At 32.2% G+C, this 72,089-nt stretch overlaps 6 protein-coding genes and 1 long non-coding RNA gene across 8 annotated transcripts; 3 read left to right on the top strand and 4 right to left on the bottom strand.

Moving 5' to 3' along the window:
* Nucleotides 1-19,764: 19,764 nt before the first annotated feature.
* On the top strand, nucleotides 19,765-22,472 carry LOC130446627 (nuclear pore complex protein Nup93-1). The gene is made up of 2 exons (XM_056782994.1): nucleotides 19,765-19,849; nucleotides 19,906-22,472. The coding sequence occupies exon 2, from the start codon at nucleotides 19,931-19,933 to the stop codon at nucleotides 22,370-22,372; it is 2,442 nt and encodes an 813-aa protein (XP_056638972.1). The 5' UTR covers nucleotides 19,765-19,849; nucleotides 19,906-19,930; the 3' UTR covers nucleotides 22,373-22,472.
* A 700-nt stretch (nucleotides 22,473-23,172) lies between these two features.
* On the bottom strand, nucleotides 23,173-23,916 carry LOC130446628 (uncharacterized). The gene is made up of 2 exons (XR_008910171.1): nucleotides 23,571-23,916; nucleotides 23,173-23,506 (listed from the first exon to the last, which is right to left on the bottom strand). It is a non-coding gene; the product is annotated as an uncharacterized LOC130446628 (long non-coding RNA).
* Nucleotides 23,917-25,997: 2,081 nt separating this feature from the next.
* LOC130446980 (cilia- and flagella-associated protein 36) lies at nucleotides 25,998-47,755 on the top strand. Its single transcript, XM_056783559.1, has 8 exons — nucleotides 25,998-26,136; nucleotides 28,019-28,083; nucleotides 28,137-28,241; nucleotides 28,574-28,803; nucleotides 28,857-28,978; nucleotides 32,364-32,479; nucleotides 32,541-32,643; nucleotides 34,922-47,755. Exons 1-8 carry the CDS (start codon nucleotides 26,034-26,036, stop codon nucleotides 35,071-35,073), a joined length of 996 nt encoding a protein of 331 aa, XP_056639537.1. The 5' UTR covers nucleotides 25,998-26,033; the 3' UTR covers nucleotides 35,074-47,755.
* Nucleotides 47,756-47,900: 145 nt separating this feature from the next.
* On the bottom strand, nucleotides 47,901-54,821 carry LOC130446979 (serine/threonine-protein phosphatase 4 regulatory subunit 3). The gene is made up of 6 exons (XM_056783558.1): nucleotides 54,539-54,821; nucleotides 53,116-54,401; nucleotides 51,266-51,458; nucleotides 50,013-50,535; nucleotides 49,600-49,930; nucleotides 47,901-48,113 (listed from the first exon to the last, which is right to left on the bottom strand). Exons 2-6 carry the CDS (start codon nucleotides 54,346-54,348, stop codon nucleotides 48,033-48,035), a joined length of 2,361 nt encoding a protein of 786 aa, XP_056639536.1. The 5' UTR covers nucleotides 54,349-54,401; nucleotides 54,539-54,821; the 3' UTR covers nucleotides 47,901-48,032.
* A 435-nt stretch (nucleotides 54,822-55,256) lies between these two features.
* Nucleotides 55,257-61,166, top strand: LOC130446655 (bromodomain-containing protein 8). 2 transcript variants are annotated; one of them, XM_056783026.1, is made up of 7 exons: nucleotides 55,257-55,800; nucleotides 55,854-56,296; nucleotides 58,038-58,418; nucleotides 58,645-58,935; nucleotides 59,143-59,605; nucleotides 59,676-60,035; nucleotides 60,673-61,166. In XM_056783026.1, the coding sequence occupies exons 1-7, from the start codon at nucleotides 55,404-55,406 to the stop codon at nucleotides 61,011-61,013; spliced, it is 2,676 nt and encodes an 891-aa protein (XP_056639004.1). In that variant the 5' UTR covers nucleotides 55,257-55,403; the 3' UTR covers nucleotides 61,014-61,166. The 2 variants fall into 2 exon arrangements, with proteins under 2 accessions (XP_056639004.1, XP_056639003.1); XM_056783025.1 differs by having other exon boundaries at nucleotides 59,658-60,035.
* A 2,520-nt stretch (nucleotides 61,167-63,686) lies between these two features.
* Nucleotides 63,687-64,378, bottom strand: LOC130446780 (ejaculatory bulb-specific protein 3-like). The gene is made up of 2 exons (XM_056783237.1): nucleotides 64,092-64,378; nucleotides 63,687-63,915 (listed from the first exon to the last, which is right to left on the bottom strand). Exons 1-2 carry the CDS (start codon nucleotides 64,279-64,281, stop codon nucleotides 63,731-63,733), a joined length of 375 nt encoding a protein of 124 aa, XP_056639215.1. The 5' UTR covers nucleotides 64,282-64,378; the 3' UTR covers nucleotides 63,687-63,730.
* A 5,980-nt stretch (nucleotides 64,379-70,358) lies between these two features.
* On the bottom strand, nucleotides 70,359-71,990 carry LOC130446779 (ejaculatory bulb-specific protein 3-like). Its single transcript, XM_056783236.1, has 2 exons — nucleotides 71,792-71,990; nucleotides 70,359-70,647 (listed from the first exon to the last, which is right to left on the bottom strand). The coding sequence occupies exons 1-2, from the start codon at nucleotides 71,973-71,975 to the stop codon at nucleotides 70,448-70,450; spliced, it is 384 nt and encodes a 127-aa protein (XP_056639214.1). The 5' UTR covers nucleotides 71,976-71,990; the 3' UTR covers nucleotides 70,359-70,447.
* Nucleotides 71,991-72,089: the final 99 nt, after the last annotated feature.

Below are 72,089 nucleotides of genomic sequence, written 5' to 3'. Positions count from 1 at the left end.
CAAAATCTGTTCGCGGGCCGGATGTGACCCTCGGGCCGTAGTTTGGAAACCCCTGGACTAGAGGATGAATAAAGACAAAAAAGTAGTGGAAGTAAATCCGAGTACAACTCGCGTTATCTCTGGTTGAAGATTTAAAATCAAGTCATCCAGACTATAAAATGAATGCCAAAATGGAGATCATAGGAGTTTTGAAAAAATACGAGCGTATGTATAACAGTTATGCTTCAAACTATCCGGGATATTTCAGAAGTCCAGAGCCACCCCTGAAAAATTCATTGCAGTGTTTATGAAAGGAACAGTAACGCTAAAGATCTTTTTTTTTTTAATAGTAATTTCCTAAATCCTGCTTCTTACCACCTTTTATCTATTTTGTTAATGAGTGTATTGTGCGTTATAAATACGCGACGACCTTGCGGCGGAGCCACGACGTGTTCGCGAAGCATTCGTTGCGCGCTCGCTCCGATCTGCCGCTTATCGCAAGCTAGTATCATAAGACTCATGAACATCAAGTTTGCAGCAACGCTACCGAGTCATCTTCTGATTTGGTAACACAAAATAGTTGCCCGGTGGTAAATCTGGGCAATTCGTAGATTAAATTTTTTGGTTTTCGCAAATATTAGACCCTTGCAATTTCCTGGTACAAACGAACATCGTCGAAATTTCATTGAATCAAAAACAAACAACAAAAGGGGGAAAGGGGGAAAGGGAATCGAGAAAAAACTGGATATAGACCAAATAAGGAGTAAGAAAGGAAAATCTAGATGTAATGAAATATGATTAGACAAGAGAAAAAAGTAAAAAATAATTTTTGGCATAATAAATGATAAGACAATTAATGGCATAATTATAAAAGGGAATTTTTAAATAAACTTGTGTTTTATAACCAATATATCTGGGATTACTTTTTCGATTACTGAAAATTGTTCACCGACTAAATAAGCTCGAAATAGCGGTAAGATAAACTCAAATAGTGAAGCTTCCACCTCGGAACCAATAGATCTTGGTTGGATTCCTATTCCTGCTCGACCAAATTCTATTTCCGTCACCGAAAATTACCCTTTAAATAGATCTTCCCTTTCTTTTATCCTACATTTCCCTATATATTTAACTCACTTGAAATGATGACTCGAAATGTCATAGAAAGCATTTACGCTTTTGTACGTTTCTCAGTGTCTCTAAACATATTATATTTTTTGCTTTTGAGCTTAATTTGCTCTTTTAAACTCGTCTTTAACATGTACAGATGTGTTGATGGTTGCATCTCGATTTTGTAAGTGTGGGACTGTACGCTTATGTGTTTGGCCAGCTAGAAGTTTTTGAATTCTGTCGTTACAAACATAAAAACATCCAAGTATACCTAATTGATAAAATTGGTGATAAAATTGGTATAGGAAGGTGGGAAAAGCAATGGACTCTCGAAGGATGGGTGAAAGCTTGTGTTAAATGCAGCTTCTACATTATGGATTGCAAAGAAGCTGAATACAGTACAATAATAATAATTTTCAAATCATAATATTATTATCGATGTTAGAAGCATCTTTTTCGGCAAACACCAAAAATGTTTTATTTCTATAGTAACCATATAAATGAGTAAATCCAAAACTAGTACATTTCACAAAAATGTACTTATTTTTAATTCGTTATATATTTCGTTAGTAATGAATCATTTTCTGTATGAAGTTAAATGAACTGACAGGATATAACTACATCATTCTTTGGAAAAAAAATTTAATTGGGAATTTCGTATGCAGATCAGGTACGTGCTTCCTTACATAACGATACTATTGTTTGATTCACACCTGCACGATAGCAAAATTCATCTGTCTGCCCTTCCCTTCCGTTAGCCATTGATTTTATTGAATGTGACCAATTTTCTATGTACTCAATTAAAATTATATAAATAGCTCGATAAAGAAGCACTACAATGAAATGAAAACAAGCATTTAATTCTAATTCTAATTGTTGCAACAAAAAAAATATCTTGAATTCACGCAGAAAGAATTTTTTGAATACATGAATACTGGAATCGGTGATGAAATTCATACTGACACGCTGTTTAAACAATACCAGTACACCAACACTCACAATCACACTGTCTGAAGCCAGGGCTGGATTTACATATGAGCTGAATGAGCTATAATCCAGGGCGGAGCTCAGAAGCCGGCAAATTTTGGTAAAATGGGAAATAAATAACAAATTTACAAAATAATTAATTTAAAATGTCCCAAATCCTAAATCTAATCATGATTAAAATCAGAGTGAGGTTATTGTAATGTTTTTACTCAATATATCTTATTGAGTTTGATTATTTTTAACCCAACATAAATTTTTCGACTTTCTTTTCATGTTTTTTTATTCATTTGCCAATTGATTCATGTAAAAACAATATCAGAAACTATAAGAAGGGTAATTTTATGGTGCAGTAGATCAGTCGCCGAGTCGCTAAATTAAGGCCCGTTTCGCACCAAGCCAGTCTAGTCCATTCGCGTCCCGTCAAGTCCCAACGCATCAAGACTTGCGAAGACTTATTCCGACTAAGCCGGTCGAAAATTTGAAGAATCGATCATTCGTGATAGTTGCACGGAGAAAATGGATATAGAAACGCTAATTGCATTAGTGAAAGCGAATGAAGCTAAATATGATCCTAAACACCCAAAGCACAGAGTTCGGGGTTTTATTGCTGCTGCATAGAGAAGCATAGCTATAGAATTGACCACAACTGGTATGTAACTAGGTTTTTATTACAGTATATTTTCGTGAAAAAGAGGTACACATTCTATTTTCAAAACATCCCGACATTTCTCGTTTTGCCACGCTAAAAAACCTTCTGGTGACATGAGATACTCTGTTAATTGTTCTCGGATGTGCATTTCCTTTGTATTTGCTCTGTGGATACTTGTAGGTCTTAAGGATTGAATATTTTTTCCAAAAACTCGGTTTCCAGAATCTTGTCACTTTCCTTTTGAACTTGTCGGACAAAATTGTGTAATACGCAAGCACTTTTAATTGAGTTTTCCGTTAATTGTACATCAGTTTCTATAGCTTTTTGAAATATGCCAAATTTTTGTGTTAATGTACCAAAGGCACACTTAGAGGAAAAGCCTCATCGCCTACTTAACAGAAAGGTATATTAATATTCGTATTAATAATTTATTCGGGGTTAGATATTGTAGAAAACGGTGCTATCGTTTTCTCTACCATAAGTTCCTACGTCGATTAAAATGAAATTATTGTTTGCATCAGCGTCGGCCATTAAAACTACAGAATGAAAATGTTTGGAATTGTAAAACTGAGAATTAGCTTTTGGAGGACTCTTTATTGGGCAGTGTTTACCGTCGATGCTCCCGATGCAGTTCGGCATTTGACAAATCGTATAAAACGATTGAGCAATGTCTTTCCATGTCTCTGCTGTAGGCACAGGCATTTACAATGGTTGCAAAACAGTCCAAATAACTTCAGCCAGTTCTTTTACTATATATAATCAATAGTACTCCATTTCCTTTCAAAAGTATGATAGATTTTGATTCTTAAAATTAATTATCAGTCCAAAAAATATCCTATTCCTTTTTGTTATTTCAGTCTTCTGGTCTTCTTGAATTTATGGGATAAACCCAACAGAAATTTAGTCTTTTCTTCATCTTCCTTCTTCTGTATAATCCGAGCAAAATTATGGCTTGCAGAAGAGCATCCATCTTGTCACAAATTCTTCACAACACGTGACTTGACTGAACAAAACTTGACTAGACGCGAATGGACTGGATTGACTTGGTGCGAAATGGGCCTAAGCCTACATAGTTGCCGTGGAGCGACAAATCTTGAGATCCACTTCTGTCTGACTTCTCCAGAGACCTTCTTGTCAGACAGTGTAATTGTGAAGGTTAGTGAAATGGTAGTGTAAACAGTGTGTCATGTATTTTTGGAGAAAAGTATTTACTGAATGTTAATAATGAGTTCAAAAGCTAAGAACTTACCAATAAACATATTGAGCTAAAGGTGATATCAGACGGTTCACTTTTCGGTTCATTCGGATGAATGTTCTCTTTTTTTATTCCACGCTCACAAGACACACACAAAATGACAAAAAAATGAACTTTATTCGCTCATTGTCTCAAACGAACTCGAGTGAACGATCTCTTCGTGTTCATACGTTTCATTTTTCGTTCATTCCGAGTGCGGGAGTGCGAGCGATTGATGCCGAATGCCGAAATCCATCATCACCGCTGGATTGGTTCACTAATAAATTCATTCATCACTTTGGATTCACCGTCTGATATCACCTTAATAATCGGTATGACCTCCTCGACGTTCCAAAACCACCTTCACACACCTGTGCATTGAAATAATTGAGCAATCGATAGTTACTCGTGGAATATTGTTTCTCTTAAGCCGCTGCAACTATCATATATTTCCAATTGATCCCGGTCCAAACTCTACACGGGGCTACACGAGCAAATATGCGCCTTCCTAAGTCTCAAATCGCTCCGCTCCGTGCTGGCTTTTCGCGCGCGAGCCCAAGGGCGTGAAGATAAAAATATAGTGAATGACGATGAAAGTGTCGATGGTTATCTAATCCATCGCCTCCTCCCGCCAAGATTCTAGGAGGCGCATCGCGAGAGTCTGGATAGGTATTGGGAGAGTTTGATTCCCAACTCAATCTCATCTGCATCTACAGCTCTTCTTGCTTGAGTTGTCGTTCTATGTAAATTCTACTGTTGATGATCAGATCTGTTCTTCGATTGTAATCATTATTACCTAAATCCACTTCTAGTTTCATTTATAAAAATTTGCTCTCGCGCTAATTGGAAATGGATTTCTAGGACGTAAATTTGTATCATGGAGTCGTCTTCTTCGGATGAAGCTCAAGTTAACTTGAATTATAATATCACAACGAAGTTAAGATGATACTTTAGGTAATGCTCGAGACACTAATTTGAAGATTGATCAGTAATTTGAACAACTTTTTGTAAATTGACTTCAGAATTGGTCATGTTACTTACAGCCGAGAAGCGATTACAAGAATTGGTTATTTTTATCTTCATGATATTTTTGTACCAAATTCCTTCCAATCCGGATTTGGTGTGAAGAGCGATGGATTCGTTTCGATATTTGGCGTTTTTCTTTGCTGTTGTAGACATTATTTGTTCGATGTTAATAATGTGAGGCCGCTTTAGAGCTTTCCCCGGAAAATATGGTGTTGTACTCAATGTCGGTTTTGTTTTGATAATTTCTACTAGTCATAAAGTTGCTTCGTTACCGCAAGCTCGATGTCAGATATGTGCAAGTTATCAACACACTTTTCCACAATCCTGCTGATCACTTCATTTGTCAGAGGTTGCAGAAAAATGTCATAAAAGCTTTTGACGTTTGCCAAATCGATGTTTCAATTTTTACGCGAACTTTTTGGTCGGAATATTAGAAAAAATTTAAAATGTCTGTCACGGAGTACAATCAAAATGTAGGAGAGGAAGAAGAGGAGGAAGTTATTAAGCCTCCTCCCAAACGACCTAGACCACTTATAAGTACTAAGAAACCTGCAGAAACGGTATCAAATGAATCAGTCACCGCAGAGGAAGGCATAGAGGAAGAAGAAGACGAATTAGATTTTGAAGGATGTACCAGTGAAGAATTGTTAGCGAGAAGAACAAAATCTTTTACTTGTTTTGCGCAGCTCGTGCTGTCCAGTAGCTCAATTTTAAGAAACTTAAATTACGTATTTCCTGTACCAAAAGATCCTGGAATAGACGATGCATTTAATTATGTAGGTACGATATATACTATAAATATATTTAGGCTTGACAACCAACCTGTCCATCAGGCTCCAAAAGCTAAACAGCAGCAGATATAATGATTTATAGTGGTTCCCCGATCACTTTTTCATTTCGTTAGTTTTTTATCCTCATATTTAAACCTGCCACAAAATATTGAGCAAAAATTGGAATTAGAAATTTGTAACTTTTACTAACGGAATTTTTATTAATGGCCATTTCTTGTCTTGCGGCTTTTTTATACTGGGTCTCAATATCTGTTGTTCTAGCTACATACTTTCATAAAATGGTGGTTTCAACAAGACTTATAAATTTATAATTAACTGTATAACTGTCGGGCACTGTATCTGGTCTTTAAATATGTTACTGTTGCAACAATATTCTAACTTTTAGAACCATTACCTGTATACGATGATATTGGAGTTGAAAAATATGAAAACTTGTGTAAAGAGTATGAAATTGTTCCATTGACAAGGATAAAAAATACGCTCGGAACACCGTTGATGAATCTAAAAGTAAGTACTAATAATTTGTTACGACAATTTGAGTTTTTATTTGGTTAAAAATGTATGATTTGTAGAAAAAATTAATTTTTTGCTTCTAATTTGCGAAAATCATAGCTTTTTTAAGACCTAGTTTGCTCCAAAATTGGTTTAGTCGAAATTGAACATTTTTGATTCTAATTTCTAATTCGAGTTTAATCTTATCAATAATTTCATTTATGTGTAAAGTTTTTAGAGAATTTGATAAAAATTTGCACTTTTTGATTCTAATACAATCAAAATTAAGAATTTGTGATCCTAAATTTTGGAACAAATTGCTTTTCTAAGGTTAATATTACTGAAAATGTCATGTCCAAAGTTTTCACAAAAAAATAATCAAAAATTAGGAATTTAGGTATTTCCAATTCTAATTAGTTCAAAATTTTGAATATATGAATAAAATCTGGTAAAAATTAGGATCCGTGAGTCCAATTTTATCAGAAATCGGCTTCACTAAAACTGGTTTGTTGAAATTTGGAATTTTTGAATGTACTTTCATCGAAACTGGGAATCTGTGACTCTAATTTTGTCCAAAATTGGCTTTTGTTTAAATTGGATCAAAAATGGTTTTTATCTCTAGTTTTCAGTCTTCAGAAAATGGCATTTCTAAGTTTAATTTGATCACAATTTGGACTTTTAAAATATAATTCAGTCACAATTGAGAGTTTGTATAAAAATTCACTTTTCTAACTTTAAAATAACTAAAAATTGCTTTTATGTCTAGAGTTTTCAAGAAATGGTATTTCCAATTCTAATTAGTTCAAAATTTTGAATATATGAATAAAATCTGGTAAAAATTAGGATCCGTGAGTCCAATTTTATCAGAAATCGGCTTCACTAAAACTGATTTATTCAAATTTTTGAATGTACTTTCATCGAAGCTGGGAATCTGTGATTCTAATTTTGTCCAAAATTGGCTTTTGTTTAAATTGGATAAAAAATGGTTTTTATCTCTAGTTTTCAGTCTTCAGAAAATGGCATTTCTAAGTTTAATTTGATCACAATTTGGACTTTTAAAATATAATTCAGTCACAATTGAGAGTTTGTATAAAAATTCACTTTTCTAACTTTAAAATAACTAAAAATTGCTTTTATGTCTAGAGTTTTCAAGAAATGGTATTTCCAATTCTAATTAGTTCAAAATTTTGAATATATGAATAAAATCTGGTAAAAATTAGGATCCGTGAGTCCAATTTTATCAGAAATCGGCTTCACTAAAACTGATTTATTCAAATTTTTGAATGTACTTTCATCGAAGCTGGGAATCTGTGATTCTAATTTTGTCCAAAATTGGCTTTTGTTTAAATTGGATAAAAAATGGTTTTTATCTCTAGTTTTCAGTCTTCAGAAAATGGCATTTATAAATTTAATTTGATCACAATTTGGACTTTTAAAATATAATTCAGTCACAATTGAGAGTTTGTATAAAAATTCACTTTTCTAACTTTAAAATAACTAAAAATTGCTTTTATGTCTAGAGTTTTCAAGAAATGGTATTTCCAATTCTAATTAGTTCAAAATTTTGAATATATGAATAAAATCTGGTAAAAATTAGGATCCGTGAGTCCAATTTTATCAGAAATCGGCTTCACTAAAACTGATTTATTGAAATTTTTGAATGTACTTTCATCGAAGCTGGGAATCTGTGATTCTAATTTTGTCCAAAATTGGCTTTTGTTTAAATTGGATAAAAAATGGTTTTTATCTCTAGTTTTCAGTCTTCAGAAAATGGCATTTCTAAGTTTAATTTGATCACAATTTGGACTTTTAAAATATAATTCAGTCACAATTGAGAGTTTGTATAAAAATTCACTTTTCTAACTTTAAAATAACTAAAAATTGCTTTTATGTCTAGAGTTTTCAAGAAATGGTATTTCCAATTCTAATTTGTTCAAAATTTTGAATATATGAATAAAATCTGTTAAAAATTAGGATCCGTGAGTCCAATTTTATCAGAAATCGGCTTCACTAAAACTGATTTATTGAAATTTTTGAATGTACTTTCATCGAAGCTGGGAATCTGTGATTCTAATTTTGTCCAAAATTGGCTTTTGTTTAAATTGGATAAAAAATGTTTCTTATCTCTAGTTTTCAGTCTTCAGAAAATGGCATTTCTAAGTTTAATTTGATCACAATTTGGACTTTTAAAATATAATTCAGTCACAATTGAGAGTTTGTATAAAAATTCACTTTTCTAACTTTAAAATAACTAAAAATTGCTTTTATGTCTAGAGTTTTCAAGAAATGGTATTTCCAATTCTAATTAGTTCAAAATTTTGAATATATGAATAAAATCTGGTAAAAATTAGGATCCGTGAGTCCAATTTTATCAGAAATCGGCTTCACTAAAACTGATTTATTGAAATTTTTGAATGTACTTTCATCGAAGCTGGGAATCTGTGATTCTAATTTTGTCCAAAATTGGCTTTTGTTTAAATTGGATAAAAAATGTTTCTTATCTCTAGTTTTCAGTCTTCAGAAAATGGCATTTCTAAGTTTAATTTGATCACAATTTGGACTTTTAAAATATAATTCAGTCACAATTGAGAGTTTGTATAAAAATTCACTTTTCTAACTTTAAAATAACTAAAAATTGCTTTTATGTCTAGAGTTTTCAAGAAATGGTATTTCCAATTCTAATTAGTTCAAAATTTTGAATATATGAATAAAATCTGGTAAAAATTAGGATCCGTGAGTCCAATTTTATCAGAAATCGGCTTCACTAAAACTGGTTTGTTGAAATTTGGAATTTTTGAATGTACTTTCATCGAAACTGGGAATCTGTGACTCTAATTTTGTCCAAAATTGGCTTTTGTTTAAATTGGATAAAAAATGGTTTTTATCTCTAGTTTTCAGTCTTCAGAAAATGGCATTTCTAAGTTTAATTTGATCACAATTTGGACTTTTAAAATATAATTCAGTCACAATTGAGAGTTTGTATAAAAATTCACTTTTCTAACTTTAAAATAACTAAAAATTGCTTTTATGTCTAGAGTTTTCAAGAAATGGTATTTCCAATTCTAATTAGTTCAAAATTTTGAATATATGAATAAAATCTGGTAAAAATTAGGATCCGTGAGTCCAATTTTATCAGAAATCGGCTTCACTAAAACTGATTTATTCAAATTTTTGAATGTACTTTCATCGAAGCTGGGAATCTGTGATTCTAATTTTGTCCAAAATTGGCTTTTGTTTAAATTGGATAAAAAATGGTTTTTATCTCTAGTTTTCAGTCTTCAGAAAATGGCATTTATAAATTTAATTTGATCACAATTTGGACTTTTAAAATATAATTCAGTCACAATTGAGAGTTTGTATAAAAATTCACTTTTCTAACTTTAAAATAACTAAAAATTGCTTTTATGTCTAGAGTTTTCAAGAAATGGTATTTCCAATTCTAATTAGTTCAAAATTTTGAATATATGAATAAAATCTGGTAAAAATTAGGATCCGTGAGTCCAATTTTATCAGAAATCGGCTTCACTAAAACTGATTTATTGAAATTTTTGAATGTACTTTCATCGAAGCTGGGAATCTGTGATTCTAATTTTGTCCAAAATTGGCTTTTGTTTAAATTGGATAAAAAATGTTTCTTATCTCTAGTTTTCAGTCTTCAGAAAATGGCATTTCTAAGTTTAATTTGATCACAATTTGGACTTTTAAAATATAATTCAGTCACAATTGAGAGTTTGTATAAAAATTCACTTTTCTAACTTTAAAATAACTAAAAATTGCTTTTATGTCTAGAGTTTTCAAGAAATGGTATTTCCAATTCTAATTAGTTCAAAATTTTGAATATATGAATAAAATCTGGTAAAAATTAGGATCCGTGAGTCCAATTTTATCAGAAATCGGCTTCACTAAAACTGATTTATTGAAATTTTTGAATGTACTTTCATCGAAGCTGGGAATCTGTGATTCTAATTTTGTCCAAAATTGGCTTTTGTTTAAATTGGATAAAAAATGGTTTTTATCTCTAGTTTTCAGTCTTCAGAAAATGGCATTTCTAAGTTTAATTTGATCACAATTTGGACTTTTAAAATATAATTCAGTCACAATTGAGAGTTTGTATAAAAATTCACTTTTCTAACTTTAAAATAACTAAAAATTGCTTTTATGTCTAGAGTTTTCAAGAAATGGTATTTCCAATTCTAATTTGTTCAAAATTTTGAATATATGAATAAAATCTGTTAAAAATTAGGATCCGTGAGTCCAATTTTATCAGAAATCGGCTTCACTAAAACTGATTTATTGAAATTTTTGAATGTACTTTCATCGAAGCTGGGAATCTGTGATTCTAATTTTGTCCAAAATTGGCTTTTGTTTAAATTGGATAAAAAATGGTTTTTATCTCTAGTTTTCAGTCTTCAGAAAATGGCATTTCTAAGTTTAATTTGATCACAATTTGGACTTTTAAAATATAATTCAGTCACAATTGAGAGTTTGTATAAAAATTCACTTTTCTAACTTTAAAATAACTAAAAATTGCTTTTATGTCTAGAGTTTTCAAGAAATGGTATTTCCAATTCTAATTTGTTCAAAATTTTGAATATATGAATAAAATCTGTTAAAAATTAGGATCCGTGAGTCCAATTTTATCAGAAATCGGCTTCACTAAAACTGATTTATTGAAATTTTTGAATGTACTTTCATCGAAGCTGGGAATCTGTGATTCTAATTTTGTCCAAAATTGGCTTTTGTTTAAATTGGATAAAAAATGTTTCTTATCTCTAGTTTTCAGTCTTCAGAAAATGGCATTTCTAAGTTTAATTTGATCACAATTTGGACTTTTAAAATATAATTCAGTCACAATTGAGAGTTTTTAAAAAATTCACTTTTCTAACTTTAAAATAACTAAAAATTGCTTTTATTTGATATATATGACTATAAATTAGTCAAAATTAAAAATTGTCAATAAATTTTTTCAGAAATTGCCTTTTCGAGGTTTAAACTAATCATATTTTCTATATTTAATGTTTCCAAAAATTAGAATTTTCAAATCTAATATTTTCAAAAAAATTTGGTCAGAATTAGGAATTTTTTAATCGAAATTGGTCACAAATTGGTTTTTATAAGTGTGATTTGACATAAAATGGATTTACTGAAACAAAGTATTTTTTTAACATTTGCATCGCATTAGTAAATATTCAAATACCACTTGGAGCAACTATTTGATGTCCGATAGGGTACTTCATCAAATCTGTTTCAAATATTATTGAAACAACTTTTTTTTTAATTTGGCGAAGGAAAAAACAACTATTTTTATGTTTCTCACATCGGCGGCAACATTTCCTTGTTCATACTGTGACAGTATCAGGAAATCGTATACTACGCCATCTACATCTTCAATTGCAAATCAAAAACACAGTAATTCTGCCGTTTAGCGGTAACCGAACGTATATTTTCCATTTGCAGTTTTACGGGTTAAGAGAAAAACAATTGAAAGCCATAATGGAAACGTTAAAAGGCAACCACTACGTAGAAGTTTTAATCTTACAAGATAATTTCTTAACTGTACCCATGACTGAAATGATTTGTAAAATGATTGAAGAAAACGGTACTCTTCAAGTATTAAGTTTAAAACAATGTAATATGGGACCAGAGGGTAAGTAGATTTCAATAATACTTCACGATCACAAAATTTCATGATTTTTTCATAATATTAGATTATTTTGATTACTTAAAAATTTGGTTTCGATTGTAATCTTCCATCTGTAAGTAGCATATTTAAATCTTAAAATAAACGTTTAGTTTATAAGAGGATACGTTGGAATGAAATGATCCCATGCGAATAGTTTGGGTACTAGATAGTACCTACACCTTTACGTAATGAAAAACTAAACAAAAATTTCATTAATACAGTTTCAATACAAAATTTTTTTTCTTTGTGATTATAAGTCAAACACCTTAGACTCACAGTTCCATGGACTTCTATAAGGACTAACGTCAACCAGAGCGATTTTCGATTCGTTTTCATTAAAACGAAAAGTCGATTTTTCAAAAATTGTTAACCATTTATTCATTCTTATTCTCCCGAAAACGGGATTAACTTCAAATATTTACCAGATACCAGATTCCAGTGAATTTGGAAACAATAGTGGTTATTGTCATGTGATACAGTATTTTTATTTGAAAGGCATTAGCCCAACCAATATAAAATCTGAACTAGATTGTACTCTGGGTGAAACTACTCCTTTCAACAGTAAAATATTGGATAGCTGGATTTTTGCGCCGTTTTAAAGCTATGGATGTAACATGGGTTCATTACTTCACAATCGAAACAAAAAGCTATGGACTGAAAAGGGAGAACCGACTCCAAAGAAAGCAAAGACCGTTCCATCTGCAAGCAAGGCCATGGCGTCGGTTTTTTGGGATAATTTTCATTGACTATCTTGAAAAAGGAAAAAGTATCAACGGCGAGTATTATGTGAACTTATTTAGCTAAGAAATCAAGCGAATACAGTAGCATTTAGCTAAGAAGAAAGTTTTGAGACAATGCACCAACTCACACATCCGTTATTGCAATGGCCAAAATTAATGAATTAAAGTTTGAATTGCTACCTCATGTACCCTATTCGCCAGATTTAACCCCCTCAAATTATTTTTGGTTCCCAGATTTGAAAAAATATCTGAGTGGTCAAAGATTTTCCGTCAATGAAGACGTGATGTCGGTAGTTGATGGCTATTTTGAGGAGCTTGACGATTTTATTACAAAAAGGGTATCGATGGAACATGCTTGTAGCTTTCCGAGTCCCATTTCAAAACTTCACACCCTTCTTAGATATCTGGAAGTTTCTACACTGTTCTACAAAGTATAACAACGCACGCATCATTTTCTAAAATCGTAACATTTTTATATTGTAACATTTATAAAGTAAGATTCTCGAATAAAATTCTACAAGTTAATTTGATACTTAAAACTTCATTACACTCATTACAACACTACTAACACTAAAGTCACTAACACTTCACTTTAAATATAACGTCAGATAGCATGGGGCTGCGTATTTGTCACAATATATTTTTTTATAAGATGAATACTAAGTAATAATACAATCTAATGATAATTAAGAAGAAATTCATAATTAACAGCTATACAATTACGATATTCTTTTAAATGTAGATATGTGAATAATAAAAAATTTCTATTGACATAATAGCAAGAGATGTGGATCTCTCTTGGCTTATAGATGCGGGCAAATTAGTTTTAACTTGGAGAAAGTACATTCTGCTGGTGTCGTTAAATTAATTTATAGTGCAATGGATAAATTTGAATAAGCTTTCAGACATTGTTCTTTACGATGTAATTCATCGAATGTGAAACTGGATAATTGATTTCCATTGTTCACCGGTACATTTTGTGTTCTTCAAAGATATCAATTTCGACGAAAACACCGTCTAAATGTAAAGTAGAACATTTCTATGAATATTTATCATCTTTATTTTTAACCCATATTTATGTATGTGTATATCGATGATTCATCTTCAGCTTCGTAATCGAATGATTTCCGTTTTAGACGTTTTTGGGCAGTATCTTTGCGCATATCTTTCGCATGTTTCAACCCTCGTGACATATCAATCGAGCGGCATGGGTTCTTTCAATTCATCGAACCATAAAGTTAGAGCGAAATAGAACGATCCCTGTAGGAAATAATCGTTAACTTGTCTCAATAAAATCGGATTATTCTGCAGAAATGATCTTAAGACTTAACTTTGAAGATATAGCAGCGCGCCTACAAACTTTCAAGGCTAATGATTCAGCACGTAGCAATCGTTCTCTTTAGCTCCAACCTCTATGTATCAGACGGATGCACGAATGGTTAGGCGCCGGTTAGATGTGATTAGCGTGCGCAAACAGTAACGGCAACTCGTTCAAATGAATCGTTTTATACTGATTCATAGGGATAGGTATCGATGATTTCACGAAAACATCGATGTTTTTTCAATCGATCATTTTCTTTCCATATTTTGCAGTTATCGATGGTTTTAAATAAACATCGATGTTTTGGTAACTTCAATAATTTATGGTTGTTGAAAAGCTACTTTAATTAATAAATTTCAAATTAGCCCAGACTAATTATTTCATTATTTGAATCCCCTCCCATGAATAAAGAAGACTGTACGTTTTGAGTGAATTCAGATCGCATGACAGAAAAAGAAACAAACGATAAATAAATCAATATCCGAAGAACTTTCGTTACGAACTTAAATTAAAGATGCAGCAGAACCCTCTGGCTTTCTTGAAAATGAATGAAGGACACTTACCCTACTAAATTTGAAGTAGTATTCAAATATGTGCCTGAAATGGCCAGTTCCGTTCCATCTGAGCATCCATTCTCCCAAGCAGGTCTGATTTTGAACTCTCAGAAATCGCCTCTCAGAGGCCATGGCTCCGAAACTTATTTTTTCTACGACCGTGCATTTTAACCCACTTTCCCGCACGCATTTTAGTTTTGAAAGTGTGGGAAAGTAAAATTATGCAAATTTTGACCATATTAGATAGTTTTTTACTACTGAAATTATAACTATTGTTACTACAGGTAAATAAATATTTACGAAATAGTCCTTCAAATAAAAAGTAATTTTTCGGAAATATAAAATAATACAGATATTTTTTATATAACCCTGTAATTGTTACTAAAACTTCAAAGTTATTCAAAACGTCTTGGAAGTGACCGAATAAGTGCAATCTTCTTCTAAATTAAACCACATTAAACCGAATCCGATACAATAATATTAATAGATTCATCCGACGAAGAACTTCTCGAAGCCATTTCGTAGGCTGCAAATGAAACTAATTCCGAGCTGTTACCTGCCAAATGACTTAAAACCGTCACCGTCATCGTACTCTTTATGCGACCTGCAACCGATGCCATCCTCATCGACGTCATCTACCTTCCAGTTCAAACCAAATAACTCGACTGGACCGTCAGTTCTTACTAGTCTACAGAATACAACAAATTGTGTTTTCAATATTAATATTTAAAATAACTAGTAGTTTTTAGTTTAAGTTTTGTATATACGGTCGTAGAAAATAGTGTTCCTAACTCATGCGTAAAGTGTCTTTCCCGCACTTGACCGCTTGCCCGAACTTGAAAATATTCTAAAAATTTCTGGATTTTCTTTACCAATGAATTTTAGAGAAACAAAAACTTGTATTTACCTATCAGCTATTACGCTGATATTAGTCAATTTAAAAACAGAAAAATCAGTTAATTTACAACGTTTCTTTCATATTTTCATGAAAATATAATATTAATTGTTTTTTTATTACTTTGTTGTTTTTTTAGGAAAACATCGATGTTTCAAAACTCGATGATTTTCTTCCGTTGATTATTATCCATCGATGTTCACTAAATGAAAAAACATCGATGGTCTACCGATACCCATCCCTAAGTGAATCGTTTTATAACGTGACAGTTTGATGCCAAAACTCAGGTATCCACTCCACTTGCTCCGGACAGCGTTAGTGAAGAAAATAAAATACTCCAGGGGTCAGTGTGGTGATGATGACTATGCTAAAGCGAGTTGAACAGATTTTACTTGCCCTCCTGGAGTGGTAACCACGGTATTAGCTGCTAGCGTTAATTACGAAGTCGAATAAGAAAGCGAAACAACGGTTAAACATAATTTCCTTTATTTAAAATCTGCTCCGGAACAAGAATACAACTCTTGTAAATAGTAATTTTGGGGGGGAGAACTATATTTTACATTAAAACCGGGCCATTTTTCTGGTTATTAACTTCAGGTTTATAAAACTGTTTACCAGGCAGATGTGGACGAAATGACGCATTGTTGCCAGGTTCCTGATTTATCAACAAACCTTATATATTCACACACACGTTTCTCTCATTAATGTAAACGTGATAAATTACTAAATACTAATGTGGGGTATTTTTTTAGGTGCAATTCTGCTGAATGATTCACTATCGACTTCACAGTTTTTAACAGATTTGAATTTAAGTTTTAACGGTTTAGGAGACATAGGACTACGTAATCTTCAAGAAGGTTTATGCGATTTACCTTCTTTAAAAATATTAGACCTTAGTAACAACAAACTGACAGAAGATTCAGCTGATGTCATAGAAAAAATAATTACGGAAAACAAAACGTTATCTGAGCTGAATTTGGCGTGGAATGGATTTTATACTACTCAAGGTAAGAAACGACGACGATGAATAGTTTTGCCTCGAATTATGGATTAAAAAGGAATATTTGCGTCGTTAATTTGGCAATTCAGATAATTTGCACTAATATTTACGATTAGAAAGCAGTGAAATTTCGATTCAAACCTGGAAAAAAAAAGGATAGCATAACATTTAGACAGGTCGCCGACTGAAACCTATGTTTAAATAGTTTTAACAAAGTGACCCTATCTACGGATGTAAACCACAACTACTTATTGGACTTTTGTCACAAAATACTGGCAAATTTAAATGAGAAACCGCCCTCGTCTACACCTCTTATAAATCAACAACAAACATCTCATTTCAACACCAATATAAAATTTTTTTACATTCGACTTAACATTCAAAATATCACCATCGCCGCAAATTCGCTTGTTGGGTGTTGAGGTTGGAAGCAATATGTCCTGGCAAAGTCACGTAGCCGATTTAGCCAAGGCGGCTTCACAAAAACTTGGAGCCCTCTTTGAGACCAAACATTTTTCTACCCTGCAACAGTTTCTAGTTCTCTACAAGGCCTAGATTCTTCCGTCTTTGGAATATTGCTCGCATAGTTGGAGTTCCTAATCACACCAGACCAGACACTTAAACAGCTTTTAGAGCAAAGAAGAAATGCCGCCGACCTGATTCTGTTTTACCTATACTACCACGGCAAATTCTCCTCCGATCTATATAACATAATCCCGCCTAGAGCAGTTTTTGCAAAACCTTCTCGAGGCTCATGAACACCGAGTTCGCTTGTAGATATCCAAAACTTCAATTTATCGATCCTTCGACATCACTATCTCAGGCATGATTGGTGCCAAGTTTGCGTATGAAATCGTACAGATTTCAATTACTACAAGCGTTGCATGAAGGTGACAAAGAACGACTTGTTGAGTTTATCTAAAGCCAAATAGTAGACGAAGATAAGGATAATGATGATGGAGATTTTGTATCACGCATAATGTTTAGTGAGGAGGCAATTTCTCATTTCTTGGGCAAATCAACCGCTACAATTTGAGAATCTGGGGGACTGAGCAGCCACATCAAATTGTATAGCATTAGCGAGATTATATTTTTTTGTGAAATCACTTGGAATAAAGTTTTTGGTCCTTCTTGCTTATCTCGATATGATAGAAAACTATCTTTTCCAAGATGGTGCTCAACCATATTGGAATCTTCATGTGAGAGATTTTTTAAATGGTAGGCTTCCTCAGAGAGAACTGGACCTAACAATTATACAATATATAACTGACCTCCAAGATTATTGGATCTAACAATTTGAAATGTTTTGTGAGAATTCGTGAAAGACACTGTGACACTGTTTATATTTCATTCAACATTAGTTGAACTGAAAAATCGAATTAGATCATCTTATTTTTAGTTACTTTTTGATATAAAAGTAATCTCACGCCCATATGATCATTAATTTTGAAAATATAGACCTATAAAACCGGCTGATCCATTTTGAAATACTTTGTACTTATTTTAGAGAAAAAATGAATCTTACAAATTTAATAAAAGATTTTATTAGAATAAAACAAAGTATTTATTGAAATTAGAATTCTAGTAAGTTGTCTCTGCACTTAGTAAAAAATTAATTTGAAGAATTAAACCAATCAATGCAGGGCCGGATTAAGCTAGGAGCTTGGGGGGCTATAGCCCCGGGCCCCAGGTCCAAGAGGACCCCATCATTTGGAAATCATTCTGTATTTTTTGATGTGTTGATACCACAAATCTAACGTATTGATATTATTTTCTGAATTTTTCCGGGTTTTCGAATTCCTTATTCCTCGTCATTATTTTAGCCCCGGGCCTTATAAATCTTAATCCGGCCCTGAATCAATGTGTAATTTAGTGTCAATTTTAAAAATTGTCGACAATGTCCTGTTAACCTTGAGACTCTTGAGAGTAATCCTAAGAGCACGCCAAGTTCAACATTTTTATAATAAAGAGAAAACGTGATAACAATATTGAATTGCGTAAATCTGCTATAATTAATTAAGAGGCATTTTTTCAACAGATCAATCGAAAATGATTGTTTGTTTATTTCGCATAAATTTAAGCATCGAATTTTTGTCGTTTTGGGTATATTAATTGTATACATCATTTTGTAGCGAATAAACTTATTTTCAAAGCTTTGGGTCTCACAGATCGCTTACGATGTTTAAATATATCTTGGAATGGAATAAGCGTGAGACCGGCTGTAAAATGGATTGGAAAATATGTCCGAAAATCTCAAGTTTTAGAAGAATTAGATTTAAGTTGGAATAGGTATATATAAAAAATGGCAAAAGTGTAAGTATTAATTAATTTTTTTTGTCAGATTTTTAGAGCCAGCTGTGAATGCTATAAGAAGAGCTATATTAAATAACGGTTCCTTGGTAAATGTCAATATTGGTAGCATTCCGTGTACCCCTGAGAAAGCCGTTTTTGTAGCAAACATATTAATAAATGCGAAAACAGCAGCTCACCCTATAAAATTTTTAAATATGGAAAATATAGTTTTTACTAAAGAGATTTTGAAAGTAAGTTATATAAAATAATTAGGTACGTAGTATATAACGTTACGGGACGGTTAAAACGATGATTTAGTATTGAAAAATTAATAGAAGTGGCCAAAGTAGCGTCACAAAAATTATTACCAGCTAAATCGCGAAAAATCAGTTCGTTAAAGGGTATGTTGATGAATCGGTAGCACACAGAACAGAAATAGCTAAATAAAGTGCTTAGAACGTGTGGTAGAGCTGAAATAACATCGGATTTGCGACCTACCGAACGAGATTTGTGATAGAAGGAAGAAATATAATTTCAATACAAGGTTATTCGGCTGTTGTACCGAATAGTTTAGGGAACGTGTCATTCAAGCAATGTACATTTAAAAATTGTATTTTCGATATAAAGGAAATGTCACTTCATTATATAATATAATATTCTAAAATTAAATATCTACATTTGCTTATGTGTTTATATATCTGGGAAAAAGTAATTTCATAAAAAGTGACATTTTGTTACCTGTCAAACTTTTTCCCATCACAGAAAAGAAAATATAATTATTAAACAATTCTATTAGTTATGCAACCAGCAATTACAGATTGTTCGATTATGGAATCGAAATTTTTCATATGAAAAAGTAATTTTTATTAGACAACCAAAATCTCTTAAAAACTAGCAATTATATTATAATTATTTTTATACAGTAACCCTGATATTAGGAGAAGTATTAGAAGGAACGGTCAATACAAACTAATAAAATTTTATTAATCGATTTATTTGCGAAACTAATCGATTATAATTTTTTAAACGATCATTTTTAAACTTAACCTAACATAAAAGCGAAGTTGAAACTATAAAATTTTCCGGTGTTTTTAAAAAGGTAATTTTCATATTATTAAAGTTAATTGATACATACTAAAATATTTTGTATTTTAGATCTGGAGATTGTAATAGCAACACAATGTCTGATTTTTCGGAACTCCTTCAAGAAGCTGAAAAGCTAACTTGTGAACTTGGAGGTACTACTGATCTTCCTAAAGTTGAAAGATCTTTACGACAAGTCTTAGAAGCATCTAGTGATTTGTATACAAGGGTTGCCCAAACAGGAGCCAAAGATATTCAAGCTAATCTTCTGTTAGGTTCAAAAGGTATAGATCTACCGAAAATTGCACAAAAACTAGAGTCACTTAGCACTAAAAGAACATTTGAACCTATACAACCAGTAGCCGATTTAGATATTTATAATATTTTGGAAAATGAAACTCGAAATCAGATTTTATCAGTATTTGATTCAGGATATAATAAAATGTTGGCTTTTACTTATGACATGGCCTGGGAACATCAGCAATCTGAATGGAAACAAGAAAAAAGGAAGATACTTAATGCTATGAGTACTAGCTCTGGAGCAGCTATTGATGTTGGAAAAAGGCTTACAATTACGCTGGATCGTCAAAGCATTAATGCAGGCAATTTGAGTCCAACAGAAGCTATTTATGTCTCAAAAATCATAGATTACAATAAAACTATAAGTAGAGGTAATCAAAAACCTAATTTAGTTAATGTATTCACTAGTATTGTTGGAGATTTTAAGGATCCTAAAGTAACAGATATGTGGGAAATTATAAAATATATGGTTCAACTTCCGCCTTTTCCACAGACTGATGATCCTATTAAAACAAGAAATACAGTCCCTTTTATAGAAGCTCTAATAAAACAGGGAAAAAGTTATTTGGAGGATCGTTACAAAACTTATATGAACAATATCATAAATGAAGATCTAGCTCATGCTATTAGAGGAGGAATTCCAGGTACTTATCATTTAGTACGTAGTTTTGTAGGTCTTAGACTTCAAGGAGAATACTTGGGGCTGCAAGATGGACTTGTAGAGGATAGACCTTTGTGGCCTATGGTATATTATTGCTTAAGGTCTGGAGATTTATCTGCAGCAATATTTTGTTTAAAAAAGAGCGGACTACCAGAATTCCAGGATATTATTTCTCTTCTTGAAGCTAAATTTAATAACGCCAAATCTGAAATTAATAGACTAGAAGATACTATCAAATTCTCTTATAGAAGAGTTATCAGGAATGATACAGACCCTTTTAAAAGGATAGTTTGGTCAGTTCTAGGTTGTTGTGATATAACTGATGAACATTCAGAAGTAGCAAGAACAGCTGATGATTATTTATGGTTAAAACTAAGCTTAGTGAGACCGTCATCAGTCAAAGATGATTGCATCCATTATAAAGATCTACAACATACAATTTTGGAAGAATATGGAGAAAATCACTACAATGCTTTCAACCAACCTCATTTATATTTCCAAATGTTGGCATTAACAGGGCAATTTGAAGCTGCATTCGAATTTTTATCTCGCACAGAAAAATATAAAGTTCACAGTTTTCACATGGCTCTGGCTTTAAATGAATTATACATGTTAGGTGGTCCAGAAGATATGAGTGCTCCATTATTAAGTATAGATCCGATGGATGAAAAACCTTCTTGCAGATTAAACCTGGCTAGATTTGTTATGCTCTACGTAAAGAAATTTGAACTAACCTGTCCCAATGAAGCTTTGCATTATTTCTACTTCTTAAGAAACTATAATGACAGTGAAAATGAAAACTTATTCAAAATTAGTGTATCTTATTTAGCTGTGGAAACAAAGCTTTATGAACTTATTCTTGGGAAGGTACAACTTAATGGCATAAGAACTAAAGGCCTGGTTGATCAATTTACTGATGCTAATATTACAGCTGAAAGTATAGCTCAACTTATAGCACAAAATCTATTGAAAAAAGGATTATTCGAAGAAGCTATAGATTTATTTGATATAGCCAACAATCAAGAAGAAGTCTTGAAACTTATTTGTGGGATACTTTCGAGAACTGTACAATTAGAAAATGAACCCGGATCTTTGAGAAGTAGAATTCGGGATAAAGCCATACAGTGTGCTGAGAGATTTTCGAGGGAAGGCTACAAAACCACTCCCAATATTGTTAATTGTTTCCTTAAACTCAAAGACCTTATTTCATTTTTCGATCAATATCATTCGAAAAGTTATGCCCAAGCTCTTAAAACAATTGTTGAATTACAGTTGATACCATTAAGAGCTGAAGAAGTAGATGATAGAGTCAAGAATTTCAAGAATTTTCATCAAGATCTTTGTAAAGTAATACCTGATGTTCTGTTAGCAGTAATGAACATGCTGTTCGCCCAATATCAAAAGATTAAAGGAAATAATGAATATATACCTCGTTTCCACGATGAAACCATGGGTATTCAATTGAAACATTTAAGAGAACAAGCCAAATGTTTGACCAATTTCACTGGAATGTTGCCATATAGGATGCCAGGAGATACTAACAGTAGATTAGTGCAGATGGAGATTTTGATGCATTAATTTTTTTGAATGTATTTGTGTATTAAGATTTCAATACTATTGTTGTACTTTCTTTCTTAATAAAATTTTTAAATACAGGTTTGTTGCTTTCAGCATAATTTGTTAAAGAATATTGAAACTGCTTATTATAACGTAAAATTCCCCAGCAGGAGACTCGTCATCAGGAGGTAGTATTCGGCCTCAGTTAAAGTATTTAAATAACTGGTACTCAGATGGAGTGAATAATTAATATTAATTTAATAAAAAAAGTGGAGAAGCTGGAAATACCTTATGAATTAAATTAACTAAACAAACTAAAACTATCTTTGAACACAATTATCCAAATTAATATTTATTTATAAAAACAATAAAAAAAGTTCCAGCAACAAATAAATTTATTGGAAAAAATTATAAATTCTCAGTAGCTGCGTATGTAAAAGTGTAAAACTAAAAAAAGTAGTTATAAATTAAAAACAACCCAGGGATGGTCGCAACCCTCAACTGAATTTCCAGTTGTTGGAGTTGAGTTGAATTTGTTTGTGATACCGTTCGGTGTGGTCGAAACTCTAGCCTGGCAACTGTAAAATTGCGGGAAAAAATAAAAAGATGGAAATTACGAAGGAACGAGTAGAAAACCATATATGTAATACTCCTACATGGACAGTTGGTATGAGAAAAATGATATATTACGTAAGAGTTGTAAGTAATCCATTACGCACAAAGTGAAAAATTTCTCGAGTGCGTAATGGGCTTACAACACGTGTAACGTACTATACTTTTTCTACGCCCAATCATTTTCTTCCATTAAATAAAAAACATCGCAATTTTTAAACTTTATTATAATAGTTGTTAATAACAATTGAACAATTATTGTAAATTGATTGTGCCTTATTAATTTAATGGTGATAAACGGTTATTTATAATTGTAGTACTGCTCGGTACATCAGAAGACGAACATTGATAATTGGTAATTGCTTATGATATTCGTAATGCCTTTCGCTACTTTAGAAGATTGCCAGCCACCAAGTCGTTTTAATGATAGCATATCACTTCCTGCAAGACATTCAGCAATTTTACGTGGTGTATTACCGATTGTGTTTATTCCTGTTTTATGCATTTTCCATTTCTGTAATTAAGAAATAAAGGAAACATTCTCTGAAAAGAATTTAACGTTATACTTGTGTCGCCAATTCATAAACTTTGATAGGTAATTTCGTACCTTTCTTTGGATTCGAGCGGTAACAAATTATGTGTGGCAGCTTGAGCTTTTTCTAAAATCTCCGGTGGAGTTCTCATAATTTCATCACTTTCACTACTATCAGATAAAGTTGAGAAAATGTTCGGATAAAATGATATTTTGTTCAAGAAATTGACAATATAAAAAATGACATGACATTTATTTTCATAGCATGCTTTTTAAGAAAACGTGACCTATTATTAAAGAAATTGCATAATGTTCTGCCTACATTTAGGGGCAACACTCTTTCAATCATAAATATATTTCGCTAATGCTAAAAGTTTTTATGTTTTTTAATTGATTAAATTTGTGTAAATAGACCAAATAAAGTTTTACGTAAATAAAAATTTGATTATAATTTAATTAAACCAAGAAGTTTAAGTTTTCTCATTATGTGCATGTTATATTGTTAAATTTAATGTCACTTACAAGGGATGTTGACAGTAAAATTTTTGACGTTTACAGACGTGGGCGTAGAGATGCTTCTCTACGTTCCAGTGCCGACATTATTCAGCGCGTACATCTCTGCTTTCTGCATAAAACATACAGGGTGTTTCTAAATTCATGCGACAAAATTCAGGAGGTGATTTTTTTCCCAAAACAATAGCTGCAGAGAAAAAAACAAACATCAGCATTTATAACTTTTTTAATAAATTGAGTGGAAAACAGTAAGGATGGAAGATGTAGTACGATTCATAATAAATACTGAAAATGACCACCTTAGTCGTTTGCGACTGCACGAAAATTATAGAATTTCAAGTTTGTAAATTCACTGATTTTTTAGAAAAAAAAATGAAGACTCAATTTTATACAAGCAATCACCTCCTGAATTTTGTCGTATGAATTTAGAAACACCCTGTAGTTTAAGTTGGTAATTCCCGGGCTAAATAAAAGAAACCAACTCTGCTTCTTACGCCAAACTTTGAAGGATACAAAAAAGATTAATTTTGTTGCCTTAGACAGATTTCTCGAAATTGACATAATAGAAAAAAAAAATCATTTTCAGTAGCGATATTTTATAGATAATGGAAAGTGCAAATAAACTAGGAAGATCAATTAAAATTGGAGGAATTTTGGGTAACTGGATAATCAAAGATCCAAATATGACGGAATTGATATTTAAGAGAATTAGATACTTATTGAATAAACCTAAAAAGAAAAAAGCTCGTAAAGACTTTGGGTGCGTATTAATAATATGTAACAAGTTTTTCAATATTTTTTCTAAGGGGTATATTACAAAATTATTATTATATTCGCAGACACTTCCTTCTCACTCTACCCTTACAACCAATAACAAAAGCAGAATTTGAACAGCTAATGTTGAAGAAAAAGATAAAGAAACTAGACGCGCCTCTCATACAGCAATTGGAAGATTTGTACACTATTAAGAAGAATAAAAAAATTGACGCCGCAGCAATGGTACAAACGTACATGGATCTTTGGCCGGATACTTGTTTGCCCCCTCTAAAACCAAAAAAAGAAAAGAAAAAGAAGAAAGATAAGAAACGAAAAAAGAAAGGAGAAGAAAAGCCAGTTGAAGGTACAAATAAATTATGGAGAATAAAGAGAAATTTTCCTATAACTAATTTAATATATTTCTAAGCAAATTCACGTCTCTCTTCAGTTATAGGTGTGAATTATATGAAGGACAACCTATTTTCATTATCACAAATATCTGTTTAATCATTCAAAATTATGATTAATAATAATACTCTTTCATTTATATACATACTGCCTTTTGAATCAGTTTTTAAAAAGCTCTTATTTCTTAGGTGAACAAGTAAGTGAACAAGTAGGTGAAAAAGTAGGTGAACAAATAGGTGAACAAGTAGGTGAACAAGTTAATGAGATTCAACCAACAACAGCTGATAGTCCACCTCCTGTAGAAGGTGAGCCAATTGAAGCAAGTCAAACGCATTTAGAACGTCAACAGTTGGAAGCCCCCATCGAAGATCAACCGTCTGAAGCGACACAGTTGCCTGATACAAGCGGTGAATCCTAAATTTTTCAAGGATCTACCTGTTGAGAATGTGTACATATGTATTATAATTATTTGCAAATTATCGTAGAAACTAAAGATACATTATAAATCAATAAATTTAAACCATTGCGAATTTAAATAATCTGTTTTCTACATAATAAAAATGGCCTGTGATATTTGCCCCAAAATCCCTATGACCACATACAATTTTGTTTGCTAAAATTGATTAAAACAACATAAAATAATCGTTAAAGCCACCAGCATAATTTAGTATGTTTTTTTTTCATGTTATTTTACAAAAAAGAAGGTTTATTTGTATTGGTCACCATGACGATCAAAGAGTTGAATGTAAACAAACGAAAAAATAAATTTTCCATTAAACTACGCATCGCATTTCTGTTGTATACTTATTGTTGTTATTTAGTGTAAAAATTGGTCAAAAATCATCTCAATACTCTTCAAATATGGAAGAGGATAATGCTTGGGTTTTCGATTCGCTTGTTACTTTTCTAAATGGACCTATATGGAACGCGCCTCTGCAGAGTTTCATTGAAGAAAAATCTCTGAGTAAGTAATTTATTCATTTATTTATTTATAAAGAAATAAAATTTCGAATTATTGAGTGTTGATAATCAAACACTTTCGTTTTGTAGACAGAACATTTGTAATGTATCGAATGAGGCTCTTGGTTCCTTAACCGACACTTCTGTCAGAGGTTCTGATGTATCATCCTCATCTTCATCGTTGATTTTTTCATTTTTATCTGTCGCAGATAAAAGTTCGCCATCAGTTAGTGGACCTGAGACAGCAGCATTTTCATTCACTCGAAAAAAGTCAGAAAAACTCACACCGCTGATGTACAAATTGTGGTTCTTCATCTTCCGTAAATATTAGAAGATTTTCTTTTACGAAATCAGATTTTTTAAAGCAATTGAAAATCTTTTGGGGTGTTACAACTCTCCATGCATTTTCAATCAGTGAAATAGCTTTCAGAACCGTGGTATTCGCAGTTAGCTGCTTGCAGAGATTCTAAAACGAGTTTAACAATTTCTTTACGACAGAATGTCTTAAAATTATGGATGATCCCTTGGTCCAATGGTTGCAATTTGGAAATTGTATTTAGCGGAAAGAAGTAGAGTTCTACGTTAGACTATGTAGAAGAACTGTTGTGGACAGTACAATTATCTAAAAAGAGAAATTTTTCACTTTTATTGTTTTATACCCGTTTGAAACATGGCGGCTTCATTGCCTTTCCTATCACTAAGGGTTCAAGTTTTTTTGACCCGTCCATATTCACTGCAAGCAGAGCTTTCGACCTCTTTTTTACTATGTTTTCCCCATGACATTTTCCATCTTTACAATCTTGTCTGTCTGGTAAACATTTGAAAAATCGGCCATCAGTATTAAAAGTGTCTCGGGCATCAAAGTTTTCAATCAAAGTCTTCATTTTACCGCGTCAATCTGAGCAAACTTCATCTTCAACGCTTCCACTTTCCCCCACAAACTTTCTTAAACACAATTCCATTTCTGTTTTTGAAATTTGTAAGCCATCCTTCACCTGCTGCAAAGTTTTTGATGCTTAGAGTAAACGCGAATTATTTTGCTTTTTCTTTCAACAGATTTCCACTAATAGACGATTTTTGTCCTCAACACTGTCTTAGCCAAATGACCAGGCTTTCTTCCATACGAGGAAATTCACCTTTTGTAGTTCTTTTCCTTGTCGGCAATCAGAAATTTAATTAAACAAACCAATTTGTGTGTGTATGTCAAACAACTTATTCTGTTACTTTGGCTTAGAGGTCTCAGCAGCGGAGACACATCGATGGATTACTCAAACTTGAGAGGATCAAGTGACTTATTACAAACCTACAATCGTCTCGAGTTTCTTCTTACTAGTTATTAGAACCGCTCACGAGTCCTCCAAATGCTTTCCTACAATAACAAGAGCGATGTCATCGGCGAATGCCATGGATGTGACTGCTCTTGGTAGATCCAGCTGGTGCAAACCGTCGTACCGAGCCCTACGAAACCTCCGGGACTCCATACTCTCTAGGCACAAATTTTCTTATCGTACTCCACTATTATGTTGGTGAAATAGCTCTCAGATAAGCTGGGACGATCATTCTTGTTAGCGGTTCAATAATGCGGTTCCTCTTCGCCGAGTTGAAGGCAGTTCTGTTTGAGTGTCACGTTGGGAATACCATTAAACCTGGGGCCTTCTCCTGTCTCTGGGGGGTTATCTGTTCCGTTTGTTGGAACTCGCAGCTAGGTCTCAATAGAAAAAGCGTTTCATTCATTTCATTTGAATGTACCTTTGTTTATTTTTACTTTTCAACATCAATTGTGTTGTCTTATGTATGTTTTTACCTTTTAATTAGCCTTTGGGTTGTCGGGTGGTGTCAAAAATAAACAAAAACCAATTTTTATATTTGATCCCCATTTTTTTCAGTTTTTGAACCAAATGCAGAAGACAATGAAGGCTACAAAAATACATTTGACGAGTTTAAAAATTTGGTACGTGTTAATAAATGATCAATTTGAAAATTTTTCCACGTTTCAAATTTTAGGTTGATTTTATGCTTGGAAATTTTATGGAAGATATTGGAATTACATCTGAGCAGTTTGAAAATGCTTGCAAAGAAAGTAAACGATATCAAGTGGCTTTTGATCCTGTGAGTACAAAATTTTTTTAATGGTAATATTACAAGGAGCATTTGAAAGATTTAGCTGTGTTCATATTAATTCACTTTATACTTTACTATTGTTATGAAATTTTAGAAAAAATAAGTTTTTTTAATTATTATGTATGAATTTCTCAATTATAAACAGTTTAAACTTGATTTAATTATATGGCAGTCTTTTCAAATCACTTTAATTTACACACAAAAAAATATTAAAGCATAATTGCCAAAAATATGATTTTGATTATTGCAAAATATCGAAGATGACGTATGATTAATTTTAAGGAGAAATATAAATCTTTTAATTATAAAGTGACTTACAGAATTCTTTTGAACAAATTTGGGCGGCGAACGATTTCGAAATGTTTAAAAAAATGATGACACAAAGAAATGTTGAATTACAACTGCAAGCTCTTGAATTGATCGAACAAAAATATGGTATAAGACCTGAATCATTTGTTCCACATAATCACAACGAAAATGTTAGAGAAATACCAGTAAACGTTGAGAAATCTTCAGATTTAGAACAACACGTTATGGAAGAAGTAGCTAAGTAAGTAATAATGTATTTGTGATTAATTCCTTTCGAATATTATCATTTTTAAGAAATTTTAACGATGGACATGAAGAAATAGAGACTCCTAAGAAAATAGAGAATATAGAGGAGGAAAAAGAAATTTTGGAGAGAGAAAAGGAAGTTCTGGAAAAAGTTTTGAAGGAAACTAAAGGTAATTAATTATAGAATACATAATTGCTTATTAGTTTACTAAATTTAATCTGCTTAGGAAATTTTATTAGGGAAACAACAAACGATAAAGTTGAATAGAAGATAATATTTACATAAATATTAAAATTACATTATTCAACCACGGATCTCCCATATAAGCGTTTTATATATTTTTTTGTTAGGTATCCTTCACCTTGGCCTTACCACAAAAATAATAAGACTTTCGTTCGTGGTAGATAATTTGGACACATTCCGAAAGTATTCTGAATATCTTCTGGACGTGTCAAATGCGCATGCTTCGTTCAAAATTCTGAATATACATTCCTCCACGAACTATGGAAGGTAGAGGTAAGGAGGACTCATATAAGGGCTTAGCTTGAAAACTGTCCGTTTGTAGACGGTAAATTATAATTCACAATTTAACCAGAATGCTCTTGTCGGATGAGATATCATATGAACTTGGTTATTTTAGATAGGGTGAAGTATTCAGTGTTAGAAAATTCAATATTTCAAATGACTAGAATCGTTAATTAAATATTGGGATACAAAATCTAAACCTAAACTATTCACGTAGTCCAAAATAATTTTGTAAATATAACCTAGAAAAGCTACAGTGAGATAACGCTGAATGTTAATTAATGATTGTGAATTTGTAAGAATTTTTGCAAGTAATTTTAAATTCAATTATCACAAAACTTTAAAAGACAATAGAATCATAAAGGGAAAAATTTGCTCAGTGAAAAGTTCGAGTAGACGTAAAATGAAAAGTAACTCAAGTAGTACGCCGAAGTCATCACGAACGATTTATAAACATCTTAAATTTTAATATGAATTCAAAACTAGTTAGGAGAATAAAATGTATATACGAGGATATATTGAAAAATTCTTAGCCTACTATAGAACCAAACAAAATTTCAATGTCAAAATATTTAATTACTCAACATATTCTCCTCTTAATTGGATACATTTATTACAGCGAACCTGCAACAGTGCAAACCAGACCTCTACAGCTTTTATTACCTTCTCATTGGAGGAAAATTCACGACCTTTTAAACTTTTTTTTATTCACGAATTTTTTGCATGGCAACATGAGATTTGTGTGCAGGGGCGTTGTCCTGCAAAAACAAAACTCCTTTGGATAACTTTCCGCGTCTTTTCTCTTTAATAAGTAATCTCCAGTTATTGTTCTACCCTTATCCAAAAAATCAATCATGATTACTCCATGGCAATCCCAAAAAAACTGAAGCAAGAACTTTTGCAGCAAATTTTTGGACACGAAACTTCTTAGGTCTTGCAGAACCAGAGTGTCGCCATTCCATTGATTGTTGCTTTGTTACTGGATCGTAGAAATGTACCCAAGTCTCATCCATGGTAACAACTCGGTTTAAGAAGTCTACATCGTTTTCAAATCGATCACAGATCGAACGCGATGCTTCTACCCTTGCACGCTTTTGGTCAACATTCACACATTTGGGGATCCATTTTGTAGCAATTTTTCTCGGTCAAAATTGATGTGAACTATATGATGAACGCGTTCGTATGAAATATTTAGTGTTTCTGATATCCATCCGTTTTAGCCCAATTCGACGGTCTGATAAAATCATGTCATGAACTGCGTCGATATTTTCGGGGACTGACACAGAAACATGGCCTTCCCGATTCGTCATCATATTCAATGGAAAATTTACCTCTTTTGAAGCTTGCAGTCCAATTTTTCATGATCGCATATGAAGGACATTGATCACCAAGGGTATTAAACATATCTTCGAAAATCTGCTTACCTCTTAACCCATTTAAATACAGGTACTTGATGGTGGCTCGATACCCCAATTCTTTACACTTTACACTTCTAATAATTTATTGTTCGTTGCTATGGTAACGCAATATTTTGTTTATGCATGGAACTGGTATGGGATAACTAGATATCAATACATCCTCGTAATTAACTAGCCAAAGGTTTATTCTTGATATTTGTGAGTTAGTTAATTACCAGGTTTTTAAAATTCAATTACGTAGAAAGGCACATAGGTTAGAGGTTATTTCGTGGTCAATATCACAAAAAGAATCAATGAACATGCGGCATTTATTAGCACCGCGAACGCATAATTTTAATCTGTGGATGAATCTAGTGACAGAACATGTTCAGGATATCTACCGCGAACAAAGCTGATACGTTTGATAAACTCCCAATCTAGAAATAAATGACTCAATGGGAATTCATCATGTTTATACTTTTGTTTTTTACGGTACTTTATAGAATAACTAAACTATTGAAACAATGTCAGTCGTGTTCGAAACGCAAGATTATAAGCTACAATTTATTTTTGTTACCTGTGTGGAAAGTTCTCAACAGATGTCCAAAAAAACTTATCACTGCGTATATCGAAAAATGTTATTTAAATAGTGCTAAAATTTGATTTACTATTCTAGATGAATGGTGGGCGCCACATTGTCTGCTATATAAGTTGGTACAAAAACCTAACCGATTGGTCTCGTAAAAAACCACTAATTTGTCGTGAACCAAAAGATTTGTACTCTGAAGTATCCCGATGTAAGTTCGGTTGACAAACGTAATTTCCGTTATGAAGATTTGCCAGCTCATTCCTCACTAGACGGTGAGACATGATCAGACGCTCGTAAGATTCGTCTGAATCTATCGGAAAAATAGGATGAATATTTAGGATCACGACTTAAACATTGGAATTTGCTCAAACCCGAAGTCGACATTTGTTTTTGATTTTTCCCAAAGAGGAAAAACTAGTGTTTTTCAATGATGTTAACGGCCTGTTGGTTAAATTAGGCCATAAGCATGTTCCTTTTCATCGACTTTTCTAAAACTAGTTTAGAAGTCTTGCTTCTGTATGATAATAAACTTCCATCCATTCCTTAGCGATGAGACTTAAGGCCATGGACAAATATGATCCTTGGTATCAATACTGCCAAAATTAATTTCCTTCCTCAGCGATACCAAAATATGAGGCATTAGTGTTGGCTTTGACATAAAGAAATTCATGAAGGATCCAGAGTATTAAACGACAAGGGAAAAGAATCCTGATTGTTCTTTATAGAAGATGCCAAAAATTTTCCTGGCAATCACAAATCTACGCAATATTGTTGAATTATTGTTAAAAGCTTATCAGACAAAACAAATCATTGTGCTGGATAAATTTAAAATGTACATTATTTGTTTGAAATCACCCAGAACTTATTCTTGCTGTAAGTAACTTGAAGTGTAGCAATTACATCTCTAAAAATCTACTAAGCCAGATGAAACTGCAGATTACGCCGTATGTCAAACACTTAATTTAAACTAACTAATTCAGTCTAATCGTCCAATATTGAGAGGATTTTTTTTGTATTTAAAATAAACGGTTCCTTTTTTATAGAAAAACAACTTCCAGATGTAGCTGCGCCATCAGCGCACGCTATCGAGCCGACAGTTAAGAAAGAACCCAGCATTACCGAGAAAAAAGATTCTCAACCAACTGAAAAAAAAGTTGAGGTGAATTTTTTGTGGGTATTAGATGTGAGAACCATCGAATAAAAAGTTGTAATGTTTTTAGATCGACGCGTTGGAATTGAAAAAACGCCAAGAATATTTGCGAGCTCAAAGAGATAAATTGGTGGCATTGAAAAAAGAAGCTCGTCGTAAACAATTAGATAAAGGTGAGATAGTTTTTAGAATAAATAATATTCACGCGCACTATTGATGATTTGTATTGAATATCAGAGAATTTACTGAAGAAATACAATATAAATCACTATAATAATTGGAGTTTTCACTTCCAAAATTATTTTTTCACACTAAAGCCATATGCTGCAATTTTTAAGTTTCATTGGGGACTGAACCTGAACAAAATGGAGTGTTTGAATTTTGTTTTTGTTATCCAATGTGTCCAATTACTATGTAATTACAATTTCATATCATTATCGATGATATAGTATGTACCAGGTGGGCAAATAAGAACTGCCGTCGACCATTTCTCGGGAACGGTTTATATTAAGGTTTTAAGGAAAAAAATAATAAGAAAAGTGGCCAAGGGAAAAACATAAAAATTATAGGCCCACCACCATTAAGTGGCAATTTATATACGATAATCGAGTAATTCACTTTATCTCTTCAAAGAACAGGGGGGAAGTGGGAACTTTGTTATGGAAAAATGCCTGTGAGTACGGTTCTGCTAAACTTATTAGTATAAACTTGATGTTACTACGTTGAGTGTTTAGCCCCAGCCCTGCAGAGGAAAAAAATTCCTATATCAGGGCCTACTCAAACCCTCCTCCTACTAAACTCTACCCAACGAATCTCTCTCTCTGTTAAAGTGTTACAGATATAGTTAAAGAGCTTCATGCCAGCGATCTAACGGTGCGATTTCTGTAGTCAGATGTTTGTATCAGTATCAAGGCTTAACCTTAACATATTCAAAAGACTGAAGTCTTATTACACTTATGTAATATCACGTTTACAGAAATATTTATCACTAATAAAATTAGGCTTGAACAGAATCATGGAAAAACTCTTAATTCAAGTTTTAATGCTCGGAATATTCCTAAGAAGAAAAAAATATTTCCTAGATTATCGAGGGGGAGGAGTGCTCCCCGGAGCCGCAGAAACCGAGAAATTACTATAAGGTTTAACTGGACACAGCCCCAACGTGATCCCTATAGACTAACAGCTATGAGGATTGTCCCTGAAGTACCTGGCCCAAAAAAACCCAAAAATTTTGAAAAAAATATATTTATTCTCTAACGTAATTTCCCTTTAGCGCCATACACTTTTTCCAGCGGTGGCAATAAGTTCGATACCCTTTTTATAATAAGAATCGCCAAGTTCCTCAAAATAGCCATTAATTGCGACAACACCTCTTCATTGTTGAACCACCAAGCCAATTTATCAAGTCTGGAAAGTAAAAATAATCCGAGGGGGCTAAATCTGGCGAATAGGATGCATGAAACAAAAATTCGAACTTCAATTCATCAATTTTGTCCATTGTAATAACGGATGCGTGAGCTGGTGCATTGTATTGATGAAACAACACTTTCTTCTTGGCCAAGTGCGGCCGTTTTTTCTTGATTTATTCGTTCAAACGTTGCGATAAGTTCGCATAATACTCGCCGTTGATAATTTTTCCAGATAGTCAATGAAAATTATCCCAAGAGCATTCCAAAAAAACCGACGCCATCACCTTGCCTGCAGATGGAACGGTCTTTGTCTTCTTTGGAGCCGGTTCTTTCTTTTCAGTTAATTGTTTTGATTGTTCTTTTGTTTCGGGTGTGAAGTGATGGACTCATGGTCATGAAACGTCACAAAAATTCGGCTTTATGTCTTTGAAACATTGCCAAAGATTTTCACGACGCTGTTTTTGTTCCATCATGAGCAAAGGTGGCACCCATCTTTCTCATGTCCAAATTTTGAGTTAATATGCGATGTACCGCATTTTTTGAATTGCCTATTATGTCTGCTAGCTTGCGCACTACAATCGACGATCTTGTAGTACCGCTTTGTGGATTTTCTTCAACATTTCTGGAGTCATCACCTCATTTGGTCGACCACTGAGATGCTGGTCTTCGTAGGTCCTACGGCCTCGTTTAAATTCTGCTACCCAATATTTTACTGTTGATAACGAAGGAACAGTCTCGTACAGAGTACAATTTAGTTCAGCTTTTATATTGTTTGGAATAAGTCCTTTAAAATAAAAGTGTTGTAACACATAACATACAAATTCACTTGAAACATATGCTGTATAGATCTTGTACTTTTTAATTCACAATGGTATTTTTGAAGTAATTACCGCCACTCTAGGTCAGGCCAGGTACGTCTGGGACCATTTTCGTATGGTGATTGTGAATGAGGGTGCATTCAAAAATACTTTACAAAAGTTGCAGTTTTAAGAAAAACTAATGGAAATCATTGCTGCAGAAATGATATTTTTAATTTATTTAGGTACTACTAAGTTGAAAGAGAGACCAAAATCGGCTAAAGCCGCCGAAGCGGTTTTGACAGGAGGGAAGAGTAACATAGCACCCCAACAGCTGCAATTTCGAAAAACTCTAGCTGAACGTTTAAGGGCGGAAGTAGTAGCAGCAAATGAATAAAAACACAAAACGTTTTTTACTTATATTTATTACCTAAATATATAACGAGTACAATTTGTATTTTACAATTCTTTAAAACATTAATTTGTTACATAAAAACAAATATTAGATAATTGCCTTTTTGTCTGTTGATTCAAAAAACGTATCGCGTGTATAAAAAATATTATGATGCTGCCGCCAACAAATAATAATGTCCAGTCACAAGTTATCATCCTATTTGTAGAAGAACAGTAAATCTTGTATTAAAAAAAATTTTCATAAAATTTGTTAAAATTAATTGTGTTTTCATACTGTTATTTTTGACACACCTGTGTAACTTTTTCTAGATTTTTTTTAAGTTAAGTTTCAACTTCAGTCGCTCATTTTTACATACATATAAATAATAAATAAACAAGCTTTTTGATAAATAGAAATTTTGTTTTGTAGCTTTAATTCCAAAATAAAATATTCTAAAATGTAGTAAGTTTTTTATTTCACACATTCCTTCCTAGAAAATAAATTGTAGTCCTTCGTATATTCTTATGATAACAGTTACTTTGCAAACAGTGCAATTATAACATCTCTAAACTGGTTCGAACAATTTCAGTCAAGATTTATTTCCACCAATTGGTGATTACCCGATTCAACTTAATTTTAATTTTTTTCAATTCGTGTATAACTTTTAGTCTAAGATCCCACTGCAGAATTAGTGCGCTCATTCATCGGTTTTTTGCTAAAACCCAAATTTTTATGTATATTTATAATTAGGAGAAATGATATCTATCAAAATTTGCCGCTAGTATTTTTAATTTATTTTTGGGAAACAATTTCGTTCACAGGTGTAAACAGATATGATTTATGTACATCTATTAATTATATAACAAATAAAAGCAAATTTTTTTTCTATTAATTATTATCAATTTCTCATTTCCTACCCCTTTTGATATATTAATGCATCTAAATGTTTTTTATTTTAGATCTCTTCTGTTTTAAAATTAGTTTTTGTTTAATAATTTTTGGAAGAAAGATAAAGTCTTTATCAAAATTTGATATTTACACTGACAATTTGAGTATTTATATTAATCAATAGATTAATATGTCAATAAGGGTTGCTGGCTATTAAAGCCATTACGCATGCCTCGAATGCAAGTGCTCTCAACCACCGGGGAGTAATCATGTATGTAATACTCCTAAATGGACAGTTGGTATGGGAAAAAACGTCCCTACGTTACGGTGTCGACAATATTCATTTTCTCTCTCGTTCGAGACACTTTATCTATACTGCGCATGCTTGAGAATGCGCACAACCGAGCTGGAATCTCGGAGGACAGAGAAATCGTTATAATTCTGTGAAGATTTTTAGGTATTAAACAGTGAATATACAGTGGGTCTACTTAAGTTGGACTGAGATTCTTGATAAAAAGTTCTGCATGGTCCAAAAGTTAAAATGCAACCATCAGATATCAATTTTTAGGAGCAGTTTTTGAACAACCTCGCAATTTACATAAGTAATGAATGCATAATAATTATTTATTGTAGAAATGGAAAAACCCATACAAAGAATATTTATTAAACATGATTAAATTTTAATTCAATGTCCTAAGGCTTTGACATACCCACCTTCTCTTTGTAAACAATTAATTGTTCTTTTCTCAAACTCTTTTATTACTTTCCGTATCATATTTGGGGCAATTTGTTGGCTTTCTTCAGAAATAATCCTCTCCAAATGATCTACATCAACGAATGTCCCTCGCTGATAAACCTGCTGTTTTAAGTAATCCCATAAAAAACTCAAGGGGAGTCAAATCAGCAGACCTAGGAGGCCAAAATATCTGAATCTGAAGAAGATTGAAGCACAGTCTTGTAGGAACCAAATTGTCAAACGTTCTTGTAACGGAAGGTTGTACAAACAAACACTTACTTGATTTTCCAGTAATTGTAAGTATTGTGCGGCATTTAAGGAATGTCGAAAAAAATACATAAAACCACTAATAAAAAAGTTTTCCATATGGTTCCAACTTAAGTAGACAAACTGTATAACAAAAATTCGGGAGTATCATAATAAAGGAAGACAAATCTATCGTTTGGATGAAACATGGTTTGATAGCCACGATACTGTTCGTAAAGCATGGATCAATGATATTGGAAATTTAAAAAGATGCGATGGGGAACAAGGTTGAATGAATTGTGCATTATTATTAAGTTCGAAGCATGTTAAGGATGGCTCTTTAGATTAACCTCAGGATATTGAAGTCTTGGTTCAAAGAAAAACTGGTACCTGGACTACATGACTACATGCAAACAGTGGAATTGTGTTAGATAACGCCTCTTACCATCCAACATAAATTCGTTAAATTCCAGCTAAATAGTCTTCCAAAGGAGACACAGGTTTTAGAAACAAAAATAATTTCCAAAGAATATACTGTAGACGAAATGGTCGAGAAGAATAGTTACACTGTTTTAAGATTACCTCCGTACTACTGTGTTTTCATTCCAATCAAATTAATATGATCCCAAGAGCTAATAAAACTAAAAAATTGCTCCTCAGTTGGAACTAATGATGAAGGAATTTTCAAACATTAGCATCGAGAATTGTATTTATATTATGGGAACAACTTTTTATGCCAAAGGTAACAACACCTGTGATAACATTTTCGCTATTAGATGACCGGTAATACGATTTTAAATTTGATAAAACTCAAAGCTGTGACATAACAACCCTACAAAATGAGCTTTTATTCATATGGGGTACCTTTACCCAAAAAAAAATGGTGGAGACGTTTAATAAAAAAACAAAACACAATTTATCTCATTTCAATAAAATTTACGTCAATTTTAACAGGTCTAATTTCAAGCTTTAGTTCTCAAAGTTGCAAAGCTAATCAATTCGAATGGTTTTTGAAAGTTTGCCCTGGGACGATATTCGAATAACTAACTAAAAAGTAACTTGGGATCATCGGCGTCTAGTACGGTAATGCCTCAATTACGAAAGTTGTTTATACGATAATACGTGAATTAACCTACAGATTATTCTTTCGTAATATAAGAGTTGTGTAATAGCCAATCCACCTCTTCAATAGATTATACCTCCCTTATTACTTACTACTATTTTGAGTCATTAATCAATATACTTAATTTTGAACCATCTTTTATACAAAATCGTTCATTTAATCAGTGTATAATGACAATAATTTCAATTCAAACTATTTGTGACTAAACTGTCGATAAATACCTGTATGGGAATGAGATATTAATAAAAGCTAATTTTGTTATCATAAGAAAATAGAAATGGAAACAGGAAAAAGTCTTACATTTAATTTTTTCTCCTGTAAATTCATTTTGGATATTTATAACGAAAAATAAACTATTTCATTGATATAAATCAGCCAACGATCAAAGGGAATTTACTTGGGTGAAATTATACCTATCGAGATGGGGTATTTATGTCCGCAAACGCATCCTTTCCAAGATACAGGGTGTTAAAGTTATAAAATTCAATTGACGATTATAAGGTTGATTTCTAGTTTTTTCGAGACGTGCAGCTTGACCCTTTTCCACGCCTGAATTCACCGCCACTGGATAAAATGTTATTTCTTTTCAATTTTTGATTTCTACCATCAATCCTCGATAAAAAAGTAGTAACATTTGACTACGCTGAAATTAAACATTCTCGAGAAAATCATCATTTTGTGATTATTTAGAAAAATACAAAACAGTTCCTTTCGAATCAACTTACCTCGATAGGTGAAAGGTGTTCTGCAAAATAATATTTGTTCGTCAAACTACACGTTTTCTTCGAAAAAGTGTTGTCTTCTAATACGCTAAACCTGTTTTCCTCAATTAACACTAATGTCATTTAAATGATAATTTTACGAAGAAATCATTTAAAAAACAAATCTTAAACACGAAATAGGTGAAACACAATAAATTAAAGTAACTGTCCAAATTATCCACCTCTTTCGTTTACACAAGCCCTGAGTCTTCGCAGCTTTGATAAGTGCACGTTTCGGAAAACTTTGAGCCCGGACCGGATTAAGGTTTATAAGGCCCGGGGCTAAAATAATGACGGTGCCCCCTTAAGGAATTCGAAAACCCGGAAAAATTCATAAAATAATATTAATACGTTAGATTCGTAGTATCAACACATCAAAAAATACAGAATGATTTCCAAATGATGGGGCCCTCTTGAACCTGGGGCTATAATCCCCCCAAGCTCCTAGCTTAATCTGGCCCTGCTTTGAGCGTATTAAAAATTTCTTCCATTGCTGCTTGTATACGACCAACAACATCTTCCTCATTTTCTACCGGACTCTGATGCCTCCACGGAAAAATCAAGGAGAGTAAGATCTGGAGATCCAGCTGGCCAACCAATTGGTCCACCTCGACCTATCCAATTATGTCCACAAGTTGCATTTAAATGAAGCCGTACATTTACTGAAAAATGTTGAGAATCTCCATCATGCTGAAATATCATATTTTGTCGGGTATAAAGAGGAACTGCTTCCAGAAGTTCTGGTAATGTGTCCCTTAAGACAAGAAGAAAATGTGTAGTTTAACAAACAAATATCATTTTGTAGAACAACAGTTACCTATAGATGCAAGCTAAAGCAGAAACTGTTTTGTATTTTTCTAAATAATCACAGGGTTACAAATTGATGGTTTTCTCGAAAATGTTTAATTTCAGCGTAGCCAAATTTTATTACTTTTTTATAAAAGAATGATAATGGAATTCAAAAATCTTAAAAAAAACTGCATGTCGCTGGGAAAAACTTGAAATCATCTATTCATGTTAAAACAAGTAGTTTATCAACCTTATAATATTCAAAAAGTTTCAATAACAATCGATCACACCATTTCAAATTAATCGACAAAAAATCGTTTTATTTTTAAAACTTTAACACCCCGTAACTTGGAAAGGATGCGTTTGCGGACATAAGTTCCCCATCTCGATAGGCATAATTTTACCAAAGGAATTTCCCCTAGCGCGTTGGAAGTCGAATATAGGACACCCTGTATATTTAGTAAATCGAACGTGACGCAAAAATGGAGAAGAATATTTTTATTTTTGATATTTATGCACAAATATTCGAAAAACCATTTGGTAAATATTGCTGTGAAATTTTCTTGAGCGAATATACAATCAAAATCTCCTTTCACTTCAAAAGATGTATTAAAACAAAAAGAAGTTAATGTAAGAACCAAACAAATTTTCATGATATTGTCGAGTTTCATATGAAAAAGGTTGAAACAATCAAGAAATCAAAAGGTTTGATTTGATCCGTTTCAGAAAAAAATAATTCGATTTAGAAAAATCGAAGCTATTCATCAATACAGTGCACGAACCGCTTGTGCACTGTAAGCATACGCTACAAAATCAACAACGTTTCGGAGCGCTTTTAACTTGTGCTAGGTAACGGTAGCGGAGCTTAAACGGCCTAAGAAGCTATTAAAATTGTATCAAAACGTAGGTATGTTATACCAATAAAAAGATTTTGAAAGTAATTCAATTACTAATCTTTTTCACTCTCAAATACGATTAAGAAACTCACTGACTTGACACAGCTGTTATAAACATTATAATTTTTATTTACGATATTTGTTTATAGAGTCATAAATCTTGGAATAGTCGAAAATATGCTAAACAGTGCGTGAAGTGAATACTGTTCCTAGAAAAACTAAAATTTCGTTGTTTAAATGTTCGCGCGAAACGTTAAGGCATGCGCACAATGTGAAAGTCAAATTGAGCCCCTGGCGCTAGTCGTCACGCTACGACCGCTGAATACGATGTGACCCGAACAAGATAATGTTTGAAAAGGGAGTTTTCGGTGGTTCCCTCTAGATAGCAACGCTCAGTAGTAGTCAAAATGAAGTTTTCTGTTATATACTTTGTTAGTCTGTGATTCCGTGATTAGTACCACCAATGGTGTTGATTCTATTACACTGAGTAGACAAATTTATAAGAATTAATTTCTCCAACGACTTCCATTTGGAAGATTCCATCTTTAATCTTCGTTTATTCGCCATTTCGTCCTCGATACCTAGATAGGTTACTAGTTCCAAGCTCGCTCTAATCAAATAATATAATTATGGTACTAATAGCGTCAACGTTGATATTGGCACTATCGCAATCACCGCTTAAATATTTATAATCACTTCTTCCGTATTTTTATTAGTAACTATATTTAATAGTGAAGTCACAAAAACCGCCATATTCTAGTAAAAACGCGCGCTGTTGCCCAATTATTTTTCTTTAACCGCAGCTACGGTCCTTTGGGAACCAACGCCTTCTCAACAATCAACTGCCAATCCTTTTTTTACTGAGCATGGTGCCTCCAACGCCGAACCCCTAGATGGATCAGGTGCGCCACAACGTCCTCCAACCATCGAAGGCGCGGTCTTCCTCTCAGTCGCCGTCCTACAGGAACTCCATATATGGCTCGGCGCGGGTATCCATCAGAAGGCATCCTCTCTTCCTCAGACGCGTACCCTTGATAAACCCCCACCAAATCTGTCTCGCCATACATCGGTCTCAGCTTAGCATTCCTCCGGATCTTTCACGCACCATTCTCGCAAACAGGGCCAAAAATCTTTCGCAGAATCTTACGTTCCCAGCAGTTGAAACTCCGTTCACTTGTCGTCAAAGTGCATGTCTCGCATCCGTACGTGACTACGGGACGGTTTATTATCTTGTTAATTGTGAGCTTTGACCTTCGCGAGAGCCTTCCAAACTTGAGCGCACTTTGGACTTCCCAGGAGCATCTGTTCCCTGCAGCAACTCTTGCCTTAATCTCCGATGTCACGTTATTATCTTCCCTGATTTGGTAAGTCGGGGCTCTCTTCTGTTCATTGAGTCATCTTGCTTCTGTTGCTCGCTGGAACTCCTCAACCGCTCCTAAAAGAACCGAAATGGTCCGTACCATGATGTCAACATCATCCACATAGGCGAGGTGCTGTGTGAGCCTATTGCAAATAATTCCTCCGCTGTTCCCCAATGGTTTATATTAATGAAGAAACTGTTTAAATTGTTGTTGAGTCGCGAATTGTATTTTCTGGTTTTTGTTTTGTCTTGTACATTGTTGTTTTTCGAGGCTACGTTGCCCATTTTTGTGAATAAGATATGTTGGATTAAATATTAGTTAACCAACATTCATTTTTATTTGAGGATTTTCAGAGATACGCAATGGGAGAATAAAGGACGTTATGCTGTAACTAGAATTGTCAACGCAACCTTCGATATCCTGTAAGTCCAAGTTTCCCTTAATAACAAGGTGTATATCACAACGACTGGCATACGCAGACGACGTAGTGATCCTTTCAACATCAGAAAATGTGATAAGGAACTTTGAAGAGTCTTCATAGAAACGACAGTGAATCAGTGAGTCAATGAAGATACATCAAAGTTCATGATAATGACAACACCATAAGGGAAAAGAGCAATGAAAAGTTTTTTAATAGAATTGAATGAAGGAAAAGCAAATAGCTTGAAAGAAGTTCAGAGTAATGTATATCTTGGGGTGGTTCTCAAGGACGACAATAGTGACCTACTTAGCGAAATGTGGAAAGAAATAGAAGAAAATAATAGAAGAAAAGAGGTAAAAAGGGGGAAGAATTATGGCTGAGAAGTACAAATAATGAAATAAGGGATGTATTTGGAGAAACAGAACTAAAAAAATAATAAGATCCAAAAAAATAATGTACAAACAGAAATCCAGATTTTGGAGCAACAAAAAAAATGATGAATATAGAACAATGAGGAACAAGAAAAAAGGAAGACCGAGCAGAGGATGGTACGTAGAGGTGATGGAAGAGAGAAAGAGAGAAATTCCATGCTAACGGCTTAAAATGCCTAAATATATAGATCACGAATTGAAAATGTCTATCTAAGACCGAGTTTCAAAGACAAACCCCATTTTGTTGCTATTTTGAAAATTTAAAAATAATTTTTACTGAGTAAATAATCATCAATTGATTTAATTTTAAATACAGTTTCATTAAAATGAAGGATAATTCTCAAACTTGAATGAATACCATGAAAATGTTGTTTGTTTTCGGTTACAAAAATTGTGTCGAATAATCAATAGATAAATAAATAGAGGACAAATTCGAAATAAAAAGATAAATTTATTGATCACATTAATTACAAAATTAGAAAGAAAATTAAATATTTTTAGTCTAATTTTTTTATACTACATACCGTTATGTTCCAAAATTAAAACATTTTTTAATAAGGATGAAAATAATGAATATGCAACATAGTGTCATCTGAAAAGTCGTAGTTTTAGAGTCAATAATACAAATAAAAAAAATTTACAACATTAAAGACGTAAAATATTCTATATTACACTTTTTTACTACATAAAAACATAAACAAATCCAATTTATTTTCCAAATTTTAATTTTTAAATCGATAATCAATTCATATATCAGTAGGGTGGAACAAATAATCAATATGAGCTTCAATAAAAGGATTCTCTGAATCTCTGTTTTTCATTTTTTCTCAGTCGAATAGAGAAAAAATTCATACTTCATTATTAATTGATTGTATAGAAATATGTTCTTGAAAAATTTTGTAGGAAGTTTAATGCTCTATAAAAAGGATATCTTACATTTTTTCCGTAAACCTCATCATTTGAATGATATTGAAGATTCAAATTTGATTGATGATACCTTTTTTGTATAGCATTAAATTTCCTACAAAATTCTTCAAAAACATGTTTCCAATCAATTAATGATGAAATATGATTTATTTCTTTTTTCTAGTGAACTGAGAAAAAATAAAAACAGCCAAATTAATAGCGATTATTTGGTGAGAATTTTTTTAGAAATCCATTTTTCCGTGTCACTTGTGAAAAACATAATTAATTTTTTGTATACACCATAGTGTATATGGGTTAATAGGAATTGAGCACCGGCTTTGTGAGAATAGAATTTTACCTCAAAATTAACAACGACAAAACAAATTATGGGTGGTTAGGTTAGGTTGCGCTAGTACTGAATGAAATTTGTATACGAATTTTACTACTAGATATTTAAATGTATACTCGTGAATGATTTTTGTTTCATATTAGTCTACCAGTTCAGCCCATATGGAATTTTCACATCAACCCTCTGGAAATTTTTTTCGTTTTCCCACATTGCCCATCCACCCCTAATAATGTAGACATGATTTGAATAAGCACATTATACCTATATCATTAATTAAGAACTCCTTAAATAAACACAAGGGTGTTTAAAAAAATGTTTTTCTTGTGTAACTTTAAGTAAAAAAAATCCCCACAAAACATGCACTGTTTAATTCAACTATAAGGGGTAGTTTTATTAATTTTATTTACCCATAGTTATTCTTAAAGTTGATTCTTTGAGCTTCACAAAACTAAAACAGATTAAGATTACAATAATCAACAAACAAAATAATTTTAGTTTAGTTAATTAGTTAATTTTAGTTTAGTTTAAAGTTTATATTATGATTTTTTGGTCAATTATACACAAAAACGAAAAGAAAATACCGTTTTTTGACATTAAGTTTGCTTAGGGATAGTTATATAAATAATACTCATTTTCAATTTTTTTTATTAATTTCAATCAGTTATAATACATTTAAAAATACTGCTAGATCAGAGTAGGGTTTTTACATTCAGTGCCTCCAGATGGCAATCGAGTGATAAACAACAATTTATTGAAGTTCGAGACATAAAATATGAACCATTCTCTGTGAAGCGAACCAATTTACCGAAAAATAAAGCAGAACTTTCAGGCTCTCGTTTAAAACAGTGGAACTTACTTGCTAATGTCCTTGATATCACAAAGATCAGCGAATTAGGCATGAAACGTTCTCAACGTTTTTTACAAAAGAAGATGGACTTTGTTTTTGCAACGAAATAAAAGAAATTGGCATACCTTTTATTCCTAGCTCTACAAAAAACTCCAAAGCTGTTTATTACCCAAAGGAAATAAATTCCCACCACTTCCAAATGCTCATTCAATATGCTTAAAAGTAAATTATGAAAGCGTTAAAATTTTGCTTAAATCAGTAAAGTATCACGAATATAACTAGCAGCCAATTGGAAATTTCAAAATGGTCGAATTTTTGATGTCAATGTCAATCTATGGCAATAATCTCAAACAACTGTAGGTAGAAATTTGTGTATTCAGAATATTTGATCAAAAACTAGTCAATATTAAACATTTATTATCAAAATAGGCACCAACAAAAACAGTAAGATTGTGATACGAAAGACATGAGCATTTTTATCATATTTAAGGTATAAATAATATATTTGAACTGATTTTTCACACTATTCTATATTTTTATATCAAATAAGTTTGAAAACATATATACATACACACATCCCCCATGGATCCAAAGGAACACAAAATAATGGGAGAAAGCGAAAATAGTTATATACATAAATTGTCTCAATACTTAAATGGAATTAATTCAAAACTAAACAAATATTTTCCCAAATTAGAATACAACTGATTATCTTCAGACGACACTACGTTAAATAAACGATTTTCTACGCATAAATCATAAAGAACAGAAACGGTACAAAGTATTAAGAACTCTAAGCACTCCAATGACACTACACATTTTTTTAGAGGATATATTCGATACTAAATGCTATCTACTGCTAGATATAACTTAGGCTAATTTCACAATGCTTAGAACCTCACAGTTATGAACAATTTATATGACATCCTGTCATTACCTTTTTTTATCAAAAACAAACATGTATTTTCTAATGTTAGTAATAAAAGACAGAGAATTTTAATTTTACCTGTTTTCACCTGATATTTTTTCTTTGTATAATATGTATAGTTACTTCGATGATTTTATTTCACTTCATTTCTAATTTTTTTGTAAGGACTTTTTGAAACAAGTACCGAATTCATATTTAAATTTTATAAATTTTACTACCTCTACATACAAAAACACCGTTAAACATGCACTTGGTTACTAGACAACAAAGATTTACATCAAGGCAATAACATGTATTAGTCAGTACAAATATTGTAATTGTTAAATAGGGGTAGTATACAGCGTGTTTAATACAATAAAGTGATGATGTTGAACCAAATCAAATTATTAAACATATCAATTATTCAATCATAAACTTTTAGCTATAGAAAAGCCTCAGACATTGAATTTTTGTTCTTACGAACTATTTGAAAGTATATTATGGAATTCAGTTTAATAAAGAATGAGATTATTAAAAAGATCAAGTTTATTTAGTAAAAAAATGATCTTCACAAAATGGTATTATTCTTAAATCTTCATTTCTTGAATGTTTGTTATCGATTTTAAGTCCATTTTAGTAAATATAATCTCGAGGTTTCAAACTAAATCTTTAGTAAAATATAAACTGATATGTTTGGTTTTCTTCTATTTCGTGTTGTGTTAATGCTGTTTTATTTATGATTGCTCAATCTATGATATAAATATTAAGATGTTTGTCCTATGTAAACAGTATCAAAATTATTTCGAAGGAATCTCATATAAACGATTTATTGTTTTTAGTGCTTTAGATTTTAGAGTAATCAAATATTTTGATTATACATTATATCCTTAATGACTTATTCTAATTTTATATTGACTATAATAATTGCTTGACGGCTATCCTTGCCATGACAACTGGTGAAGTGGGGCCGGAATGTTAGAACTCGATAATAATTGAAGCTGCAAAATCATACCAACAAGAAACTCATTGATAGTTAAGGCGTGTCTTATTTCTCTTGCGGGGCTCAACCTAAATAATCTTTTGCCACCACTCACAGTTCCAGAGCAGCAAATTTCATCACTACAACACTGACAAGGACGTCTCTGACATTTATCAAATTATTTTACTAAATATGAAATTAGAATGAAACATAAAGAATATTATCAAATAATTTCAGTAGTTTTTAATCTAAAGCATCAAGAAGTTGTGATGGTATTACATAGCATTTAAAAGAAAGGATTAAAGTCATCAGTATAATAAAAAATCAAACTACATTAACGACCAAGGAAATAGCAGAAAAATGAAGTATAAACATAAAATTAAAGAAATTGTTGAAAATGTAAATAACTTAAGCTCATAATTTATTGTTCCCACTTCATAAATTAAAATTTGATAATTAATAACAAAAAATCTTTGTACAGTAGAAAACTGTGTGTATTTTGGTACTCATTTTATATTCAGGAGGCAGTAGACTTAAGAAGTGAAAAATGTATTTTGTTCATTATAGTAAAATCCATTGTGGTTTGATATCATCGTATAAAAAAATTATTTATACATTTACACGTTTGTAATTGAAATAAAAAAAGGTAAGTACTTGTAAAAAACACAGCAATCATTCAGCCTCTTTAAAAAGAGATCTTCAATTTTCTAAGCATACACCATAAAATTATTTACAACTGCTTTGAATACGATCTTTTCTATTTAGTTTTGAGTTCTGAGAAAGAATAATATTCCTTTTAAATATATTCTCATATATAAATAGACTGATTTCTGTTTAAAAAACTCTAAAAATTCATATACATGGAATTAAACCTCTTGTTTTGTATTTTTTTATCAGTTTTATTATGTCAGTAATAAATTACAGATACACGCTGTGTATTGCGGTAATACAATAGACCTACAAGTTAAAAAAGTTGTGCTTTTTCATAAATTTAGTCTTCTCAAAAACAAAAGACAACGTATGTATATATAAATAGATCTTTTGTGTCATCACTCGGTATATAAGTTAAGTCTCCTTAAAAAATTGTATTTTCTACAATAGAAAAAGAACAACTTGAAGGATATGAATAACACAACAAAAGTCGCCATTTTTACGGCTGCAATTTTGCCACTGACCGATTGCGAGTTGCGTTTTTTCTTTTTTCTTTTTTTGTTTTAATAATAATTGACCGTTCGTGTTTTACACACAATTCACTATGAGATCACACTTTGCGGTACGTTACCATAGTCTGTAACGCACTTACCTGCAGATTGTGTACTCGACTATGAGAGTCTCGGCCTTTTGGATACTTCACCGTCGTCGTCTTCTTCATCTGAGTCACCTCCTTCGTAATCTACCAAACCCTGAAATTGACAAAAAATATTAATGAAAATTACGTCTATAAACGTAGGTATAACTTTGATCTCTACCACTTATACAGAGAATTAAGAATCATGATAACAACAATCAAGATCGGCAGGCTTAAATGGACAGTAGAGGCAGAGGGAGAATAAGGCTAAGATGGACAAATGAAGTCTCTGAAGATGCTACAAAAATTGGTGCAGCAGACTGGATGGTCCTTGCAAGAAAAATTAGAAAGTTGAGGCACCCTTATGAGGCTGTAGCACTAGTGATGATGATGAAAAGCCTACTACCACGGTTGACTCTGACTGATAATCATCCACAAGAAACTAGTGTTAGCTATTTCCAGTGCACACAACAAATTATTTAAATCTAGATTTGTATTAGGCTAAATCTACAGCTCCAGAATGGTTTTGCAAGAAAATTTCATATAAATGAATTTTTGTTTACTTTCACAATTTCTTGGAAGGTATCAAGCAGACATCTTTTTTTATTTATGCGGTATTATATATTTTAATATATTATATTTTTTATATATATTTTATATTATATTTTATATTATATAATATTTTGGCAGATCAACTAAACTGTTCAAGTACCACATCTGATATTTTATTAGTCAGCCTAATGTCTATAATACAACCAACAATTACATAAGGATCTACAAGTAAGTACACTAAAAACTGACTTGACCGAAGCCAAGAGAAAATATTCAGAAATCTGAAAGATACTCAGACAGAAAAAGAGAATATACAAAGAACTAAAGTTTATTGGAGAACATTTTAGAAGCAAATAATTGTGAAATTTTTACTAAAAAATCAAGAACAAGGTTAATTACAAAGTACCCTATATCAGCGATAAAGAGAGAAGGCTTTTAATAGATCCACTTGAAAAGGTTAAAAGATGAACTCAATACTTTGAAAGAGTATCAAATGGATAAAAAGAACCGGAACAATAAGAAAGTATAGAAAATGAGGAAAAATTATAAAGAAATCTTAGACCAGATAGAACCCTTAGAATATCACCAATAGTTACATAAGAAAGTGATACATGGATTTTAATAAAGGATGAAGGAACAAAACTAGTTATATGGGTAAAGAAGGTATTGAGGAAACTTTTTGGGGAAATAAAAACAAGTGAAATAGAACTAAAAAAACTGAAAGATTTGTATAACAAGATACATAAAAGCCCAAAGAGTAAACAGGTTGGAGCATACTAAAAGGATACTGGGAAAGAAAAAATGGTTGGATGCTGTTTCGAAGGATATTAAAGATGTAACCGAATTGGAGTGCAAAAGTACAGAATCACCACCAGTGGAGAGGAATTGTGAAATTAGTTGAGGACCAATAAGAAAAGAAAGATAATCCATAGGCCTTAAATGCCTATAGAACTGTAAATATACTCTACCAAATGTCTATTGATGATTATACATAGATATAGGAAGAAAAAATATTTTTCCCAATAAAATATGTATTAAAATTGATTTACCCTTTTAATAAGTTGTGTTTTAGTTTCATTCGAAGCTACAGGACTCGTCGCCGTTTGTCCCGCCGTACTTGTATTATTATTATGAACGGCACTTTTCGTCGACGAATTATTATTCATTTTCGGACCATTTACTTCCGGTTGTTTCTTTTCCATTATTTTACCAATACTATCCAAATCAGTATCGAGTTTCTTACTTAGCATATCGGTAGGAGCGGTAAGAACTGTTTCATTATCTTCGAAATCGTCGTCATCGTTAAACCACATCTCTTCTTCTTCGTCCATTTGTCTTTGGTCCCTACGGTAACGACTACTTCGTAATATCGATGGTACCCTAAAAAAATTAAATCATAAATACAAAATTGAATTACACAGAAAGCATATGTATAAATTATATTATCAAGTTAAATTCTCACCCATCTAAACTGTTTCTTTCTCTGTCCTTCAACTTGTCCTGGTGTTGATCGTATCTCAATTTGAGTGATTTAAATGTTTGTACATAACAAATTTCATCTAAGCATTTAGCATAATTTTCTACAATGTGAGAACATAAGGTCTTGATGTCTTCCACTTTGATGAATTCGAACATTTCAATAATAGCAGAGTCTAATAGATTATACCGACCATTGTTCCTAACGAATGCATCTACCACAGGTGCAAACAGATTTCCTTTAATTATATACCGATTGTAAAATTCGTCTTTTAATGCTATTAGTTTCCGCATAAATCTTAATGCACAAAGTACAAGAAATTTGTGTCTAGATTTCATGAGGACGAGTATACGACGTAGTAAATCTTTGTTCAAAATACAATTCTTTATATGGTATGTATGATGTTCTACACAGAAGGATAGAAGTTCAAGAATTAGACCCAAGAGCTGAACACTTCTGTAATCCTCTTTTTGGGGTTTGTCATGAACAGTATTTTCCAATAAAGGAGCTGAAAAAGATATTGTTAATCAATTAATCGACAGTACAGTACAAGATTTCATCCACAATACTAGAATTTGAAACAAAGAATTCAGTTTATTTATTTTACTAAGTATAAATAAAAATAACACATAGTATTTCAATTTTACACATCTTAGAACTTTTTCTTGACTTTTTGAAAAATTTATTTTAACAAAATCTTACATGGTTATAGCAGAATATATTTGATGTATAAAATCAATATATAATCATTTTTATCCACAACTGTTTAGTTCTGTATCCTTAAAAAAACGTTTGAATCAAATCATTTGAGTATTACAGTTTTAGGTTCAGGGAAAACCTGTTTAAAATGTATACCCAAACAGTTGTTAATGACAAGTTATAATTATCACTATTTCAGTCATCTGCCAGTCATTCAAAAGACCTACAAATATGTACTGAATGAAAAAAATATGAGATATCTATAATTTGAAGAATATTCAGTAATTCTTCATGTTATGTTGATCACTTAAAAGGTAATTATCACTAATATGTATTATGAAAAAAATTGATATCAAGTTTCACAACTAATATGAGGAATTGCTTTAATATTTGGGTATATTTTAAACAAGTTTAAATCAGGAAAAAAATTTGATAGAAAACCAATAGCTTTAACAATACATTAACCATTGAATCTAGAAATTTACACAAGATTAACTGATTCATTGGTAGAACGAAATATAATTCAACTGAATACTAACCTATCAAGATGTGTACGCTGTGCTTATAAAAAAAATTGAGGAAATCCGTTTTTTCTGATTTATTAACAGAAGCTAACATATTTTCTGGATCCAAAAGTAATCTAAGAACGCCCATTAACTGAACTGCACCACCTAATTCTGGATCATTATCACAAATCATTTGTTCAATAATGACATTAAGAAGCATTTGATCCTGAAAAAAAAACAGTCTTATATTCATTTCTAGCATAAATATACAACATAATTTTACCCCATTAATAATTTCATTTCATGATTTTTTTAGGTAAAAAATAAATTTACAATTTTTGTTTATGGAAAAAGGAATAAAAATTATAATAAAGTTATTGCAAAATTAAGAATGACTTTTCTTAAAACTAATGAATTTTAAATAATTTAGCAGGGAACCGACTTGAAAATGGGACTTTTTCTACGCATTAATTTTAGTATAAATGCTAAAATTTGCACTAATTATAGTAATACAGTTCTAACTATATTGGAATTTATGGAACCATTGGTGGTATTCATACTAAGCACACTGTTTAAATTACCACTACACCAACACTCACAATTACACTGTCTGACGCAAGTTTCGATAACCAAGTTATCATCTTCAGAGACTGAAGGTGGACTATTTACCTTTTCAATAACTTGGTATGATCAGTAAGAATACAGTTTCAGTTGATGTGATTGTAATGGTATAAAATTTAGATGTTCAGTTCTCTAACGATGGGTGGAATTGGTGGAGGGTTATGTGCTAAATAAACAGAAGTTGCAAAGGGAAAGTTCAAGCATGATTCAATATCTTATCTTAAAAAACTCATACCATGTTTATGTCAAATATGAGACGTAAATTGGAGGGTTTAGAGAATATATCAAAAATTTGAAAAACAAATTTTGTAATAACACACGTAGAAAAATAGTGTTATTGTCCAACACAATGACTCTTTTATTTGAAATTTGTCTTTGTCCATTTTGCAAAAAATTAAGTTGAAATTTTGAACGACAGTATTAGATAAATACAAATGAAGTAAAAACTTGAAAAGTAAGAATTTACGTTTTTTAACATTTTCTGGTTTAAAAATCTATATGTAGCAAAAAAATTAAGTAAGAGCATGTGATACCCACAAGTTGGCCCTGCACTTTCAAGTTAGAAATATTTTGATGATTGTTATAGGTTATGTTCCATATTATTCTAAAACCGCATAGGGCTGAGATTGAAACTTTCAGTGAAAATCCAAAAAAGCTGATTTTTGAGCTGGCACCGCACTTTTGAGGTATCGCGATTTTGACAGTTATTCTGGATTGTGCTAGGTTAGTGGTTCATTCTATGTTGTTCCAAAATACAAACTTTGAAAAAATTATTATTCACAAGATTTGAGGAAATTTTTTTTCCGGGGGTTAATTTTCAAGCTATTGTGATTTTAATGATTGTTTTGAGTTGTTTCAAGCTGTTCCACCAAAGAAGTGCATTCGAGTAGTTATTTTTTTGAAAATTCTGAGAAAATAAATTATTCAACTGATATTCTAGTTGTATGATTATTTGATGATCTAACTCAAATTTATAAAAATACTACTTACTAATAAAAAATTATTTTTATAAATAGCAATACTCATGCAAGTGGGATCAGTTGAATAATAAATTTTCTCAAAATTTTCAAAAAGAACATTTTTATCAAACGCAATTCTTTGGAACAATTCAGAACAGCACAGTACAATGTTTAAAATCACAATAGATCGAAAGGAGTAAACTTTTATTATTGGTACTTTTAATTAGCTAGAAAAAACTCTGTCCTACTAGTCAAGATAATTAAGTTTATACTGTATTAATAAATGTTTAGTATTATTCGTACCTCATCTGTATTGCTGGCTTGTTGTAAGGTATACTCTCTCACTACAGACGGTGAAAATTCTACAATATAAGTAAGTATATCAATGGAAGCAGTCTTTGTCTTAAGGTCATCCACAGCAAGAGTTATTTCGAGAGCCGGTAATATTCCAAGTGATGTTAATGTTTTGTAAAAAGATTCTTTAGCCTGCGGCTGTAAATTTTGAGAATAATTGCAGAATTCTTTTAAAAATAACACCAAGTCCCTTCTTTTGGTATCAGGCGTACTTAGATCTGTTAACATTGAGAAAAGTTCTGTTAAAAACTTTTCATCTTCTTGTACTAGAGACACTATTTCTACTTTGTTGAAAAATATAAAACTGCTTAATGTTGAAAGCATATTTTCTTCAAAGACTGAAGGAGTTGGCAGCACAACATCTTGAATATACTGAACTCTGAATGTTTGATGAATTTTTGAAAGTAGTTCTGCATTTTTTATTGGAATTGCCTCTTTGAATTTTGCTTGCTGCCTTAGATATTCTCTATGTCTCTTTGGAGTTGGTAATGAAGGATCATACTCTAAACAGCCTACTACATCAAATATCAATTCATCACTAAACATAACATCAAACAGAGCGTTTTTATTCAACAAAAATATATTTTTGAATATGTCATATAAATGATGTAATCCTTCCATACTTTCCAGGTCCTCACACATATGAAATAAATTAATAAGTTTTCTTATATATCCTTCACCTTCTATTGCTGTAGCTAATTTTTCTTTTTTCATTTGGGAACTCAAACAGTTGCTTATTAACTCACTGATATCTTCAAGACGACTGAGTTCACAATTGGGTAACTCAATAGGTGGCGCGGAATCAGACATATCATCAAATCTTTCATCTTCAGACTCCTCGACAATATCCTGTGTAATTTCCACTGAAGGATCCTTACCCTGTACTTGACAAATTTTTTCCCAAATTTCATCACAACCCACTTTTTCTTGAAAACTCAAAGCTAAATCAAAATTATCACCCTCAGACCACACAATTAAAGTGTCTTGTTGTTTTTGATAAGCCGTATCAGGCTGAATCTTGGATTCTAGCAATAAGGAATTGTCACTTTCGGCACGCACTAATAAAGAAATTCCTTTTAAACGATCAACATAAGATGAAGAAACATGTCCTGTGCCTCTATCATCCCACTGTCTATCAGCATTTAATGCATATAGCTTCACTCTTCTCCTTGTATCAGTCATGATTGGAATTTTCTACTACTTTTCTATATACTGGCAAATTTCCCACATTCCGTCTGTAATCAAAAATACAAAAATTGACATAATATTCATAATAAAGTAAAGCAAAAACATAACATTTATGTCAGATGATTAAGTCAACAAACATATCAATTCGTAAATAATAAACACACCAAATTAACGTTCTACCAACCTGAATATCAATATTTTGCTATTCAATTTTGCAAAATGAAATTTAAGGATGCAGATTTGACTAATTTTCTTTAAATGCAAACACACGGATCTTCGGCAAACAATGAAATGTGATTTAATTGAATTTATCTTATCTCAAAACAAGTAAATGCGATGATATTTTTCAAATGCACTTTATCTATTTTAATTATTTTCGTATTAGCACGTCATACCGACTTCTTTTTGTAAACGGACACAACACTAACTTTCGCCATATTGAATTCACAACAACGCTCAAAGAACACAGGGGGACGGACGGGATCACAAGGGCAAATTCAAACAGATCTGCGCATGCCGAGGCGCGAAATTTAATTAGGATAAAATATCACATCGTAAAAAGATCTTATTTTGTAAATTATGTCGTCAGAAATCTAATTACTTACTAATGCTGACAATTTTATTGGAAACCATTCACAGGAATTCTCAATCAAATGAAATTTTAATATCGTAATATTGACAAATCTTTACATAAAGTAGCTCATTTGTTGGAGCTAAAATATTTTACTATTTGTTTCAATGAAACTCATGACTCATAAATAGTATTTATAAATATAGTGTCAGATGTAAATTTGAAGTTTGTTATTGGAGGATAGCTCCCATACGATTAAAGACCATTAAAGTATAATAAATAAAAATAAAGTATATATGTTTATATTTATTGGAACATACCCTCTTTCATTGTCAATGTCGTGTTTATCTGTCATTTCTATTCATGTGGTGAATTTTTCGAATAGCACGTTTGACAGTTTTACATAAACCAAATAATAAACAAAAGTTTTATTTTCAAATTTTAATATCAGTTTCGATTGTATTAATTGTTTGACAAAATGACTTCAATTCAAGAACGTCTTCAGCTAAAAAGAGAACCACTTGATAAGTGGTCTGTTAGAGAACAATTATGCCTAGCTTCTGCTGTTTGTCGAAGTGGTGATCAAAATTGGATGTCGGTATCTAGAGCACTAAAACCTTTTGGTGAACCTAATCGACCATCGGATTGGTTTCATCAAAAAAATTGTGCTGCCCAATATGGTATGTTGTTAGGAAACGTAGAAACCCCTAAAAGAAAAAATAAGAAGAGTAATGTTGATTCGGGAGGAGAAACTCCTGCAGAAAGTATATTAAAAAGGTTGGTGGCTGAAAGACAAGCAGAATTACAAAAGCTCTTATCTGAAGAAAAAACAGAATATCAAAAACTTCAAGCTGATATGGTACTTCTTCAATCAGGTAAATTATTGCAGGGCTGTTGAAAGTTACAATACTAAATGTTTCATTTGAAGGTAAAGTATCTGAAGAACAGCTGGATAAATGGTGTCAGGAAATAGAACAAGAAGAAACTCAAAAAGAACAAGAATCTATCCTACATTCTCAATGGCTCAAAGAAAGAGAGTTAAGAAAACAAGAAATAGAAAAAGTTTGGAGACCCACAAAGCCTATAGTTGGCCATAAACGTAAAAGTTCTGATCCTCTAGACAATTTGATAGAGCAAGAACAAATGGATGAAATTGCACTACAGCAGCAGCAACCTCATCATCAGATATATCCACAAACTCCTGAACCTATGAAACAAGCTCTATCTCCTTTACTTACTAGCTTATTAAAGTCTCCTTCTCAAGTACCAAACACTCCTATTTTACATACAGCCATAACAAATAGACCTTTACCCAATACTAGTACCAATCCTATGATAGCCAGCTTATTAAATTCATCACCAACTGTAACTGTAAGTAACTATTCAAACATCCCTACATATGAGAAAACATAGTCTTCTTCTGTGTTTATCTAATTGAAAAAAAAAATGATATAAATTTTTGAAAGGGTTGGTAAATATCAAACCATCTGGAAGGTTTCATTGAAAATCCTTCATAATCTATGTGAAATATAACAAAATATGCATAGCAAAGATTAAATACTACAGATGTCTCAGTAAGACGTAGAAACGAAATTGTATGTTAGGAGAAGAATGCTTTCTACAATTGCCATAAAATAGACCCTTATAAAAATTTTACCTTTTGAATGGAGAATCCTGAATCAATCTGTAACTATGTATTTATAATTAAATCACTGCAGCTGCAAGTGATAGTCTTACATTATGGATGCTTAAACTCTGTTTATTTGCCAACAGTACTAAATCACTTGACACATATAATAAATTCTTGTTCAGAGACTCGCACTTCTCTAATGACTGGTAGGAGGCGTTCTCTCCCAGTACCTAAAGTTAAAAGATTTAAGTCTCTAAACTTGTTGCCAGTAGTTTCAAAAGTTCTCCAATGAGCAGTACATACCCAGATGAATTCTTTTTTACATGAAAATAATCTTCCTTTGCATCATTCAGGATTCCATAGGGGGCATAGCACAGCAACTGCAGTCTTAAATATCACGGAGACATGTGACCTGCACTGGATAAGGAGAAGGCTGTCATATCTGTCTCCTTGCATTACTATTAAGTCATTTGATGAGTTGGATCATGATCTTTTTTGTGCAAAGCTGAAATATTTGGGATTAGACCAAATATCTTGTAATTTTTGGGGTCTTACTTGAAAGGAAGAAGGCAGAGAGTTTGCAGGGATCAGAGATTATCTGATGCTGGCAAAATAGTATCTGGTGCGCCACATGGTTCAATAATTGGTCCACTTTTCTTCTTCGAATATGTTTTTTATGTGTGTGACAATGTCTCTCATTCTCACATTCAATCATATGCTGATTACACTTAGGTTCTGCACTACTTTGATTCATTAGATCCAGAAGCAGCAGCTACACAGCTGAATAAAGATCTGTTAAGTTTCCTTGAATACTCCACGGATCTAATCTAAATTTGAATGCTCTAAGTCTGAAGTTTTGCTGCTTTGTTCTCAGAGAGATGTACAGAAAATTTGCAATAAATTTTAAAATCGAAGTTGAGCAGTAAGACTTGGTATTCAAACAATTTTCTAAGAATTTAGGATTAATTCTAGATGTGGACTTGAATTTAAAAGAAAATTTAAAGATACTTTTGTAGAAAAGCTATAGTATGATGAATCTCTGGCATACAAACAGATCTATTCTTAATTTTAAGATGAGGAAAATGAGAGAAAAATATCTGGTATTGTCTATTTTTACCTACTGTGATGTTATTTAATATACTTGCCATGGCATCAAAAAATCTTTTGCATTATGCACAAAATGTGTGTTACACATTTATTTTTGAACGAACAAAGTATGACCATGTTTTTAAAATTAATTAATTAAATTGGTTAAAAATGTCGAATGTTGCGAACTTTCATTTTATGTGCCTTCTTAAGAAAATGTTATGTCGTTCTTCGCAAAGACCTTAAATTGTGTGGTATAAATTCATCTAAACCTAAGTACAGAGCAATTTTTCATAGTTCCACATGAAATTCTCAAGGAGGGTAGCTAGTATCATCTACTATACAATATTTTATTCACAAAGGAATATGCTGTAATAATTTATTTTATTTATTAAGGTATCACCTAGTTTACAACAATTAGTAAGTTCAGCAATAGGCCAAGAAACACAAGAAATTATTGGACAAATGCAGCCTCCTCAACAACAACAACAACCACCTATAATTCCAAATGGTATATTAGATGATGAAAATTTACCTAATATAAAAATAGATGATTTAGCAAACAGTATTTTGGTTCAAGATGGTCCCCTACCAGAAATCAAAAAAGAAGAAGTTGATGATATTATTTCAGAAATAATAGAAAATGCCCATGATATCGTCACTGATCCTGAACAGCATTTGGAATTAGATGGGAATGGAGACATTAATCTGGGATTGGATGATTTTGATGATGATGATGAAGCTGATTTACAGGATATTGGACAACCCAAGACAGAGGTAAATATTACTTTTATTATTAATGAAATGAAATTACGTTACCTTCCATTTCTTTTCTTCAGATTTATTTTAATTATTTATCATTTATTCTACAACTTTTTGTAGTATGCTTCCAAATAATCTTCTAAACCATTTTATTATGCTGTGAACTTTCTGCTAGCTACTATCTATTGTTCTAATTTGATTTGAAAATGTAATGAAAAAATTCCAAACTATATTTTTATAGACAAAAGATGATGAGAAGAACGAAGAGAAGATTGTTTCTTCACCACCTATTGTAGATCCTTTCGAATTTCGAGAGGATCCTGTAATTCCTTTAACTCCTTCTGTTAAGGTTTCCAATATAAACAAACAAGACCAGAAGCAGTATGTTCCACAATACCAACAGCAAACGTACACGGAATCTGATATCAGTGAAAGTAAAGAAATTGATAACATGGAAACTGATAACAAAGTCGAAGAGACACAAAATGTTGAAGTAGATGAAAAAAATTCGAGCTCAGATACTACTAATCAGGTATTTTCTAATTTATTTATAATTATTTATGGAAGGAAATTGTTTGCATGACAAAATTTTTGATATTAACTTGTATTATTATTTTGCAGTTCTATTGGTTAACCAACCATTTGGGGTACTTTATTTAATTATGATTATTGGTGATTATTTGTTATTGGTGATGACTTGTTAGTTTAGAGCCTACAAAATCATAAAATATGTTTTTAGACTCATTCAACAGAGGATACAAAACAAGATCTTCCCGAAGAAATTGTAGTTAAAGAAGAACCGGCTCCTGTACCTGGATCGGTTGAAATAGTAGAAGTAGTTGTCACAGATGATGATGAAGAAATTGAAAAAGTTGAAAATAAATGTGAAGTGGATACTTCAAAAGTTGATAACATAGAAGAAATAAAAATTCCAAAAGAAGAAATAGAAGAAAAAGTGAAAATTGAAATCGAAGCGAACATTGTTACTGATAGCAAAGAAATAGAGTCGACAGCTACTATTGAAGAATCTTCTGAAACATCTGATACAACTGCTGAAGTGAAAAAAGAAGTTGAACAAGACACTGTTCCAAAGACTGAAATTACAGATGAGATATACGATGAAGCAAATATAGAAGTCAAGTTTGATAAAACAGTAAAGGCAAAGAGGGATTATTCAAGAACAAAGAAAAAAGACGAGAAAGGTATGTAATCATAACAACCAATGGTAGGGTTGTTAGATATGTTTTATTTTAGCTTTTAATATATTACTAGCAATAGAAAAGGCTCAACTTGAAGATCCAGACTCAACAATGGAAGATAATCTATCAGATAATCCACCTGACCAAGACAAGAAAGATTTAAAACATAAAATAAAAATTGAAAACGATAGATCCAATAGTCCATGGACGGAAGAAGAAGAAGGTGCTGCTAAGGGTAGCAAAAGGAGATATTCGACTCCAGTCACACCTACTGATTCCATTCCAAATTCTCCGGCATCGAGTTCGGCTATTTGTGACGATGATCGCGAATATAAAAACTGGAAAAAATCCGTCATGTTGGTTTATAATAGGTTAGCTACTAATAAATACGCTTCGTTGTTTTTGAAACCAATCAATGATGATCAAGCGCCAGGTTTGTATTTTTTTATATATATTTTTCCAGTTTAAGTATCACTGAATTTTTCTAATGATAAACTTCGAGCTTTGCAACGTTTCGGAAGACCCTTTATGAAAGTGTCGATTCGTTTATTAAGTCTAAAATATCTAAAGGATGGAGTGGGGATGCAATATATATTTTCACAAATCGATGGTAGTGCTATGGAAAGATCCTTGTCAAGAGTTATTAGTATTAGATCTTGAACAAACTCTCATAAGCAAACTTGACATAAATGTGATTGCTTAAATGCTGTACCAATAAATGAAATTGAAAATATATGCCGGATTATAAGAAAATTCAAGTCACAATTGAGATAGAACGATATAATTTAATCTTCTCAATATTAGTCTATATAAAATCAACAGTAACTTAAAAACAAAATGGTATAAAAAATCCAACTTAAGGTGTATGTTCATGTTGACGCTCGATGCTGGCTTAGAGGGTCAAATGAGGTCACGTGGTGTACTTTGTAGCTTTGTAGCTCCCTCTTAAATGAATGCAGGGTCAAAACAGTGAAAAAAAGCATTAAAATATGCCACCTAAATATTATAATTAAGTAACAAGCAAAATCTTTAAAGTCAAAATGAACAGTTTATTTATATGTAATTTTTAGGTTACAGCGCTACAATATATCGACCAATGGATCTACTGACTATCAAGAAAAATATTGAAAACGGTACAATCAGATCAACACTCGAATTTAAACGGGACACTATGTTGATGTTTACCAACGCCATCATGTATAACAGAACGAATAGTTTAGTGTACAACATGGCGTTAAAAATGCAACAAGAATGCATAGAACCTATAGAAATATTGATGATGGCTGGAAGCAGTAACGATTTTTCTTTAAGAAGAGAAACCAGAACTAGTGACATAGGAACAAAACGGAAGAGAACATTCACTGATGAAATTTTATTAAAATCAACTGCAAAAAAGAGGAAGGAAGATTAAACTTGGAATTATGATAGAGCAGAGCCAAAGGGAGAAGAAATTTTGTTCAATTAGAATGAAATTGAATGGTTTGAATTGATGTTTTAGAAATGTAATATTCAGTTGTAAAGAAGATTTATTTAAATAGATGAATAAAGAGGTTAATTTTGAAAACCTTTTTAATTTTCACAGGACAAAAAACTCTTTAACAACCACAAATTGTAAGTAGTGACATCGGTTATAAGATAAGTGATAAATACTGTTTACTACCACTACACCAACACTCAACATTATGTTGTCTCATGCGAAGGTCTTTGTAGACGATATTGGTTATCGAAAAGTTTCTATAACTAAGTTAGTGACGAGAAACAATGTGATCAATATGAATATCAACAACGATTCCGGAAATTTCAATTTAGTTAATATAAATTAAATAGATAGATCAAGGAAAGTTCATTCAGAAAAAACTTCAATTCTAATAATAATTACCCAAGTCCGATGTCCCTTGAAAAGACAAAACCCGATCAGGCTCTTTTACTTGAACCATTAGAAAAACTACGATATGATTCCTAATCAGCCGAGAAGTTAGAAACTGCTCTGGCTTGGTTCCGCAGTCGGATGGTCCTAGTCACCTCGTTAACGAAACCCATCAGCTGTTCTTCCGTGAAGCCAGTATCGGGTTGTTCCCCTCAACTCAAGGGCAGCTGCAAATTCATAGTGCGGGTGCTTTTGGAGCCACCTCGATCGATAGACAGAACTAGGGGTTTGCTTTACCTGGACCTCCGGGTTGGAAGCCGTGGGTGAAAGAGGGTTTTAGGTCGAGGCAACCTTAAGATTTAGTGCTACAGCCTTGGCCTTGCATCTCCTTTTTTTTCTACGCACCATTCATGTTGCGACGTTTAAGCTGGGCCTTGTAAAAAGCACCGGGCAGATCTTCGACCGATGCTTTATGGATAATGGGTTCCTAGGTACCTGTATGCTCAGAGCCCTCGGGAGAAGAGGATTTGCTGCTCTTGCAGAGCCGTAAAAATTTCACCTGGTTACCTGGTCACCAATTACAATGTTCCTATTCTCCCAATTCTTTGTTTGGAATACTCAGATTTGGGTAGATACAATTTTAAAGCCATTATTTTTAATATTCATACCTCTTGAAGTGGGCATAGAAATCTGCAGATTATTTTCATAAAGGTTTTTCTGGATGTATCTGTAAATGGTCACCATAATGCAACGAGAGGGTGCTTTCTCTGCTAGTGAAAGCAGTTCAGGTTCAAACCCGGGTTGAAGCTATATCTAAAATTGGAAATTCGACGGAAACCTGTCAGGAGGCAATAGCAGACCACAGTATAATGCTTAGATAGCTTCTTAAAATAGATACTTGCATCTGTTGTTAAACTGTATTTACTGTCTATGGAAAGCACAACATAGGTCGAAGTGTCGCCTACATCTGATCATGGATATGGCATAAGAAGAATTATTATTGGCAATAAGCCAATTTCCATGTCATATATTGGAGTTTCGATAATTATAATAGCCAAATTGAGGATGTAGAATATTTGATAAATGTCTGATCATATAAACATAGGCCAAGCAGTAGGGAAAAGAAGTATTTACTAATCAATTGGACGATATAAGAAAACAGCTGATTTACGTCAAAATGTCTGCTGTGGGGTAAACAATCGATTTTCTCGTATTTACCCGTGTTAGCTTTTCAAGATTTTTATCGGTAATTCAGTTGTTTTGTAGTGTTTTTTTTTGTATTATCCTATTAAGAGGTCTTCATAGATACTTTTCAGATCTGTTTCAGTGAAATTGATGTAGCTGAAACTGAATATTTTCGCACTTCTTGATTTTCGATCTGTTTTCATTGAAAATCAGTTTGAAATAACATGTTAAAATTGTGTCTAGATGTTTAGATATGCGATATTGTTTATAAACAGAAGAAACAAAATAGGGCCTAGTACTGAGCCTTGGGGCATTCCACATTCTATTGGCTTGCAAGATGACATCGATGTATCAACCCTTACACTTCTGTTGATAAGGTATGACTTAAGCCAAGCGAGAGGTATTCCCCTGAAACCGTAGTACTGCAATTTGTTGATTAAAATATTCTGATTAACACAATGAAAGCCTTAGAAAAATCACAAAAAGTTGCAGTGGAGTGATGGCTGTTTAGTAGGGAGAATATAGCATCATTTGTGCATTTGTTACTTAAAAACCCAAATTGATGGGTAGTAAGTATTTTATATTTAAACAAAAATGATAAAAGCATCTTTTTATATATATATATATATTTATAGCCGTCTAAAGGCAATTGGTAAAAATGCCATTTTGAAATGAAACATTAATAAAAGTGGTAAGGTGATTTAATGTGCAATCGGGCAGACTCGAAAATACTTTTGATGTAAGTCTCTCAGTTCCAGATGAGTATTAATTTTACATATTTTTTGTTAACATCCGCTATTTTGTTCTTTTTTTATTTTTTATTAAAACGTAAATTACGATATGAGCTACCTTCTTCTTCAAAAATATTTTTGAATTTTTTGTTTCATATCTACCAAATTCGAGATTATCTGAGCGTAGTGGTAGGCAGTCTCAATTTTGGCGCTCTCTATAAAATTATGTTGAAGAAATTTTTTTTGTAACACTCCATTATCAAAAAATTTTATATGGAATTAAAATGAAGAAACCAAGAAATAATTGATAGATATTTATTTATATATAATATAAAAAAAAACATTTTAACTACTATTTAAGAAATCATTAAAACTTTGATGATATTTTCCTTGAGGATCAAATTTCTGTTTAATTTTTTCCCAATCTTGTGGTCTATTAGTTATTATGTGTTTGGCAGTTTTTTTAACAATTCTTTTTTGGGAATCTGAACATTTAGCACAGTTGGTGCGAATCGCTTCAGGTATATATTCTGAAAACATACGAAAATGGATTACAAAAAGAGAATAATTACGTTCGGCCTACTATTAGCATGAACTATGATGTAAATCTCAAACAAAGACGTTTATTTTGTAAGTAATAAATCATTAACAACATTAAATGATGCTTAGCGGTCGAATTATAATTCAAGTAGTAGGAAATGCTTACTTTTAAATTCTCGTCCTTCCGGTGAACACCTTTTAGCGTTTTCATCTAAAAGACACTGTATATAATTATCCAACAATCTTTTACTTGCTAAAATTTGGTCAATGTCGATGTTATCATATCTAGTGTTGTAAGTTTGAGCAAAACTACAAGATACTACCGCCAATAAAACGATTAATCGTGTCAACCCCATGCTACTTCTATTTATTCAGAATATTTATAAACAAAAAAATCCTTATAAACGGGTATATATAGACTTGTTTCCATAGAGAATTATTGACAAAATCAATTAACCTGTTGTCATCACACTATTTCTCAGTAGGCATTTCTCAAGGTAATTCTTGGGAAGCATACAAATGATTTAATTTTGTTAGAATACATGTTTAAGTTGTTAACATATTACAGAGTCGGAGCTATATTCCTATACAAAAAATAAATGGAAACTGAAGATTATCAAGTTTAATTCTTATTATATCAAGAAAAAATATAATACCTACAAAGTAGGTAGTATGGAGAAAACTATCAGTCCTTTTGTATTATTTTCATTTTAAAAGCAAAATAACTAAAATTATTTTAAAACGGATTTAAAAACCATCTGCCAGCCAATGTTCCCAACTTTTAATAATTCATCTCCCTAAAGTCCCAATCAAAAATCCCCACAAATACTAGTGATACCCACTCAAGAATTTTATTACTTATAAAATAAGTAATTGAATTATTTTAAGCAAATAACATTGAAAATGAGGCAACATCATTTTTTCAAATTCTTTATTCATAAATTATCTAAAACTTTTAGTAACAAATAATTTCCTTCAGATTCTGTTTGACATGAAAAATTTTGGTGATTGGTTGAAATGTTGTGCATGATCCACCATTCCATTGCAGTGTGGATCGCATCATAATCATATTTTCTAACATTTCAATGGATATTCTGTTACGCAATATTATTTATCGATATATGGAGTAAAAATCTCTAAAAATATAATACCTCTAAGAACATCCCATCTTTTTCCCCTAAATTTTGGTTGGGAACCCTGCTGCCAGCAAAAGTATTTAAGCTTGATGAAAAAGTATCGATATATCGATGTATCGATTTTTTTAATTTAATATATCGATATTTTTAACTGTCATATATTGGTCGTACTCAGCGAACGTAGCGCGTAGCGCTAAGGCTATCTATCTATCATTACTCCACTTTTGTATGTATATAAAAATTGTCATTATAATTTAGAAGAATTATAGAGAATATTTCATGCGTCTCCAAATAATTTCTCTAACCTATGAAAGGTTACAACCATAGACATAGTTGACGTATTACAGATCACAGAACACAGTCGATTCAACAAATTTCGCTACCGTTATCTAGGTAATATTATAAAAGAAATTAAAATGAACACTGTAGTAACTTTCTTTGTATCTCATTCTAATATTAGAAAACGGATTTTATTGAAAGCGTAATCTAGTGTAACTTTGTCTATACAAACTATACATTATGAAAATATTTTCCAGTCAGTTAACTTAAGCAGATAGGCAACCCACTAACTTATGTTGTTCCACGGGTGGTTTGACGTTTCAATGAAAAAATTATTTATTTGTACAATTTTTATACTTTAACACAATATTTTTTTAATTCCAGTAAGTTAATTTTGCGACACATTCTATTTTATTAAAATAATATGGAGTAATATTTATTTTTTTCATACCTCGGTGGAAAATAGGTATAGTTCTTCCAATATTAATTGAAGAATATTTCATAAATACGCATAGCACTCATACCAAATTAAGAAATGAAAAATAATATTTACCTTCCGTAAAAAATTCGGTAAACATCTAACAAACCGTCAGTCCACGTGGACTGGACGGATGTGTGTCAAAATTCTTCATCTCCACTGTATACCAATGAAAACATCGAATCATAAACATAAATGCATTTCAATTGATCGAAGCTGTCGGAAGGCGTGTGTGGTTTAGACACAAAAAACTGAATAAACGGATGGCAATAACCGAATCGTCAAGGATCGTTCGATAACGTTAGATAAAAGACTACCGAAGTTTTAATTATTTTAATAAGACACATAATTTATCTACATGAAACACGGTTTGATAATCACGATGTAGTAAATTTCAGTTGGGTTGACAATAGTAAAAATTGCTGTTTAAATGGGCTATGTTTTAAAGGGAAATGCTTTATAATAGTACACGCTGGAAGCAAAGACGGTTTCGTGCCTAATACTTTATTGATATCTGCTAAAATTTAGAAATTGTGCAGTTGATTATCCCGAAGATATGACAGCAGAATTATTTGAAAGCATTCCACCACAGTCAGTAATCGTTATGGACAACGCATCTTATCACTCGCGACAACTCCTTAAGATACCAAATAGGAGTAGTAACAAAGCTTAAATTTTAGTATTGATGTCTGAAAAACATATTCCCATTCCTGTCAGCAATCGTAAAAGAGGCCCAACAAACAAAGAATTGCTAACTGTTATTAAAGGTTTAAAGTTAGAGGAAATTGATTGACAAGCTGTTGAAAGAACAGGGTCATATTCTTCTCAAACTACCCCCTTACTTTTGCATATTCAACCATATAGAGTTAATGTGGGCAAACGTAAAAACAGAATTAACGAAAATGTAATCAGTCTCCAGGACTGAGTAAAGTTTTCTTTTGTATAATTTGCAAAGAATTTATTTTCTTTTATGGTTTTTGCTTTGAAAGTTCGTTTTCCAAAAAAAAAAACGAATGGGGTACAAAAAGGGCTCAGTTCACGACTGGTACTCTGATTAAACCAAACGCCCTTACAGGGCCGTCCAAATTATAATGATTCGATTGCGATCAACGAATACTTTCTCGCATAAGATACACATATTTATAAAAACGATAAATTTATAAATTGAGGTATCTACGCCTATGGTACATAGATGAAACAAAACTGTAGGCAAGGGTTTTTATAATCTGCAATTGATATTGGAAGAATTATACGTTTTGCACCTAATTTGAGCCATAAAGTCAAATATTTGTGCGTTGGAAAAGCTGCACTGAGAGCTCTGAGCTAAGTGTCAGATACGTACAGTGGCGTACAGGGTAGAAATCTCAAACTTTCTGTCCTAGTAGTGTAATATACTACTCAACAAATGACTATGACCTGATATCTATTCAAATAGTGAAAATATTTACGTACAGGTCAAAGGAGCTCTAGCCACCTCGTGTACAAACATTTTAATGAAGTATGACGTTATATTTAAGGGAAAATTTGATGGATTGTAGTTAGGAAAATAGCAGTTCTTTACAAAAGCCTTTAAGGTTGTTAAAAAAAATATTTATTCACAAATATGTACAGTCGTAAGGTAAACTTCCACCTCTATATGTAAATAAACATTTTAACAAAACTTTATCACGTTTAATGTGTTCAATATTTGTTCCCTAATGACTATTTGTTTTGTACGCTGTATTGAATCTTTATTACACCATAATTACACCGTGACTTTCTCCATTGGTTTTCATTATTCAAACTTTCATTCAAATATCTATAGTGTGTATTATATTATCGGATATAGGTACTGGTACATTACATCTTACAGCCTTTTCATATCCACCCTGTACTTTTTATTTTCGAATAACATCCCATGCATAATATATCATCCAGGCCGTTTGAATTGTAGCTGGGGTAACGATGCGACATGCTTCGCAAATCATCTGAATCCTCTCAAAGTCTTTAAGATAATCTAGTGGTCTTAGATCTGGTGAGGTACTTTCATAAGTACCGATTCACCCGTAGGAGAAACGTTGATGGTCAAATTCCTTATTAATATTTGTTGATGAGGACCAGCTTCTAAAAAACTTCTGTTGATGCAATTCTAATGATGATTCAGCAACATACAAATAACAAAATACTTTTGTATGTAAAAAATTTCTTGATACAACTTGTGTATATGTTACCAACAAAGAACCACCAAGCTTTGTACATATTGGAGACCGATTTTAGGCAAGGTATTTAGGTAAAGTAACGAATCAAAAACATTCCGATATCATTGTGAAAAACGCGCAAAGCGAAATGGATATTAATAATACTGTAATAGGAATGAGAAAGCCTTGTCCGTTTTGGCTGCACTCTACAGTCTACCTATCGATTCTCTACAGAATTTTTCCAAGAGTCGCTGGCTTGAAAACGAGGCTTTTCCACTAGGTCAATTCTTAGCACACAGGAACGTCAGCTCAGATCATCGGATATGTCTGTATTGTATCTATGATAACCGACTGATTGTCTTGTGATTAAGTCTACTCAATGTTATTGTTTATCTTCAACCATATGACCGGATTCGTGCTTTTTTATGTGTTTCTTCTCCCACAGTTTAAAGTGCTCATTAATCCGCGATTTGAGTCTATTCAGTGGCTTCAAACTGAGTGAGGTTATGTCCAGAAATCCAGAGTAGCTTTAACGCACTTCCACCAATATTGATGACACCACTTCCTTAGAAATAGAAAAATATAAGTTGTCAGTACTAGTGTTGCCCTACCCTCTGCATGACTCAAAATTCCCAAGCCGTCTTTATTTAGAATTTGATTAGCCATTTCATCATCAGCTAGGTGATATCCATTCCAAGACGACACTTTGATGCTAGCAGAATCAGACAGTCATTGTGAAGTCTTTAAAGGGGTTGTCTTCTTGGTTCTTTTGAACGACATATCTTAAGATTTAACAGCTATATAAATGACGTCCTTAATGGTAATTGCCTTGATCATCTGGATGAGACCTGCAGTGTTATTACAACTATCCATTTTATCCAAAATTTCCGAAAGAAGCTTTTTTCGGGTATTTTTTCTTGAAGCAATCGATTACACCCTGGTTCATGGGCTCTACGATACTTGTTGTAACCAGAAGCTTCGATGATATTTTGAATTACATTTTTCATATTTTGGTTAGAGTAGGTTGAGTTGTAAATACAAAGAAAGTTTAACTAAGAAATTCTAATCTGAAACATCGCCGGATTATATTCAAAATAATATTTGTCGTTAATATTAATTTAATATAATTTCTGTTTTAAAAAAACTACATTTTCATTTTTCAATAAGGAATCGAAAAATCTTCCATAATTTTTCTTTTAATTTGGCACAAAACTTGGATCTTTTAATTTTAGAATCGTTTAAGGAAATGCCGAATGTGTGTTGAGGCCGATTTATAAACTTGTTGTCATTAACCTAAACATTTTGTGTTTCTTTTTGACACGTGTACTGTTTTTTATTTATTATTTACTTCAATACGATCCTGGTTTATTATGATATTCTAAAATGGTAACTAATACTTTATACAACCATAAAATTAATTTGAATTTACCAAAGTACGCTTGCACGTGAAATATAAACACATTAAAAATATGTAAAACATAAACGAAACGCAAATAATATACTATAAGTATATAATTTAGAATGAATATTTAAATTCTCTGATCTGTTGATTAGTATTAGATAGAGTATTTTATTTTTTATTTGTAGACTATCAGAGGTTGAAAAAAAAACGGTATTCGTAATAATAATATATCGAATTACTGTTTAATAACGGAAGAAATTTTATTTATTGTTAAATTATTTATCAAAACCAAAATATTCTCCTAGACTTCTTGAAAATGATTGGCCTACGTCATACCAACCCTAAATATGACTATGATGCCAAGATATTATTCTTCTTCCAATGGATCTTTTTCCTACAATTTTTCTCTGGATTATGAACTATATTTTGGACATTTCATCATGTGGCCAAGACATTGAAGTTTTCTCTTTTTTCTTCATCTCTACGTCCTTCTCTTCTCCATTCTTGTCAGAACATCTACGTTTGTAATATGATCTATAGGTCCATTATATTCTCAGCATTCTACAGTAGGCCCACATCCTGAAGGCTTTTAGTCTTCACTAGTAATATGCGTTGAGGATTCAAGCTTTCACACTTGAGCATCTGTATTCTGGTCTAGCTACGCGGCCACAGAAACGCTTTGCACTTTGACGACATTATTCAACATGTTTTGTAGATCTTGGCGAGAAGTACTGTGTCATCTACATCGCGTAGATTGTTCAATAGAGTACTCTTATGCCGACGGCATTATTTCCGAGTGCTTTGGTTGAGATTTTCTCTGTATAGACGTTGAAGAGGACTGGAGAAAGAAGTGTGAGTTAATAAGCATCAAACTTGAGGCGTAATCAAGCACCAACGCAACTTTGATCAGCCCCAATGTTTCATATTGTAAATAAAGACGTGTTTCAATTTAAGTTCTATCTGTTTTTATTGTCTACAAAATAATTTTACATGTATACTATTTGAAATGAAATCTTTTAATGTACGTAATATTTGATTAGTTTATCCAAATTACAACGTGTTTTTGTACTCGTCAATTTTAGCTTTGTGGGCTGCTACAAATTCACTTGAACCTGCATTATAACGTTCATCGATTTGCTTCCACCAATCGTCATGGTGTTTCATGAGGTATGCAGTAACTCTAACAGCTGTGTCCTCTTGTTTAGCATCACATTGGGCGCAGTTCGTTTTGATAGCTTCGGGAAGGACCTCTGTAACAAGTTATTTTTTTTAAAAAAATTGTTTATCTAGTTAAATTATGATTCGAACTTATGGAATTCATAGTTTTCCAAATTTTTCAATCAATTCCATGCAGTTTACTAGAGCCGGCACCAAAGAACGAAGCTGGTGGATGAACTTGAGGCTATTTTGCATGTAGCAATTAAATTATTGTGAAAAAACTGTCTAATTCCTAGGAAAATATATTTAAAATGTTCACTCGAACATAAGGACGAATCTTTTTTTATGTCGAAAATTTGTAGACTTAGGTAAGTTTGTTTTTGCTGTACACAAAGAAACAGACGATAGAAAATTGAATAAAATGGTTATAAAGGCTATAAGAAAACATAAATATGGAATAACATAGCAATATAAGCAAATGTTGAGGTAAAATCTTTTCTATAAACACCCATGAACCGTAGGGAGAGGGCTTAGATTGAAAGTTCGGTGATTGGATAAAAAAATCAAGTTATCGGTAGATAGCATACAAATCGAGAATATATTTGATTCACACTATGTAATTATTAAAAAAACAGACTGCTGAACCAAAAACGAGAAGCGAATGGCTTCCGGAAAAATTCTTCTACATCCTTTAACAAAATGACGGAAATATAGGCGACTCCGATAAAGAAAAGTGAAGAGAAGCTATAAATCACTCAAGAGCGATAGTTTTTTATGAATCTTGAACGAAAAAGGGATTTTTTGAGATAATTAAATTTGGAGAAGTCATTTTGTCAGAAGCCCCTCCTCGAAACGGATGTATACATTGTTTTATTGAAAACTAAGAGAATCCACGGGAAGTTCATCAAGGATGGCATGAGATTCACTTTCATATACTTAGACCTGACATCAAAAAGTTTAAAATGCATTGACACGGAAATTCCTTGAGGAGACCAGAGTGGGCAAATGGTTAGGAAGAGAAGAAATGCGTCTGGCATCTTAAAATATAACGAAGTAAATTATAAATTGGTTTAGGAGATAAGTCAATTATTCCTCTAAATTACGACAGAATTCCGTCTAAAGAAGAAATAAAAGACATCGTTTCAACTACCAATAGATGGAAATGTTAATAATTTATATTCCTTCGCTCAAAAATATAGGACAAAAACATAAATTTGATAAGATTTCGATACTTACGTTTGAGATAATCTCCATCTTTGGTGCAGGTGTTAGGTACGTCTAAAAGACATTGTACATATCTATGTAACATCCTAGCGTTGCGTAAAACACTCATTACGTCTATGTGATCATATTTGTGGCTATAGGCAGCGGCGCTGTAACCAACTGCTAGCAAAAATACAAACAAAACTGATTTATTCATGGTGAACACTAACCTTTACTCACAGCTTAGAGAAGTAGAATGAAAATGCTAAAATTATTTCGGTATTTATATTATTGATGGAACTAAAGAATGCCTAATTGTCGAAACTTTTCT

Source organism: Diorhabda sublineata, chromosome 7 (genome assembly GCF_026230105.1).
Source record: "Diorhabda sublineata isolate icDioSubl1.1 chromosome 7, icDioSubl1.1, whole genome shotgun sequence".
Taxonomy (NCBI): domain Eukaryota; kingdom Metazoa; phylum Arthropoda; class Insecta; order Coleoptera; family Chrysomelidae; genus Diorhabda; species Diorhabda sublineata.
This window is presented reverse-complemented; position numbering and strand designations above follow the sequence as displayed.

Coding starts and splice junctions, on each gene's coding strand:
- LOC130446627 (XM_056782994.1), top strand. CDS start 19,931: ATGTCTGATTTTTCGGAACTCCTTCAAGAAGCTGAAAAGCTAACTTGT.
- LOC130446980 (XM_056783559.1), top strand. CDS start 26,034: ATGGAAGAGGATAATGCTTGGGTTTTCGATTCGCTTGTTACTTTTCTA. Junction 28,804..28,856: donor GTTATGGAAGAAGTAGCTAA/GTAAGTAATAAT, acceptor ATCATTTTTAAG/AAATTTTAACGATGGACATG. Junction 32,644..34,921: donor TCGTAAACAATTAGATAAAG/GTGAGATAGTTT, acceptor TAATTTATTTAG/GTACTACTAAGTTGAAAGAG.
- LOC130446979 (XM_056783558.1), bottom strand. CDS start 54,348: ATGACTGATACAAGGAGAAGAGTGAAGCTATATGCATTAAATGCTGAT. Junction 51,459..53,115: donor AAGCCAGCAATACAGATGAG/GTACGAATAATA, acceptor TTTTTTTTTCAG/GATCAAATGCTTCTTAATGT. Junction 48,114..49,599: donor AAACACAACTTATTAAAAGG/GTAAATCAATTT, acceptor TGTCAATTTCAG/GGTTTGGTAGATTACGAAGG.
- LOC130446655 (XM_056783025.1), top strand. CDS start 55,404: ATGACTTCAATTCAAGAACGTCTTCAGCTAAAAAGAGAACCACTTGAT. Junction 56,297..58,037: donor ATTCATCACCAACTGTAACT/GTAAGTAACTAT, acceptor TTATTTATTAAG/GTATCACCTAGTTTACAACA. Junction 58,419..58,644: donor TTGGACAACCCAAGACAGAG/GTAAATATTACT, acceptor ATATTTTTATAG/ACAAAAGATGATGAGAAGAA.
- LOC130446780 (XM_056783237.1), bottom strand. CDS start 64,281: ATGGGGTTGACACGATTAATCGTTTTATTGGCGGTAGTATCTTGTAGT. Junction 63,916..64,091: donor GGAAGGACGAGAATTTAAAA/GTAAGCATTTCC, acceptor GTATGTTTTCAG/AATATATACCTGAAGCGATT.
- LOC130446779 (XM_056783236.1), bottom strand. CDS start 71,975: ATGAATAAATCAGTTTTGTTTGTATTTTTGCTAGCAGTTGGTTACAGC. Junction 70,648..71,791: donor AGATGGAGATTATCTCAAAC/GTAAGTATCGAA, acceptor AACTTGTTACAG/AGGTCCTTCCCGAAGCTATC.